We start from the raw sequence: 72,089 nt of genomic DNA, 5'->3' as shown, positions 1-72,089 counted from the left end.
CCTATTAGCTTCCCTGAAAAAGAGCTGCATTGATGATATATTTTTGTAGGCCAACTCAGAAGTTAGTATGTCCACATTGGTTGCCTCGACAAACCCCTGGTAGATTTTTATACTGGCTTTTATAAAATTACAGGAAATACCCTAATGATTCCTTCACAAATTAACAAAACTTTTATGAATTTTGAAGCCTAAATAAATAAAAATAAAAAGTAAAAAGATACATGTAATGATCTACACTGCAATCACATGACTTTAACATCACCAACGCTAAGTTTCTGACTAGTCGTTCATTCTTTATTTAAAAAAATATCTTATTTCAAGGATTAAAACTTAGTTAATGGAAGCATAAATGCTAAAATGCTAACTAATTTTTACCTACAAAAATATGTCATCCCTTTTGTGAGAGCTGCTAAGCTGTCTGGGATAAGTGGGCATGTAAAACATGGTCAGCTATATGCTGTCCAATGCGAAATGGCACCTGCGTACTGGGGCTTCATACCCAACACGTAATTCATAGTATCAATTTATTTATCTCAGCATCATTGTTATAAATAGAATGTCCCATTAACACAAGAACTTAACATAGGACATACAAAATATGTTGAATTACTGAGATAAGTGCTGCTATTGTGGTGCCCTGCAACATCACGCTTATTTCTTATTTTACACAGAATGTAAGGTCATTATATAGAGATGGTGTAACTAGTTCAAATAGTGCGATAAGGCATAAATTAGATCCTTGTGTTTTCTGGCAAAGGCGAGGTTTCTGGCATCTTGTCCCTGGCAATGGCAAATGACCAGTCACCTTAAAAGCAACTTGAATGTCACCATCACTATTTATAGAATAAGTATGACCACAGACCACGAACCACGGACAGGGCCTCTGTCCCTTTGCCACTGTAAACCTCACCCAAATAACAGATTTAACGTGACAGCTAATATGACTGCAGTGCCTGAGAGGTTTCAATTTGGCCCACTACTGTTTTATTGCTGAACAAAATAGAGAGACTGCAATAAATTGTGGGAGTTGAACACGGTTGTGTTGACAGAGCAAGTTAGCTACACGTGAAGGTGAGTAGAGTTGCTTCTCTTTCTTTATTCTTTTACTTCCTTTTTTTTTTTTAAGATGAGAACATGAAAATATACAATATTATATATAATTGTGTACTAATAAATAATATGCTAAATAATTTAAAGCAGTTTTTCAAAAATCTTTTTTCAGGCTTGACTTGCCCTAAATGGGAAGATACAACAGATCTGATTCTAAGTAGTGATGCATATTAAATAGATCAGATTCCAGATGGTACTCGTGTTGTGATGCTCAGAATGCACTAAAGTGTTTTAGATGCTACCAAACAATGTTAAAGTGCTTTCACAATTGCAAAAGTCAGACTGAATAAAATTTGAACTGTATGTTGAGTGGGTTATCAGTGAAAGATCATTACGTTTTCTTGTAAATATGACATTGGGGCGGTTCTCCCCATATACTTGGATACCTTGGGGAGTTAATGTTGTATACTTTTATTATTTTAAATAGGATTTGCACTCCTAAGCTAAAGCATAATTGCTCTGGTAGCACATCTCTGATAAGTTTATGAGGTATGTGACCTATCAAAAGCTAAGAGGTTAAGACTAGCCCTGCTTGTAAAACCACTGGAAAGATCCTGTCAACCTGTCAATGCTGTTAAAAAGATTTGATGTCAGTCTTGTGTTACTTTACATGCAAAATGTATAATATCACCTCCTAATATATCTTTATTGGTTCCTTGGTTCAGTTAATGGCATCGTTATTGGTTATTGGCTAGACAGCTTGCATCAAAACAGTAGAGTTATTTTTTTATATTTATGTATAAGATTTCCCATGCGGTTATGAAATTAGTTATATAGGTATGGTTTACAAAAAAGTTCCACAATGTTTTTTACAGAGGGCATACTGCTTGAATTGTACGCACATTCATGGCAAACCGATTAACATCCATGTAGGCCTACTTATCAGATAGTGTTTCATATTCCTTAATTTACACATATCAGGCCTTCATCAGTGGTAAGTGTCACATGCCTGTCCTGTCTTGTGTGCACTTGTGGGTTTTGTTATGTTGAGCATGTGCTCGTGTCCCTGTCAGTTCCCTCCCCCTTGTTATCTGATTATTGGTTAATTTGCCCCACCTGTTCTCCCTCATTATCTGCCTTGTTTGTTCCCTTTATAATCTCCTTGTGTTTGTCAGTCTGTGTTGGATCCTTGTGTATGTTATGTCTCCGTCTTCCGGTTCCCCGTGATTTCTCTGTTGGTATGTTTTTGAGTTATGTTACAGTTCTGATTATGTGTTTTTCCCCCTCGTGGGTTTTTGTGTTGAGTTTGTTTTATTTTATAATAAATTATAATTTTCTCACTGCACTTGAGTCCTCGCACCAATTTCCTGTTTCCTCGTGTCTGTGACGTAACAGAAGGATCCAACCACTTGAGGACTCAGCAGGACTTGTTTTTTTTTTGTTGTTTTCGTTTTTGTTTTTGTTTTTTCTCCCGGTATCCTCCTATGGAGTGGGAGAAGAACCTGCGGGTAATGCGTTACCTGAACTCCCGGTACATCCGTCAACAGGGGACGGATGTGCAACAGTTCGCAGGCAGGTTCCTCAGGGAGGTGGACCATTTTAGACTCAATGAGGCAGAGTGGAAGGAAGCTTTTAATCTCTGCCTCGACATGCCCCTCTCTCCGGAGGTAATGGATAGTATGGGGAGTCTGGGATTCTGGGAATTCATAAACCGCCTGGGCCCCAGTCCTTCCATGGTCCCAGTGCCGGCGGATCATATGCTGGTGGTCCCAGTACCGGCGGATCGTGTTCCGGTGGTCCCGATTCCGGCGGATCGTATTCCGGTGGTCCCAGTACCGGCGGATCGTGTTCCAGTGGTCCTGAAACGGAGGAGGAGAAGGAAGTCTCCCTCCGTGCCTTTTCCGGTGGTCCAAGTTTCAGTGGTCCCTGTGCCGGTGGTCCCTGTGCCGGTGGTCCCAGTGCCGGCGGATCGTGTTCCGGTGGTCCCAATGCTGGCGGATATTATTCCGGTGGTCCCAGTGCCGGCGGATCGTATTCCGGTGGTCCCAGTGCCGGCGGATCGTGTTCCGGTGGTCCCTGTGCTGGTGGATCGTGCTCCGGTGGTCCCTGTGCCGGTGGATCGTGTTCCGGTGGTCCCTGTGCCGGTGGATCATGTTCCGGTGGTCCCTGTGCCGGTGGATCGTGGTCCCTGTGCCGGTGGATCGTGTTCCGGTGGTCCCTGTGCCGGTGGACTCCGTTCCGGTGGTCCCGAGTCCGGAAACGGCCTGGAGGGCTGTGATGGGATGCTTTGTGGTGGCAGTCCTGCATGCGTGGAAGGACCACAGGGCTTTATCCGAAGCCCCGGAGGCAGTTCCGGTGGTCCCAGTTCCGGTGGATCGTGTGCCGGTGGTCTCAGTTCCGGCGGATCGTGTTCCGGTGGTCCCTGTGCCGGTGGATCGTGTTCCGGTGGTCCCAGTTCTGGCAGATCATGTTCCGGTGGTCCCAATGCCAGCAGATCGTATTCCGGTGGTCCCAGTGCCGGTGGATACTGCTGGACTGGAGAAGTTTCCCCAACGCCCTGCCTGCGCCGCTGAGGCGCCCTGCTCTCCGTGCGCCGCTGAGGCGCCCTGCTCTCCGTGCGCCGCTGAGGCGCCCTGCTCTCCGTGCGCCGCTGAGGCGCCCTGCTCTCCGTGCGCCGCTGAGGCGCCCTGCTCTCCGTGCGCCGCTGAGGCGCCCTGCTCTCCGTGCGCCGCTGAGGCGCCCTGCTCTCCGTGCGCCGCTGAGGCGCCCTGCTCTCCGTGCGCCGCTGAGGCGCCCTGCTCTCCGTGCGCCGCTGAGGCGCCCTGCTCTCCGTGCGCCGCTGAGGCGCCCTGCTCTCCGTGCGCCGCTGAGGCGCCCTGCTCTCCGTGCGCCGCTGAGGCGCCCTGCTCTCCGTGCGCCGCTGAGGCGTCCTGCTCTCCGTGCGCCTCCCTGGCGCCCTGCTCTCCGTGCGCCTCCCTGGCGCCCCCTGCACTCACCGCGCCTCTCTGGAGCCCTGCTCTCACCGCGCCTCCCTGGCGCCCTGCGCTACCCGCACTGCCCTGGCTGCCTGAACTCTATGGGCCGCCCCGGCCGCCTGAACTTGGTGGGCCTCCCGAACTCGGTGGGCCGCCCTGGCCATTCGAACTTTGTGGGCCACCATGGCCTCCTGAACTTTTTGTTTTCCTCGTTCCTCCCTTGTTTACCCCTCCCTTGTCTGTACCTTCTTTGTCTGTCCCTCCCGTCCCTCCTTGGTCTGTCCCTCCCGTCCCTCCTTGGTCTGTCCCTCCCGTCCCTCCTTGGTCTGTCCCTCCCTGGTCTGTCCCTCCCGTCCCTCCCTGGTCTGTCCCTCCCGTCCCTCCCTGGTCTGTCCCTCCCGTCCCGCCCGGGTCTGTCCCTCCCGTCCCTAGTGGAGCGTCTGGTAGCCGCTCCTTAAGGAGGGGGTAATGTCACATGCCTGTCCTGTCTTGTGTGCACTTGTGGGTTTTGTTATGTTGAGCATGTGCTCGTGTCCCTGTCAGTTCCCTCCCCCTTGTTATCTGATTATTGGTTAATTTGCCCCACCTGTTCTCCCTCATTATCTGCCTTGTTTGTTCCCTTTATAATCTCCTTGTGTTTGTCAGTCTGTGTTGGATCCTTGTGTATGTTATGTCTGCGTCTTCCGGTTCCCTGTGATTTCTCTGTTGGTATGTTTTTGAGTTATGTTACAGTTCTGATTATGTGTTTTTCCCCCTCGTGGGTTTTTGTGTTGAGTTTATGTTTTATTTTATAATAAATTATAATTTTCTCACTGCACTTGAGTCCTCGCACCAATTTCCTGTTTCCTCGTGTCCGTGACGTAACAGTAAGACCTTATGATAATATGGTTCGTAATGACAATAACAAGAGTCTCTTTGTGAAACAAGAAAATAAATGCAGTTGTTAGAATGAATCATATCCATTTGGGGGAGTGAATACAAAGTGAGACATTTAAAAAAATAATAATAATTTGTCATTGACATTTACAATTTCATTTCCCAAACTTTTCTAATATGCTGTTGGTGAACTGGAACAGGGCTTCGGTTGCTCACTTCTGTCCAAATATTGCATGACATACCCACTGTAATGATTTTAGAACAAGAAGCCCTTTTGTGTCATCGCATTTTAGTTTAGTGCTGAATGCTGATTATATTAAGGGAAGAATAAAGATATTTACACTTAGGTTAAACTGTATTCACCCTATAAATTGTTATAATGAAAATAATAATAATCATGATTACGTATGCTATTGAATGTTTTTGTCCCTCTCTTTTCTCTTTTTATAAGACACTGCAACCATTACGAACTCTTAATTTAAAGGCAAATCTTGCATTTTGAAGACGTCGAAGCCAGCAGATAGAAGGGGCAGTAGATATGAGACATGCCAAATGACAAAATTCTTTAAACCATCTGAATCATTTATTGTAGGTTTGCTTCGTTCAACCATCCATAGCCGTATTGTTAATCAAGCAGTTTAGTAGATGTCAGGATCAGGAAGTAGTCTATTCATGATGATGGCTGTGATAAAACAGCGCCATCATGTGGTCAACAACAAGTCCAGAGCTTCTAAGCTCCCGCAACACTTTCCTGAAGCATACATGAGGATTTATAGGATGTCATTCACATAGATATGCCATTTCATGTTTGTTGGCCTTGACTGTATAGATCAGGGGAAACACTGTTTTACCAAATTAAACACCATGCAATTGTTTTGAAAATATTTCCCTGATATTTCATCGGCAATTAGGAAGAGATCCAAAGTGCCAGGTGTTATGATCACAGTATCGCTGCCATCTGGATTTACTACTCCTGATTTCATTAGAAAACCCATAGCCTTAACAATACAAGAAGGTAATATCTATCTATCTATCTATCTATCTATCTATCTATCTATCTATCTATCTATCTATCTATCTATCTATCTATCTATCTATCTATCTATCTATCTATCTATCTATCTATCTATCTATCTATCTATCTATCTATCTATCTATCTATCTATCTATCTATCTATCAGCCTGTCTGTCTGTCTATCTATCCTTGAACATAATATATAACATCACAGCTACCTGTTCCATTTAATTTGCAGGCAAATTGGCCTTTTCAAAGCTGATGTTAATGGAAATCCACTACCAAAGTTTCATGGGGACACAACAAGGGAGATATCTCTAATCCAACTAAATATGTTTCACGATATGAAGAGACGAATGGAGAATATATTCTGGAGGTGAAATGACATTTTTAGCTGTGTAAAATATACCATGTTATCAGCTGTTCCATTATTATTCTTTATGTTTAAATTGAACCATTATTACATTGAGATATTAGTGGGTAGGAAGATAATGTATTTTAAATGTAGATTTGGATCAAGCAGACACGTACAAATGTCTTGGCTTCCTCAGTTGGGGGGACACTAAAATTATGATCCAAGTTATTGAACTAAATACAAATACAAATAATGAATTAGGTCTTATTTAATTCTATAAACTATAATACTGATCTGCCAACATTGTCGCTATATGATAAATTAAAATAAGCTGATAACATCGCCGTTTTCTTCACAACGACTGTACAGGCAAATAAAAATGTGTTGCAATATTGTCCAGTTTAAAATTGTGAAGCTGCTTTGAAACAATCGTCAGTGTAAAAGCGCTATATAAATAAAGTTGATTGATTGATTGATTGATTGATTGATTGATTGATTGATTGATTCAAGACAAGAGAGCCAGGTATGTAACTCAGAGCTAATGATGATTTAAATGAAATAACCACTATTGGAAGATCTGTTGATTGGTAAAAAAAAAGAAGAAAAAAAAAAGTGACCCTGAGGATTTCCAAAAAATGCTGATGAAAACGTAATGTATATATATAACTAAATCATATATTCAGATATTGTGCACACTATATTGCCAAAAGGTTTGGGATGCCTGCTTTACATGCACATGAACTTTACTGACATCCCATTCTTAATCGTACAGTTTAAAATGGAGTTACTCAACTTTTCTCGGAAGGCTCCAGTTAAGTTACTCCACACCAAACTCGCTCATTCATGTCTTTATGGACCTTTGCTTTGTGGACTGGTGCACCGTTATGTTGGAACAGGAAGGAGCCATCCCCAAACTGCTCCTACAAAGTTGGGAGAATGAAATTGTCCAAAATATCTTGGTTTGCTGAAGCATTAAGAGTTGCTTTTACTGCAGCTCCAACACCTTAAAAACAATACAACACCATAATCCCCCATCCACCAAACTTTACACTTGGCACAATGGAATAAGGCAAGTACCGTTTTCCTGGCAACCGCCAAACCCAGACTCCTTCATCAGATTGCCAGGCAGAGAAGCGTGATTGGTCACTGGAGAGAAAACGTCTCCACTGCTCTAGAGTCCATTGATGTGCTTTACATCACTGCATCTTACATTTTGCATTGAACTTGGTGATGTAAATCTTGGATGCAGCTGCTTGGCCATTGAAACCCAATTCCATGCAGCTCTCTACACACTGTTTTTGAGCTAATCTGAAGGTCACACAAATTTTGGAAGTCTGTAGCTATATTGACTGCAGAAAGTTGCCGACTTCTGCGCACTGTGCTCCTCAGCATACGCTGACTTGGAGGGATGTCCCAATACATTTGGCAATATAGTGTATATAGCCCTGCCCCTTTTAAGCGCTGTGCTTGTATTGTTGTCTTCCAGTTTATATGTCCACAGTATGAAGTTAAGATCTTACAGATTTATGAATGAACCGCTTGTTTTAAAATCTTCCTGGTCTACTGACATAGGCCTATATGTTATGACAGCCGCTTTAAACATAACAATGACAGGGATGCCATAGAAATATACAGAGCTCCTGCTAACATGGAAGCACTTGTTTCTCTGGTGCATAAGGTCTTTGAAGTGCAACAAATATGATGTAATAGGGGAGAAATAATAAAGTAAGGGAGCCCGGGGTTAGTCAGTAAATATTAATATCATAGTAAATATTTTTCAGGGTGGGTCTTTATTTTTGTAGCCTAGAACACTGTGCATTTCCACTGTTTTTTTTAAAAAGGTGATTGCATACACATTGATCACTGAGGCATGTTATCACTACTTTGCATGTGAGTTGTAATAATAAGAAAATGTCTTTGACTGTTTTTTATTTTTATTTTGGCTACATTTAACTAGTAAAACAGTCAAAATTAGCATATTATATTATCATATAGTTGATCATTGATTTAATGGATGCTTTATTTGTTAATTTGTTTACCCAAATGTTTTCTTTTTCAGTTACATTCGGAGGCCGTATTCGCAAAACACCTCGAGGATAAAAGTAGCTTCTAACTTGCCGATTTAGGAGAAACTAAGGAGGCAATAGTGATAATTAATGTATCTCTAAAAAAAAAGTCAGATTATCTGTGGTAGTTGTTTTTACGAGTTCACACTTACAAATAATTGAATAAAGTAAAACAATATGAGTATATTTAACTTGCTGTCCAAAGCGATCAAGGGCTCTGAGCTCGGAATTTAACCCAAACCCAGTTGTCTGGCCAGATTGAACATTGCACAAGAGGTGTGATCAACGATCATAATTCAAATGACTCTGTATGCAATTGGATAACCACAAGAGGCATGATCAACGGGCAACGACCTATCGCTTCTCTATCTGTCATCGTGTTAAACCCGCCAATAGCGCGCCAGGTGGATAAGCCAGTCTGCGATTTGTTCCTGCAAAGGTGTGGAGGGATGTAGAAAACCATGGAGGTAACTAACGTTAGGTGAGTCGGCTCTCAGCTGTGTGTACCTCCTCTCGTGTTGACTAGATAGACAGTTTGACCGTGCTCCTCACAAACTTTGACATGAAAGAGACTGAAATCTTTCTTTGAATATGGCAACATTGTTATTTTAAACATTTTATTTGAATATAGCAACATGAAACCTCATTCAACAAAATATTTAAAACACTGTAATTTTACATTTTCATTTTATAATTAAAACTAATAGTTATTGTTGCTTCTGCTGTTATTTTTTGTTTAGGGGTGGGTATGGATGTTAAAAAAGCCTCCAACCACATGAATATGATGCTGGTATACAGCACAACCTAATAGGTAGGATTTTTCGCTGTTGAATTCTGCTACCTACTGTCTTAATGGGAGGTAGCAAAATCTGACACAGTAGGACAAATCAACAGAACGCCGTAATGCTTCTTACATGCATCTCAACGACATAAAACGAAATGTGCATATGCGGGCAAAACTGCTGTGGGGTAAAACTGTGGCTCTCTCTCATAATTAGCAAGCGTGATGATGAGTTACCAACCCATTCCTTACTCTTAGCTTAACACTTCCATCTATTCTGCAGTAAAAGTTGCTCTCAGCAACTTTCGCAATCGTTTTTTAACTAAGAACTTTTACAGCCATTTAGGAGAACTCTAAGTGGTAAGATAAAATGTTTTGTGAATACAGCCCCTGATCTGTTGTTGTACTCTATTCATTTAGGGTTGTGAAGAGAAAGCAAAAACAAACAAAAGAGGGAGAAATCGATAAAAATGTTCTGGGAGGTGTTATTAATTGAAGCCCAGAAAGAATATGAGCACATTTGCCTGGAATATGGAGTCACCGACTTCAGTTGGATGCTGAAAAAATGAGAAGAAGAAGGAAAGAGAGTCAGAACAGTCCAAGGTCTATTTTGCTTTGAGTATTAGTCAATTGTACACCACTGCCTTTTTTACATTATACAGTATGAAAAAATCTCTACCATTGATTTTTCTCTCAAGTATGTTGAAAAAGTCCACAGCACCAAACAGACTGAAGTAAAAACAGATGGGACCGCTGAATTTGAACTGGACATGCAGTCGAAGGATCCTAACAGCAAAATCCTCCTCTACAAAGTAAGTGCCCTCATTAAAATAGCCTCAATTTCATCAAAAATAATTTAAGAGTAATGCGCTTCAATTTCCCTTACAAGGATGGAGAAATGCTTGACTATGGAGATGGAACTGATGTTTCCACAAAACATAATTTGCAGAAATTTGGTGAAACATACTTGTTTAGCATTAGAGATGTTGGCCCAGAAGATGCCGGGTTATATCAAGTCGATGTAGAGGAGGCGAATTGTTCTCAACTTCACTAGCATGTAAGAAAGTATAATACCAATAATAGTTTTTTTTATTTTGTTTTGTTTAATATTAATACTAAATATGTATTATATTAAATTGCACAGTGTTGCTATTTGTCAACATACATTATTTGAAGGTACTATCACGCTAATTATTTATACTGCTTTAATACTTGATTCACATAAATATTTTACTTGTTAACCATCGGTGATTAATAATTGTTTTGTGCCTCCAGTGCCTGATGTGGAGTTTAATGGCAAGTACAGGTGTGTTGTTGAATTAAAAGACTTTTTTAGCATCAGTACTCTAGTCTTCAGTGTCACATGATCCTTTAGAAATCATTCTAATATACTGTGTTCCAAACATTTGACCGGAAGTGTATTTTTGCTTGATCAATGTATATCAATGACAATGGATTGTATAGTATTGTGTGGTGTATATTGTAACTGATATGTTTTCAGTGATTCCAATGCCCGTGGGGAAAGTGCAGATGAACTGGCCAGACGTTTAGCTGAGGAGAAGGACAGACTGCAAAGGGAAAAAGACGAGGTGGCCAGGAGGGCACAGGCTGAAGAAGATGAAGCAGCCAGGAGGGCAAAGGCTGAGCAAGACGAGGCTGCCAGAAAGGCTCAAGCCAGCGAGATAAAGCTACCAGAAAGGCTCAGGAAGACTAAGATGAGGCAGCCAGAAGGGCCAAAGCAGAGCAAGAAGCTGCTGAAAGGATGGCAGCCATGGCGGCAGGAAAAGGAGGTCGACAAAATGGCAGTGGAGGATCTAGCCTGGGAGATGGGAAGAAAGGTGATGGAACAGGGAATAACATAAAAGGAGTAGATAGTACCTTGAGAGATGGGTTGGATTTAGATGGATCAGGTGGAGAAGGCTCAGGTGATACGCGCAAGAAGCGTGCAAGAGATTGTCAGGTTGTCGGATACTACAGCCAACGTTGAAGAATCAGCAGAGTTGTCCTGAACTTACTGAAGATAAAACTGGATTATGGTACAAAGATGAAAAAAGGTACAGTAATTTATTATATTTATCCTAATTTGTCAAACAAATATTTAATGTAAATTATTGTTGGTGCTTAAGTATTAATAATGGCTCATTATTATATATGTTAAAAAAGTTTTTGCTGCTTAATATTTTTGTGGAAACTGTGATACATTTTGTTCAGGATTCTTTTAAAGGAACAGAATCTATTTTAAATAGCAACATTGTTTGCAACATTATAAATGTATTTACTGCCTCTTTTGATCAATTTAATGCATCCTTGCTGAATAAATGTTATATATATATATATATATATATATATATATATATATATATATATATATATATATATATATATATATATATATATATATATATATATATATAGCCCCATCTTTGACAATGTAATTGCATCCTTGGAATAAAAAGTCCAAAGTTTGCTCACCAAGGCTGCATTTATTTGTTTAAATACAATAAAAACAGTAAAAGTGTGAAATATTATTACAATTTAAAAGAACTGTTTTCCATTTGAATATATTTTAAAATGTTATTTATTCCTGTGATGGCAAAGCTGAATTTTCAGCTTTGCTCCAGTCTAACTCCAGTCTTCAGCATCACATGATCATTATAATATGCTGATTTGATGCTAAAGAAACATTTCTTGTTATTATCAATGTTAAATATTTATATATATATATATATATATATATATATATATATATATATATATATATATATATATATATACATACATACATACATACATATATATATATATATATATCTTCAGCATCACATGATCATTATAATATGCTGATTTGATGCTAAAGAAACATTTCTTGTTATTATCAATGTTAAATATTTATATATATATATATATATATATATATATATATATATATATATATATATATATATATATATATATATATATATATGTATGTATGTATATATAAATATATAAATGTTAAATATATAAATATTTAACATTGATAATAACAAGAAATGTTTCTTTAGCATCAAATCAGCATATTATAATGATCATGTGATGCTGAAGACTGGAGTTAGACTGGAGCAAAGCTGAAAATTCAGCTTTGCCATCACAGGAATAAATAACATTTTAAAATATATTCAAATGGAAAACAGTTCTTTTAAATTGTAATAATATTTCACACTTTTACTGTTTTTATTGTATTTAAACAAATAAATGCAGCCTTGGTGAGCAAACTTTGGACTTTTTATTCCAAGGATGCAATTACATTGTCAAAGATGGGGCTCACCACAAACTAATCATCCATGACTGACAAGAAAGAAATATACGTTTGAGGTAGAAGGACACTAAATGTTCAAAGTAAGTGTGTTTTCTACTTTGCTAAACATAAAACTTTCACTAAAATGGCAGTGGTTAGAAAAAGGTGTCGGGTGATAACCTCTCACGTGTAGAATTAGACCGGGACCTTAGATGATGTTCTGTTTTGATGTAGTGCTTTGTATGAAGTGTAATGCCTTCATTAAATGATAATCCAGACTCAAGAGGCATTGCTGTGTGGACATTTATTTTTGTCTATGAATAAACAACACCTCTACCAAAAAAAAGTATCTTTTCTCTCTCTTCAGATCCACCCAAAATTGATGCAGATACCGTGAGTAAATTCTCAGAGCCTGTTATTGTGAAAGTTGGAGAAAATGCTTCCTTCAAGCTACCATTTTCAGGAAAAGAACCAATTAAGATTCAGTGGTTTAAAGAGGATAAAGAGTTGCTGCAAGCTTAAATCACGAGACATTGGCGACCCGAAGCTAAGCATTGATCGATTTACACCGTTTGAATCTTTTTGGAGGAACGCGGAACAGTTATATGACAATGCTGAATGAATCATCAATCGTATAAGACAATGCTGAATAAAATCATCTTTTTTTATATTTTGGACCTAAATGTATTTTCGATGCTTCAAGAGATTCTAATCAACCAATTGATGTCACATATGGACTACTTTGATGATGTTTTTATTCCCTTTCTGGACATGGACAGTATAGTGTGCATTGACTGCATATGCTCTGGGACTAAAATATAAAATATCTTTAACTGTGTTCTGATGATGAACAGAGGTCTTACGGGTGTGAAATGACATTAGGGTGAGTCATTAATGACATCAATTTCATTTTTGGGTGAACTTACCCTTTAAAGATTGCACTAACCTGGCCTGGCTTCCTCCCTGGCTTCCTCCCTCCAGCACTAGAGGGGCAGTATCATTGGCTACAATTTGGAAAAGCGCAAAAAAGGCAGCAATTTTTGGAGTCAAGCAAACCCAAAAGATGATCCAATCAGAGGTCTTAAAATTAATTACATTCTAATTAAAGCAGCCTGGTCCTCTCTCCTTTTAAATACAAGCAATGTTATTTTTTTCTATTTAATATCTATACAAAAAATATGCAGTAAAAGATGTCATCGAAGGAGCAGAGTATGAGTTCGGAGTGTGTACTATTAACACATGTGGCCCTGGAGAACCAACTGGGCCCTCTGAATGTGCAATTGCAAGGGACCCCAGAAGTAAGACACAAATTCATACTCAATGCCACCATATACAGAAATGATGACTCGTCAGAAAAAGTACAAAAAACATTTCTTCATTTGTAAGTAAATATTTGTGATGTTATTGCCCCCAGAGCCTCCTAGAAAAGGTCAAAGACCTCAAGATAACTGGATCGAGCTACACCAGTCTGTCTCTTTCCTGGACTAAACCTACAGAAGTCAAAGGTGAGGAAGATGAAGCAAAAGGCTATTATGTGTAAATCAGGCACGCAGACCAACTGGAGTGGAGCCGTTCCAATTCAAACGGAGTGATTCAGACTTCCTTCACTGTTGTGGGATTGAAGTCAATGGCCATGGATTCGCCACCAATGAAGGAGGAGAGGGGCTTCCACAGAGCTTTGACAATTACATCATCACCATGCCTGGTAAAGATTCATATTTTCATATAATGTATATCTCTTTGACTTTTAGATTTTAGTTTCACACAAAAATAAGCTAATTGGAAATATCTTTTTTTCCCAGTAAAGCCAAAATTCACTGAAAAAATTAAAAGCTTTTTGGTTGTTAAAGCAACACAGTTTGGTGTCAGCGTCTGTTTTGAAGTCAAAATATTTAAAGAGGACCTAATATGCCATTGTACAAAGTCTTTTGAGGGGGGGGGGGGGGGGGGGGGGGGTGTTTGGTCGGATTGGTCGGTCGGTCTGATTGGTCGGTCAGTGTTAACTGATATAGAGAATAACTTTGTGGTTTGTGGATCTTGCTCGTGCTCAAATAGCAACATACACACTAAAGAAATTGAACATGTTAAAAAGCATAACATGCCCTCTTTAAAAAAAATGCATAACCTGTTTAGGACTATTTTATCTTATTTTACCAAAAGCATATTCAAACATTATAAAATGACTCATTAATGTTTTTGTAATATTACGACTTTCATTTTATACACAGACCTCTCCTTTACCAGACATCACTTGGCTAAAGGATGTTCCTGTAGCCAAACATGCAACGATTATTAATTTTGATAAAGTTTCTCTCTTTAGCGTTTTTGTGAAATGCTTTTAAAATCTATTTTAAACATGATTTTACTAATAATTGTATTCTTATGCATTCAGATATTAGGACCTTGCTACCACAGGGACATTTAAAATGCATAAGCATTAAGCAATAATATACATTTTAATCTAAAATCTTGAAGGTGACACAAAAAAAATCCATAGTCACATTATGTGTCAACTACCCAAATAAATAATTCCGAAAACAAATTATGTTTGGGCAATGTGTGGTCTAAGCTGAAAAACCAACGGTGCAGTAGGCCAGGCTACTTTCCATTTAACAGGCACCTTTTCCCAAAGCAATTTACAGAACACTAATTGCAGTGAGTCCCTTGGAGAAGCCAGGGATGAGTGTCTTGCTCAAGGGCAGTGATGATAGAAGATCTATGAAACTCTCTTTATGGGTCACCCTTATCCAGGTTCATACCTCTGGGATTTGAGCTGCTGTCTCTGACACATAGCCACTAAACTATCTCCGCCTTGTCTTGCTCTGAAAATGTTGTACCAAGGATGACAGCTGCAGTATAAGGCTGTCAATTACACTATTGCTCTGGATAATTCTTTTGCCAGTGATGGTCTGCAATTCTTGTGCTTCATTTGCTCACATCCCTCCAGCTTTCACTGTATCTTCACTAGGACAGTATTACCCAGAAGCTCAAAACAGATAATGGAGCGATGTTACTTTTCTTGTGAGGTGACCAAAATGTACATTATTAAACTGAATTCAGTAGAATTATTCTCTTTCATTTTCAGAAAAATTCACATATAGCATGCCTGCATCAAGGACCCTCGACATCCAGGCAGCCCCCAAATGCATTGTTTCTTTGAAACTTCACGCTGATCCACGTGTTATGAGTGCTACATGAGCTGTGCTGTGACAGGCAACCCAGCTCCACATATTACCTGGTACTATATGAATGTCAGCCTCAACACAACCCCCACTACATAACACACGTGTGCGGTGTTTGTTCTCTGCTCATCCTGAGGGTTGGACCCAAAGACATGGGAGAGTACAAAGTTATAGCCGAAAGCCCTCTTAGTCATGAGTGTGCCACAAAACTTGTAGTCAAAGGTATGCCGTCTATTTGAATATAAATTCTGCAATTTAAAGTTATTTGTATTTTATATTTTTGGAATATGTTAAAGGTACTTACATTTTAACTTTTAGGTGCCTAACAACCTTTAACTTTTTTTTTTTTTTTTTTTTTTTTTTTTTTGCTCTCTTGGCTTACAGAGTAAAGAATTAATGACTCCAAAGGACAGTTTATAATTAATGTGCTCTTAATAAATAAATAAAAAGATATCTCATAACATTGTATTCAACATCTATGTATCTATGTATCTATCTATGTATCTATCTATGTATCTATCCGTCCATCCGTCCGTCCGTTCAAGTAAAGACAATCCAGCCATTAGCTTATTTTGTATATATATATATATATATATATATATATATATATATATATATATACACATTTTTTTGTTCGCTTAAAATGATGCAATATTCAAAATAAATGAAGCTTTTATGAAGCCTTTTCTCCCACCCCCCCAAAAAATACATTAGGTAAGTACAGTACGTGCTGCTCAGCGCCATGAAACAGAGACCGCCTCCAGTGCACAACGCCCCCTACTCACGGTCCTCGTGCTTGAAAGTTCACTTTTGATTGTTCCTCGACCCCGTCATAGTCAGCCAATACAGCGTTAAGGTCTGGTAGAGCGGTAACCAAAATCACTGAATAAATCAGAGTAAGTGAGAGTGTTACATTCTGCAGTGCAGATCCTTCGCGAAACCAAGATGACCAAGCGCAAAGGAAAAAGTAGCAATAAACAGGACGACAGTTTGCTGCTCTTGGAGACGCCAACTGTAACAACACCACAGAGGGGATTTAAAGAATATGCGGTCCCTGCCATTGTTATCTTTATTTTCGCTGTCGGGGGATCAGCGGCACTTTGGTTCTCCATCCAGCAACAGCAAACCATCGACAGTCTAACAGAGACAGTCAATGCCATGCAACAGAGGATAACCAAGTTCCAACAGCAGTTGGGGATGGGCAATGCTCAGGTATTTGATTTTAAGGTACTCTACAGTTACTTAACGCGTGATATATAGGAAATTCGTTTTTGTTTTCTATAAATTACCTTTAAAATAAAATAATTCAGTTTCCTTATACTTTTACGCACAGGAAAACAATTTGTGCGCATTGGAACATTTTGTACTCAGCGCACAGTACTTGATGATGTATATACATTAAGGTGTACATATTATAATGTTATTATTTGAAATTTGACAGTACAACTACTTAATACTGACAAGTATCAATGCATGCCTCATGTGCCCTTTGAATATTCCATTTGCTGAATTGTGTCATGTGACCCCCAGGCCATTAATAGTCTGTTCTGAGCAGGATCATGTTTCCTTTTGCCAGGCTGGCTTGTTTAAAGGACATTATACAAATGGAATTCAAAGCAACAAGTAAAAGTGAAAATATATAAATAAACTAATAAGTAAATTACTCCATCTGAAAGGTGATCAACTCTGCTATAACTGATCAGAAATGCAGTGTATTAAAGTTACACCAATTGTCAAGTTTTTTTTTTACTTTTTTCCCCCTCACTGATGGTCATCATTTTTTTGAAAATTAGATCTTTAATCCAAAGTTGTATATATATATATATATATATATATATATATATATATATATATATATATATATATATAGCCTAAGTAATGTTATTGTAAAATATGAAGTCCTTAGCATAATTAGCACTTTAAATTCATAACATTTAATTTGAATTTAATTTAATTTAAATGAAAGAAAATGTCACTATTTAAAATGTCAGTGGTTTTTACAGCAACTACACTCAATAGGCCCTTTGTGGAAACACTAGGGAATCTTTTCAGGTCAGTTGGAGGAGTGAGAGGTTAATCGTAGCCACATGGCGTTTTTGAGAACACGCGTTGAAATTTCATTTAAAACCTTATAATGCTTTAAAATGTCAGTGGTGTTGGGCTGGTCAAATGTATAATATTAAGATTATAATACAGTTGAAATTATGCATATAATTACAGATTTCTTTAAAAACAATGGTAACTATCTAATAATCTAAAGAGCAACATCTGCATTGTTTTTATAATTCCTTTCTCTTGAAAATCAGCTGAATCATAAAAGTATTAGTAGCTGATCTACTAATCAGCTGAATCATAAAAGCTGGCTGTCAATACCACTGTCAACACAGCGAGTGAGCCACTTATAAATTCTACTTATTTTTTATATCCTAAATTATTCACAGTGGCCTATGAAAATCTGAATTACTATAACACTGTAGATTGAATGTATGATTTATGAATTTTCAGTTGCATATTGCACCATTCCACAACTTACTGAATTGAACCAACACTAACAGAGGCAGCTGGGTTATTCAAGAAATAGCTAAACTGGTTGAAATGTTGCATAAAGCATATTGATCAGATGAATAATTGTACTTCATTGCCATTCAAATATGTTGTCTGTATATCTAGATCGCCAATGTAGGTGTTTTTGAGGAGCGTCTACAAATACTGGAAGAGGCCTACACACAGGCCCAAAAAAAGGCAGATGTCGCACTGGCCACCTCGGAAAAAATAAAATCTACTGATCTTCAAAGTCAAGTCTGGTCTCTGCAGTCTGAGATGAATGGAAAACTTTCTGAACTCCAGCAGGAGTTTGTTTCTACTGCAACATTGAATGCTGTGGTCAAGAATAAGACTGAAGACATTGAAACTCTGAAGCAAAGGCTTAATTCTATTCTCACTGCTAACTCTGAGGTAGCGGTTACCATTTCTGGGCTCACAGACACTGTTTTGGTCACCAAATCACGTCTCGACGAGCAGTTGTCTGCTGTACAGGGTCTTACATCTGAGCTGGAGGAACAAAGGATGGAAATTACAAGCCTAAAGGAATATTTTGATAAAAACAAGAAGGCTCTTGAAAGAAACAGACAAGAGGTGATAGACATCAAGTGAGTAGGGGTTTTGTGGGATCAAATAATATGGCATTCTCTTTAGCATTTTGGGTCTTGGTTTTGTTACTGATACTGATTATTTCTAATTCATCTGTATTTGGTCTTTCTCCCAGGGATCTGCTGGAGATGGAACAGACAAGAAGATCTCAAGCTCTTGAGGAGCAGCTTATGGCTGTCCGTAGAAGTCTGGAGGACCATCAGAAAAGTTCTCACAGCCTTCACTCTCACCTTGCTTCCCAACTTGAGATTGTCCGCAATCAGGTATAATAGTTTCGTGTTTGTTTTTTTGTTTTTTACATATGTGATAATTTTGGCATTTGGCACAATGTTATTTATGTATTTCAGATGGTAACTGAAAGCCAGCAGTCCAGTTCAGAGGAAAATTTTCCTGTAGAAAACCAGCAAGTAAACGAAGCAGCAACTCAGGAGGAAGTTCCAATCAAGGATCAACAGGATCAAACTGTTGCTGAGGAGGAAATCGTAGCCGAGGAGGTTCATGTTGATGAAGGGGAGCAAGTAGTACCTGATGAGGAAGAGTCAGCTGAGGAGGTTATTGTTGAAGAAGGGGAGCAAGCAGTACCTGATGAGGAAGAGTCAGCTAAGGAGGTTTATGTTGAAGAAGGGGAGCAAGCAGTACCTGATGAGGAAGAGTCAGCTGTGGAGGTTTATGTTGAAGAAGGGGAGCAAGCAGTTCCTGATGAGGAAGAATCAGCTGAGGAGGTTTATGTTGAAGAAGGGGAGCAAGCAGTTCCTGATGAGGAAGAGTCAGCTGAGGAGGTTCAGTTCCACAGAAAAGAACCTGCTGAAGAGCAAGCTGGTGTGAAGGAATTTCCAGAGGAAGCTGAAGTCAAAAAAGATGTATCTGAGGAGCAAGTAGCAACTGAAGAGGATGAACAAGTTGATGAGGTTTCATTCCATGAGGAAGAAGTTGAGGAGGATGAACAGGATGAAATACCCGATGAGCTGCAGGTATCTGATGAGGAAGAACCAGCTGAGGAGGTTCAAGTCCTGGGGGAAGAAGAAGCTATTGAGAAGCAAGTAGTAACTGAGGAGAATGCGATACCTGAGGAAGTTCAGGTCAAGGATGGAGATGGTTTTGAGGAACAAGATGTCACTGAGGTGTATGAAATAACTGAAGAGATTCCAATCCAAGAAGAAGAAACTGTCATGGAGGAAACCGAAAGCATTCTTCCCGAGGAAGATCCAACTTCTACCGAGGAGACTGAATTTGACACAAGTGTGGTCGATGCTCTCGAGAACTTCTCACAGAATCATGGTGTTGAAGATATTGGTCAGGAGGAAACGCCACAGGAGCCACTAGAGGAAACTGTGCAGCTGAAAGACTTGGAAGAAGATGTGCCAGAATCTGAGGAAGAAGAAGAACCGGCTGAAGACATTGTGGAAGAACTAGATGAAAAAGACATTTCAGCAAATGAAAGTTAAGTTACTGAGATAATGATTCAAAATGAAAGACTTTTTCTGAGGACTTGAAAGAATCCCGATTCCCCACTGAATGATGTGAAACATGATTCTTCACATTTGTTAAAATGTTCCTCAGTCTTACTTTGTACTCAAAAGTGAACGTTGAGCCTAGCAGCGATTTTTCGAATTCAATGATGAATTTGTTTTTTCTAGTGATATCTTTCAAAATCTTGAATTGCTGTTTACACTGAAATGTAGAGAGGGTTGATATTGTTTTTCTAGGTTACACATTTAAGGAATTGCAGCGTTTTTTCATACAGTTGTTTGCCAGCTTACTATAACCTCAGGAGTGTCACATGAATAAAACTGCTTTTTATGTTTTTTACTATTTCCCTTTCCCTGCCTCTCTTCTGGTGTTTAGTTGTCTGTTGAAATGGGACACGTGCTATGTGTGTTTATTTGCAGCTCTTAGGTCAGGGGTTCAGGAATGTGCCGCTGATCCTGGGCACTAGGGACATGCGTGTCCCATTTGTAACTATAGTGCTGATTTAAGCTCATCAAATGCCTGAAAGACGAGATGTGTTGTGCCCTTAAGCAAAGCACAATTCATGTTGAAACTTAGTTATACATTCTAAGGCGAGAGATGTTGTTAATTGCATTTTGATTATCTAGAACAGGAATAGAATTAATAATGAAAATAAACTAAGATTTAAGAATAATGCCAAAAAGGTATGCATATTATGCCTTAGGTAGGATATAGGAGATGTTTAGCAACAACAGCTGTGACAACATTACAGTGATGTAAACCTCCAGGTGATGCAATTTGAATATTGGAGTTTGGGCAATGGCAATAGCAATATACAAAGTCTGCCTCTAATATATGCATTCAATACAGCAAATACACTATTTTTGCAATCCACAAGTACAAGTATGCCAAAAACATTAGAGTATTAGGGGAAAGGCAAAACTGTATTACATTTTAATGTGTTTTATGGAGAAAGTTATAACCAGTAAACAAAGTAGGCAGTATTTTGATTATCTTCAATGATGATTCTCATTACATACATTTTTAATCAACTAATGACACTGAAAAAAAGCTTGTAAATAATTGATTTTCTTTATCCATGTGAAATATGATCTAGTGTAGTGACAAATTGGGTCCCCATTAAAGGGATAGTTCACCCAAAAATGCAAATTCTGTGATCATTTACACACTCTGGTGTTGTTCCAAACCTGTATGAGTTTCTTTGTTCTGCTGAACACAAAAGAAGATATTTTGAAGATTGTTTGTAACCAAGCATATAGGGCAACCATTGACTAGCCTACCACATTAGGGGGAAAATATACTATGGGAGTCAATGGTTGCTCTTTATGCTTTGTTACAAACATTCTTCAAAATATCTTCTTTTGTGTTCAGCAGAACAATACAGGTTTAGAACAACTTGAGGTTGAGTAAATGATCACAGAATTTAACATTTGTGAAAAACACAGACTTTTTCAATCGTGTCTCCTTTAGGACCTCAAAGATCCCAGGTTCAAATTGTTGCATCTGATTACAATTCCTACAAAATCATGTTATCATAAATGCTGTTTCAGCTATGATGACCATTTGTGTCTGTATTAGTTAGCTTCTACTATAGTGATCAGACCTGATAGCTAGTTTCTACATGCATTTGCACTTACCCTATTATATTCTCAATAATTTTGAATGTAACATATTAAAGTGCGTGTTAAATGTCCAAATATTTCATTTATAAATAAAACAAAGTAATGATGTTCATTATTCACTTAATAGGCTAGTATTATTAATATTCATTTACAGAACAGTCGTGTAAGAAATTGTATTTTGCGCTAATGTGTTTTTGTGCGCATTATATAGTAAGAGTATTTATTTAACCAGGCAAGTTACTTAAGAACAAATTCTTATTTTCAACAACAGCCTGGCAGTTGAAAGAGTATTTGAAATTGATATAATTCGTAAAGGATAATTATTAACTGACAGTTTGGGGAGACCCCATTTTGACGGAGGACCCGATTTGACACGACACCCGACATGTCTCGGGGGCTGAAAGGATTCGTGGCATCCGGATGTCGAGACTTTTATTATGAAACACAACAGCCTCTTATAGTCCGCTTCATAATTCAATCCGCTTGTGTTCTGTAATGCGGGACGGTGTGAGAGAGAGGGGTTCACTGTCTCCTCGTGCCTCAGTCCTCCCCGCATTGAAACCTTTTAATGATATCAGGGGGGATACAGTCACCTCGGGGGGTTTCTGCAGTCCGAAACAAGTCAGCTCTCTATCTGTTATTGGGGAATGAACGACGAGAAAAGCCCGGATAACGGCAAGAGAAACTCTGGGTATACCAGGTAAAAACGAACCACTAACCGGCTTTTAAATATACCTATAATTTTAAATATACCTCTGTGCCAGCTTTGGGCTTTTTATATTAATTTGCTTTGCCATAGTATCCTAATTTGCGTTCACAATCATTAAACTAATCATATTTAAATAAATACGTTTTAGAAATGCATTGACCAAAAAAAAAAAAAAAAAAAAAAAAGGCTCTTTGGTCAAAAAAGGTTCCTGACCCCTGGTCTAAACTGATCTCATCAGTATGACTGTATAATTCGAAATGTTGGATCATGGTCTTCATTAAGCATCAAATTAAAGATGCCCAAAAAGCAGCTCATTAGTTTTTAAGACAAAAATCATTGGGATTTTTTCTTCTATAGATATAACCCTGAATATGGCCCACACACTTAAGACTTAAGCTTGTACTGTTATTACTCAACAGAAGGTGGCAATGCTACCTAGTTCTGTGTAATTTGTTGACACAAGATGTCTTCTTACCTGGAGAACTGTCTTGATTAGACTGTAACATCTTTCTCCCTGTGTTTTTCTGTTCATACATAGTATTGAGCAAATGCTGGCTGTGAACCCCGGGAAGACGCCCATCAGTCTGCTGCAGGAATATGGAACGCGGATAGGCAAGACTCCAGTGTACGACCTGCTGAAGGCTGAGGGTCAGGCCCACCAGCCCAACTTCACCTTCCGCGTGTCTGTGGGAGACATCAGCTGCACCGGCCAGGGCCCCAGCAAGAAAGCTGCCAAGCACAAAGCTGCCGAAGCTGCCCTGAAAATGCTGAAAGGAGGAATGCTGGCAGGGATCGCAGGAAATGGAATGGAGGGAGAAGGGTTTGTCGGCATTGATATGGAGGCAGAATGGTAAAGATCGGATTGTGTGCTTGGAGCCCATTTGAACAGAACATGGTTTACATGATGTACAGAAATAAGTTGGCATAGTGAAAAAAATATTAATACAGGTTTCTGTCTTTAAATCACTGTGTTTTAGCACTCAGTCAGAGATGAAATCATCCAATTCAACACAACAAGCTGAGTGTAATCCAGTTGGAGCTTTGCAGGTGAGCGATCATGATCATGATAAAGATCGTTATCCTGTATTGAACTGCAGATTTTGTATGCGCTTTGTACTTCACAGATTGATAGATAGATAGATAGATAGATAGATAGATAGATAGATAGATAGATAGATAGATAGATAGATTTTATAAAGATAGATTTTATTTTGTATAGATAGACACACACACACACACACATAATATTCTAATCAGCCATAAAATAGAATGCAATTTCCGCAGGAACTAGTAGTGCAGAAAGGCTGGCGTTTACCTGAGTACACAGTCACTCAAGAATCTGGACCTGCACACCGCAAAGAATTTACAATGACCTGCAGGGTGGAGAGGTTTGTTGAGATAGGTACGTACATCTTTTTATGTCTATATAGTCGTTATTTCTAAATATTCAACCCATTCAAAGGATTGAATATATTTTGTTTCTATGTTTCTTTGTCAAAATGTGTTGTCTTAATTGTGTTACATTGTTTTGAAGGTAGTGGCACATCAAAAAAGCTTGCTAAAAGAAATGCAGCAGCAAAGATGCTCTCTCGTATCCATGATGTACCAGTGGACATGCGTAGTAGCCATGAGGCCGAAGCAGAAGAGGACACCTTCAGTACGGTAAGACGTGCATTATTTAGTAATGGAGATTATGCTTTATCCTCAATTTTAATGCGTTTTTAAGAATTTAACTGTTTCTCAACAGCAAATGGGCGGCAGACTAGAGGGAGGGAAGTCTAAAGGTCTCGGCTGCACGTGGGACTCTCTGCGGAACTCAGCTGGGGAGAAAATCCTACAGTTGCGCTGTCATCCTCTCGGCCAGCCCGACTCCAATGACTTCAATTTTTGTTCTGTCCTTCATGAACTTTCCGAGGAGCAACGCTTTGACGTCAGCTACCTGGACATAGGTGAGATTCAAGGCTAGTCTAACCGTGCGTTTACACCGCTGCCAGCGTGTCAAAATTCGCTCTGGCCGCCCTGCCAACGACGCTGTAGAAAGCTTTGTGGACGCGGTGCGGCTCTGACGTAGATCGAATGCTTGGTCTTTTTTTAAACTCTATTTAAAGAGGCTGCAAAGCAAACAAGCATGTTGATGGGCTGATTGTCGTTTCTAGTGCCTATAAAATAGTGTTGAGCGCCTTCTTAACAAATTACACATCACTATGAATATTCACGTCATAAATTATAGGGAAACCCGCACAGCAATGATTAACTTCTCTTACATTTTGTTTGGGAACGTATGTGGTCAGAACCAAAGTTTACAGGCAAGCGGAGCATTTCTACATTCCAATTGGTTTGCTGCCGAACCGCGTCATAGCTCATTACCATAAAGTTGAGCTGATTTCAACTCTCCTTGACGGCCAAATTGTTCATGACGCACCGCGCCGCTCTCGTCGGTGCTCGCCGCCGGGTCCCATTGAAAATGAATGACTTCCGGTCACCTTGACGCTCTCGCCACCAGCGGTGTGAACGCACAGTAACCAGCCTGTCAAATCATTTAGGTGCTTTAATGAGATGTTGAAACCTCTAACCACTCTGCTCATGTGAATAAGCAAAACGAGAAGAAGACTTAGCAGTAGCTTAGATTCTGAAGTTGGATGTCTTTGAGAAATTGACCATTATTTTGACTTTATTTGTTCATTCAGAGGAGCGCAGTTTGAGCGGCCTTTACCAGTGTCTGGTGGAGTTGTCCACGCAACCGATTACCGTCTGTCACGGATTTGCCTCCAGCCTGGATGCGGCACGTGCCAGCGCTGCCCACAATGCCCTTCAGTACCTCAAGATCATGGCAGGGGGAAAATAAGCCTCAATAATGGCTCACCTGTAACTTTTTCCCCCTTGTTTTTGTTCCCCAGAGGAAAATAGGAAAATCGGGTTAATTTCTAGGACCAGTTCTGCCAAGGGGCTTGATAGTTTGACACAGTAGATGCACTATAATTGTCTGCAAGGCACCTGTGTTGAGTCCCAGTTGGAGGACGTACTGATAACCGATTGCATAATTTTCTCCTTGAATATGACACAAAAAACGTGTACCCTCGCTCCACAGTGCCTCCAAACAAAGACTGGGTACACTATTCATTTGAAACCTGAGAACAAAGGTTCACGTGTTCCATGCGAGTAAAACAGTGAATTTATTTCTGAAATTAATTTGGTAAGTCATTTATTTTACCACAAATAATTTGCCCTGAAGAACTTTACCTCTGATTGTTTTCTTCTTATTTTATTTAAATTATGGCATAGATGCTGTGTGAACTTGATGAATTGATGATACACGGTATGACTTTTTTTATATACTTTGTAAATATTTCACTTTTGTATACTGCTTTTAATTTAATCATTTTTTTAGTAATAGAAATGATTCATTAACGTTTATTTTGTCTTGTAGAATATATTTGTAAAATAAAGTCTTTTTCTCTCACCCATTGAAGCTACATCAATTGTAATATGAGCCTGACAGTTTGTGGTAAATATCTACCTCTGCGTAATATTTTCTGGCTGCATGATTACTTATGTTCATATTCATTGAACATTAATCATAATTATGATTAATGTTCATATTCAGTATAAAAGCATTTATGACCAACAGTAGTACTGTGACAATAGATGTGATTTGTACCAAATTGCTTAATCTGTAATCTATTGGGTATTTTATCTTGAACAATAAACTGTTGAAATTGACATTCTTATGTATTGATTTTGGCAATTAGGCATTTAGCAATTTCTATTCATCCTAGACAACAGTAGATTACTAGAATGTGTAATGAAAGCGTTGACCTGTTGTAATCATTTAAAATTCCTTATTGCACCACAAGGGAAATAGAGTTGACTTTAAATGTGTCAGTAGTAGTCAACCTGAAGAAGAATGTTCATGCTAATACCACATGTAGTTGAGTTGTGTTAGTAATTGTTTGACAAGACATGCTGGTAAAAAAAAAAAAAAACTGTCAGTCAACCAAAACTCCATAATTCAAATAAATAATTTATTACCACTGAGGAATTAAATAAGGGCAATATGTACTGCAGCTCATTCATCTCAAGAATAAGACAAAAAAAGTGAAAAGGCCTACACAAATAAAACTAGATAAAAACCAGAAGTTAATATTTATCACTGTATGTTTTTCATTTACACATTAAAATCAACATGAAAGCAACATTAATACATGCTTGAGGGGCCAAAACTAGCAGTTAGTAATCTTAATTTTCTAGATTCAAATGAGATCAATCAAATTTCTTTATGAATCAGACAAAAAAGTTATGACTTCAAGGGTTAGTTTACCCAAAAATGAAAATTGTCATTATTTACTCACCCCATCTCGTTCCAAAACCTTAAAGGGATAGTTCACCCAAAAATTAAAATTGTCATCATTTACTCAACCTCAAATTGTTCAAACCTGTATGAGTTTCTTTGTTCTGCTGAACACAAAAGATATTTGGAAGAATGTTTGTAACACAGCACAGATAACAACCCAACTATTTCCCCCTACTATGTTAGTGAATGGTAATTCTCTGTGCTTTAAGACTTCTCATCTTCATCTGTTCACAGCTATGCTACAACCACTTCAAAATGGTTATAAAACTAATCCATATGAATTGAGCGGTTTGTTAAAAATTTTCTGAAGACTTGATCCCTTTATATGATGAACTGATTTAATTTAGCCTTTTATTCACAGATAAATATTGATCAGTGAACATAAACATAAGCTCAAATGTGCTGCATAACACGAGAATAAACCTCATTGGCTCTCGATGAAGCTCAAATGTGCTGCATAACATCAGAATGAACCTGATTGGCTCTTGAGGAAGCTCAAACGTGCTGCGTAACACCAGAATAAACCTCATTGGTTCTCGATGAAGCTCAAATGTGCTGCATAACATCAGAATGAACCTGATTGGCTCTTGAGGAAGCTCAAACGTGCTACGTAACACCAGAATGAACCTCATTGGCTCTTGATGAAGCTCAAACGTGCTACGTAACACCAGAATGAACCTCATTGGCTCTTGAGGAAGCTCAAACGTGCTGCGTAACACCAGAACCACATGAGGTTTATAATGACATGAGGGTGAGTAATTAATATTCAGAATTTTCCTTTTTTGGTAAACTATCCCTTTAAAGAAAAAAAAATTAGATGACTAACTTTAGTTTTAGATTAGTCTAAGCAGTTTATGCAACAGGTCACTGATCTCATTTGCATGGTTCATCTGTACACAATTCTGAAAGAAAAAGTCAGTCCAATCAATTTACTGATGGATAAAACCACTGCAAACACCATTTCATGTTGACTTTAAGGTTATTAGTTGACACACTGTGTGCTTTTTCATTAGGCTAAGTTTTAATGTTATGTTTTCTCCGGGGTAAAGAGGGAATGGTGCACATCCTCTTCAGCATATCCACTGCTGTCCGACTGAAAACTGTCCCCTCGCAGAGGCCATGCTGAAAAAGAGAAATGGTAAAAGCTGACGAATTTAGGCAGTAAAGACACCCAGTTGTTTTTTAATGGTTTCTGTGAACCAAAATGATAGTATGCAGATTTTCTTCTGTGGCTTCCTGTTAGGTTGTTTCCCCTGAAATGTTTTAACGATAAGCCAGATAAGTTCAGCTGGACCAAATTCTTTTTACTACATGCAATGCTTTTTTAACAAGTCAGCACAACACCTCCCTTTCACACCACATGCTGCTTACTGTGAACTTTTAAGGGTGATTTTGCTTATTTGGGTGATAACACTGCATGGCTGATTAACACATGTTCAGTTGATTTGGTTTTACTAATCTGATCAAAAATTAGTCAAATTAGTGGCTAAAATTTGCCTCATGAATTCTGATGACGATAAAGACTACTCGTGTTACTTACATTTGGAAGGCTGTGTCGAAACAGATAATGTGACCGTGGAGCAGAATTCTGATGAAGTGGCTTCCTCTTCCTCTGCACTGTGAACCTGAATTGAAACTATACTTAATCATGATCCCACAACAGGATTAAAAACTAGATTTTTACATCGTCGGAGGATAATGTGAGTGCTGTTTTCCAATATAAAACTACTACGCTCTTGCTAAGGTGTTTAAATCCCTGACCTGAAGCATGAGCAAAGGTAATAGTGTAAAAAGTAATAGTACAAAAGCTTGCAGCATTAAAAATAGCAATGAGACGCATAATCTCTATGCAGAGGTGGAACACGAAGAGAAAGTTTGGAGGTGGATTCAGGAATGAAGAGTTGAGTAATATTCTTAATGACGTCTTATGGGAGAATTTGTGTGGGCAAGCTTTTGCTCTTGACATAAAAATGCATTAAAATGTTGAGATAACGTACCTCTTCCAGTTCAAAGGAGTTGCCTTGTTTGCTCAGGTTGAGTGGTTTCAGAGGGCTTAGGTAACACTTGATGTTGGATGAACACTGCTCCTGTGTGTCTCTGTTTGGGAGGGTGTTGTCATCCTCCCATCCAGTGACTGTGATCTGACATAATGACTTGGGTAAATTCATTGCGTTAGATTGTCTTACGGAATGTGTTTTTGTCATCTGGTGGGCAAAGTCTTTGCCATCCATACTATTCATGTGTATGCAGCGATAAGGTGCCTGGTTGACATATTCAACAGCCTGAGGGAATATGACATCATGTGTAACGATAGGGACACGTTTCACGTTAACGTTGAATGTATTCGAGTGAACCGAATGCAGGGTACAACCTTTGGACTCCACGTCTGTGTTTGGCTCCTGACAAGGTGTACACTCTGCTAATGTATGCCTGAGGTTGTGTGCGTCTTCATTTTTCGTCTCAGGTAGTGGATGGCAAGATGTATGCTCAAAACAATCAGTCTTTTCAGTGTTTTCCTTGTATGTCTTCTCCTCAAGTTCTTTACTGCTCTCTGTAAACCAGTCCAAGTCATCTACTTCCATTTGAAGACATAAATCCTGGTCGTTAGCGTCGTCATTTTCTGCACTCTTCTCAATTACACCAGACAGACTACATTTACGCTTACGAGGTGAATTGCTTGGAGACGTGGAGTCTGAGCCACGGGATCCCGTGTACAAGCACATCTTGGAGATAGTGTCTTTTAGTCTTTCAACAGGAGAGCGCGGTTCACTGCGGACGCTGGTTCGAGACATGGTCCTCTCCACGATCGGGGAGTTGAAGGTTAACTGGGGTGGTGCAAGCTTCTGGAGTGGCGTTCGGGACACGTGGGAGTACAGCGAATAGAAAGCGTTGGCCATTGCCGTCAATGCCTCTACTTGTCGGAAACGACCTGTGTCAAAACAAGATGAGTGAATGTAACAATGTTTCTAAGGCCCTGTTTACACCTGGTATTAAGATGCATTTTGCTCCACCGGATCACAAGCGGACGATGCTAAATACAGGTGTAAAAGCTTGTCCACTTTCAACCACTTCCAGAGGTCCATTTGACCGTATTGCTTTCTTAGTGTAAATGTGGTTGAAAGTGTTTGAACAGCCACAAAAGACCCCCTATACTCTCCGACTACTGACCTACTGCGCAAACACAATGGGAAGTGCGCCAGCCAGATGGGATATAAACTTTGTCGGCTGGAGACCCAAGTATTGGTTTGAAGACGAAAAATGTACCAAGCACAATGTTCTTTTACAATTCAATGTTCGGTGTGGTCTTGCGGCTGTCAGAGCAGAAACAAAAACTGCTGTAGTGATAGTTCATTCAAAAATAAAGATCACCCCATGATTCCTCCCCCCTAAAGAAGAATGTCATATACACCTAGGATGGCTTGAGTGTGAGTAAATCATTGGATAATTAAAAGTTTTGGGTGAACTATCCCTTTAAATAGATGCAATTAAAGGCTTATTAATATGATTTATGACGCATTAATATAAAGGTGCGATTAGTCCATAAATCGCTTGAACAACTACTAGTCCACTGGAAAAGTACTTTAGTCGAGGACAGCCCTACTTATTTTGTCCAATAGATCGAAAGATCTGAAAAAACATTTACCCACCAATAGACCCTCCCCTGAAAGAAATCAGGAGCTGCAAACGGAACCGTCTCCCTCACCTGCTTGTGATCCGATCGACCAAAACGCACCTTAATATCAGGTGTGAACAGGCCCTATGGTTGTAGTAAGAGCAACATTGTGTAATTCTGTTATTCCTTACTTGCTAATGAAAGACAAGGGTCTTCCTGGCGTATCCTGGTGAGTTGGGATTCAAGGAACAGGCGGAAATTGATGCCTCTGAGCTGGGATGGAAAGTTGAAGAACCGGACTGGGATGCGGGCAGTCACCTGTGGTTCCTCGCAACCGAAACCCAGCTGGAAAAGGGTCTCTTCTGCATCTTCGGCACGCATCTGAAGGACCTCAGACACACTGGTGGATTTTTGAGATATCATGAATAATGAAAGATGTTTCAAAAAATAAAAAAGTATTTTAAGCCCCGTTTCCACCAAAATGACCCGGAACAATTTGTACCAGGAACTTTTTTACAGGAACTTTTCTCCCCCCCAGACCTGCAACTGTCTGCGTTTCCACCGCGATCTAAAGTTCAGAGAAGATTAGGCAAATTAGTTCGGTGATGCAGGACTGCGTGCGACTGCTCCTCAAGTCAGTGACAGACAGTAATAATTTCTGTACCGATTAAAAGATTTAGTGGACTGTTTACATGAGATGTTATCTAAACCGATCTGGTGTTTACATGTGAGGACTTTCAATCGCAATAATTTTGTCACATGCAGTTTATCTGCTTCATCAAAAATGTCAACGCTGTTTTCTCCAGCAGCTGGAATGTGTTAACTGTAGCAAAAGCAACTCTTAACGGCCACCAGAACTAAAACAGTATTATATAAGCTATTTATTTGTTGTAAAGTGTAATCATCATCTCAGAAAAAAAAAATTCTTCTGTCAGGCGCAGTTAAAGTAAAAACTGCCTCGGGCAATATACGCGGTGTCATTATTCCAACATTATCTTTATAACTTACGAAAAAGTTTACCCCTCAGAAAAATTAGCTTTCCTCTCGTCAACATGAGCTGTCACGTCATGTAAGGACGCAAACTTAAAAGTAATCGGTCAGGTCTTTTACATGGTGAAAAATAGACTGTAAAAAAATTAATAACGAGTATGGAAGAGAGTCAAGCTGTGCTGCTTTTGCTGGTTATGTATAGGTTTACTAAAGAGGTAATTAACAACGACAGAAAAGAGCAGTAATATGCAGATTCAGCAGCATGCAGCATATTCAGAAAGCTTGTAAAGCTAGATTTAAAATGACAGTGTCTATTATTATCAGCTATTACGGACATTGCACGTGAGATGGCTGAGACGAACGCGAGCCATCAGACAGAGAGCAAGACTGATATTTACTGAACTCAGAACGGACCTCGCAAAAGACTTTTAAAAATGCCAGTTGAAATAAAATGCTAATAACCAGTCCGCATGTTCAGCGCCCAAGTCCCGCCCTCGAAAGTTCCTGAACTTTGAAAAAGTACTACCTCGCGAGCAGGGTTGTTTGGAGGGGGAAATATTTACCCGGAACTTCATTTAGACCCTGGTTCCTGCGGTCTTAACACACCGAGTACCACCCAAAGTTCCTGATTCCTGGGTAAAGTTCTTGCGGTGGAAACGCGGCTTTAGAGAACTCTAGCTCAGGTAGATATGCATGGCATTTATGCCCATGGCATTTTCATCCCTTGCATGATTATTTTTTGAATAATTTGCATAGTTTCATAATGCCGATGCCAACAGGAGTGTAGTATGTCAGTCCAAGGAATTTTGTATATGTTAGAAGGAAATGAACAATTCAGAAAAAGTGAAAAAAGTAAGCAGATTCAGTGTTGCTTTCTTATCAGTGAGAGCCACCGAAGGTTATTAATACTACGTGTCTAATTGTCATAAATTTACTACTTTATCATGCATCACTCAGCATTTGAAACCACCTAGTTTTCTGTGTTATACCAAAACCGTTTACAGTCGGCCTTCATGAGAAGAACAAATCCATATTAAGCATGAAAGCAAAGTGCACAGTGGGGGAAATTGTTTTGCTTATTTCCTCTAAGCTGGAAACCTTCATCCAAGAGGCCAGTTAAATGAGGTTTTATTTGGTTCATTCTGTTTTGATGCCCTTACCTGGAAGCGGTCCTGCTGGTAGTGGTTGAGAAAGCACTGGATGCGACACTCTGGCCCATGTTGAATAATGGCAGGTTTAGCTTCTGTCGAGGAGTGCTGTTGATATGCAAACAATCCATGTAAATACAATAAAAGAAGGGATTAAGAAGCATAAATGAGTAACCCTGAGCCAGAGAATGAAGGCAAGTCAATGGTACGGCAAGGTCAAGCTATTTCTTACCTAAAATGTGGCGCACCGGAAGCAGCATATAATGCTGTGGCTGTGAAATAAATAATAGCAGGTATAAGTGAAGGAAATAAAAATATGATGTACAACACTGTTCACATTTTTTTTATGAAATTAATACTGAATATGTATTAAATTGATCAAAAGTGACAGTAAAAATCTAATGCTAATTTCAAATAAATGAAAGAATGAAAAAAATCATGGTTTCCAAAAAACATTAGGCAGCACAACTGCTTTCAACATTGATGACAATAATAATATTTCTTGAACACCAAATCAGCCTGTAAGAATGATTTCCAAATGTGACGCTGAAGACTGGAGCAAAAATGCCAAGACATTTTTCATGAAAGCTTTATCATCACAGGCATACATTTCATTTTAAAATATGTTAAAATAGATAACAGTTTTAAATTAAATATTAATATTACATCATTTATCAAATAAATACAGCCTTGGTAAGTCTTCTTTCAAACACATTTCAAACCTGGTACTGTAGCCTTAAAAATACACACCATTGTCTTAAAAAAACAGTTATTCATTCTCATTACTTGCTGTACAGTACTACATGTACAGATTTTGTTAGAGTGGAGGTTCAATCTCAAACAACAACGTACAGTACATATTCACTGCCATCAGACTGATTATGAGAATGAGACCCTTGCTGACAACTACAAGGATGTCGCTCAAGTAAGAGGTTTGACATTTCAAAGAACCAATTATTCAAAATTCATTGTGGCAGCCGCGGCACAAGGGTCTAACGCAAAACTGGCTTTGCCTTTAATTGGCAGTTAGCCAATATGTTGTGCAGACATGAAATATAATGCATTAAGGGCTGAAATCAAAAGTTTATGTTGAACTATTAGTCATTCTGCAGACATTTGTAGAAGAGAACTGCTCATTAAAGGTGACGTGTGTGTTCTTTTACATTGTTAAAACACTTCAAGCTGTCATTATACCAGAGTTACTGTTGCTATTGCATTGCTTCTACTCACCTTCTGCACCCAGACTCAGATCATCCTCAAAACTGGGGCCTGTCTTCAGAGGGCCTGTAGTGTTACATTTTTAATTTGATAAGGATTTAGACGCAAAAGGTGTGATCAATTAGTCATTAAACACTGGCATGTCAGGGCCTGCAGAAGTCTCAAAAAAGCACACATTTCTGCATAATTCAAATGGACATCATTCACTATTTAAAGCTGTTCACACCCATCTCTATTTAAATACAGTCAAAGAATTCCATGAATTTTACTGCACAATCATCATGTAAAATGTGAAATAGTGTAATGGTATAGTGTACTTATAATGTAGTGTGTATTCAGGTTTTTAGGCCATGCCCCCTACATTATGAGGACATGCAGGTTCAAATCGCTAAATGATCATATTAAACATTTTTATTAAAAATGTAGAAAATACTCTGTGAGGGTTATGTTTAGGGGTAGTGGATAAAGAATATCATTAGCTCAGTAACAAAGTCTATTGTATGTCCTCATATGATAGGTGGGTTACATTTTATGTTATGTCATTGTTACAGTGTACTGAGTAATATTAACAACATGCACTTACTATAGGGTTAGGGTAGCATTAGGTTTCGGTTGAAATTTAGTTGCATAGAATTATGCATAATTTACTGTTATTACTATGGTAAATACATGTAACATAATGTAACGAGGACACTGTGAAATAAAGTGTTACCGATAGGTGTACCAACATGTTTGTACAAGTTCTGTGTATAGGTATACTTATCAATGTAAATATGACAGATTTTGGTTGTGCAGGTTCTGAGCATTCATATTCTGAGTCAAAAACTTGTTTTGCCCTAAACATACCTGTTGTTAAGTGACTGCTTTTGGCAGAATTGGCTTCATGCCTACAGATAAGATAGAGCAAAGGAGAGAGAGAGAGAGAGAGAGAGAGAGAGAGAGAGAGAGAGAGAGAGAGAGAGAGAGAGAGAGAGAGAGAGAGAGAGAGAGAGAGAGAGAGAGAGAGAGAGAGAGAGAGAGAGAGAGAGAGAGAGAGAGAGAGAGAGAGAGAGAGAGAGAGAGAGAGAGAGAGAGAGATGAAATGAGAGGAAATACAAATGAAAAATTCACTTTTATCAAGTCTGAATCAGCAAAGGTCTGTGGGCGGGTTGCGGGTATGCAGTAAAATACTGCGATAAAAATAGAAACACACACGCAGATAGGACGTATTTCAATCCTTGTGGCAGTATCTACTGTTCGCCATTATTAAACAAATGTAAGAATGATAGATTGTTTGATTTTTTGCTGCTTGTCACAGGAACAAAGGTCTTAAAGTGCCCTTTTTTAAAATGTCATAATTTAGTCTTGGAGGTGCATCAAAGGTCAAATGAAGGTTTCATTTTCTAATAATACACATTGTAGCATCCCCACAATGTTCAACGATTCTCAAACGACTCGATGGATGAACCAGTCCCTCTTAATCCGTCCTTTCTGCGAGCCTGCTCTGCTCTGATTGGTCAGATGACCCAGTCGGTTGTGATTGGTCTACTGCGTACAGCGTGTATTTCGGAAACAAATGCCATTACCATAACTGAACTCAAGCAGGCTTCCTAAAGCTTATTGATAGTACACACTATAAAGACAGTAACGATGATGTCAATTGTACACCAATCCCAACGCGAGTCCGAAACGATGATGAAAGCCGAACCTTTCTCAGTACAGTGCGTTTCTCAGTGATGAGGTACATTATGAGATGTTTCAACTGTAATTCCTCACCATCAGCATTAATAAGTGTGCATCCATCAAAAAACCTGTGTGTGTGTGTGTGTGTGTGTGTGTGTGTGTGTGTGTGTGTGTGTGTGTGTGTGTGTGTTTCTAATTTATTGCGGTGCACATACGGGACTTGTACCAATAGCAGTTATACATTAACCGAGCACTAACGTGAATGGCAGATGGAACATAAATGTTGGTAGGCTAAAACAAATCTTGCTCCATCCTTTATCTTTACTCAAATTAGTAAGAACGACAGACAATCTACATTAATAGACACAGTTTTAGGTAATAGTGGCCCACAGCTGATTTACAGTAGTATTTCAGTAAGACGGGAATAACGTGAGTAGTTAGCCAGAGACTTACACAATATGGAACCTAATAAACCCATTGTAGAGTACAGCTTCTTCTCGACATGATGCTACCCAGTATCCGTTGCCGTGTTTGAGGGGGTTCACGTTTTCTGGTGTCTGTGCGCTCAATAAGTGGACTGGCAATATGCTAATGTTTCATCTTGACGTCAAAACGAAACAGTTTGCGGCTCATTTGAAAAACGATTTGTTTAAATGACTCAGTCGATTTACTTTTGAGTGACAATAACTTTATATATGGTGCGCTTTCAGATTTAAAACTTTGCAGGATGTTTTTATTCACTTTGAAATATGTTACACACTACATGAGAATCCTTAATGGGGCACTTTAAGAAGCCAGAATAACACTTGCTCTCCAAGCCCTGTGGATTCTGTTCTGTCTCGCATCTGACTGCTGCTGCTGTGAATGTGATTAGATAGACTATTTAATTTAGCTTTGCAGGATATAATTCCAAGTCAATAACCTAGATGTGTTAAATGTTATTACATTGCTAATAGATTGGAAGAAATGGCTTGAAGCGTTTTCTTGGAAACACTTTTGAAAAAATGTTCTTTGTGGCTTCTCTAGGAATTTGCAAAGCCTAAACAGTGAGAAACAATAACAATACTGTCAAGTTTTTCTGCAGTTTCCTGATCCAGAATGAAACATTTTGAAAACAGATTCTTCCTCAGCGCAATCTATAAATAGAGTACCACAATGTAGCTCAAATACTTTTCACCAAAAGCTTTCAGGTGAAGGTACAGTACCTTGTGAAAACATGGTATTTGACCCTCAGAGGTTGTTAATGTTTTTTTGTTTTTTTTTGCTTTTTACCTGCCTGACCTTCAACAAACAAGCTCAAAAACATTTGTGGTTTTCCACTCACTTGCTGTTATTGTATTACAGCTGACATACAATGACTGTCTTTTATAGAAAGACACACAAACACTCACCCACAACCTTGGAGCCAGGTTTCAATCTTTCCTGCAGAGCATCCTGTGGAAACAAAATAAAGACGCACATAGTGATCATAGCCTGTCTGTTTGAGAATGGGTGTGTGTGTGTGTGTGTGTGAGAGAGAGAGAGAGAGAGCGAGAGAGAGAACGGTGTAAATGAGCTTTCTGTTTTGGAAATAGAGTTTATCTGGTGGTAACCATGTACTGTTTGTGGTCTGTCCTTTATCTCTCACAGCAGCAGCTATAATGTGAGTTTAATTTAGAAGTGGCCTAAATCAAAATGAAAATGTATTAATATTGGTTAAATGTGGTATTTTAATGTCAAACAACCTTGTTGTGCATTTTCATTGCTGATCATGTTTTGCTTATTTACTACATAAAGCATACGGCAGTCCCAAAAGACTGGACTGTATGACTGTCACTCTATCAGATAACAAAATATCAAGCAAAGTGGTGTTTTATTGAAAAAAATATAAGTGCAGTTTTCAAGCAAATCATTTCACAAATGAAATAATTTTCTCAAAAACACACAAAAGTGAAGCCTTTGCGTGTAGCTTTGAATTGCTTGGTTAAGAGGAAATGAGATATGCCACTTCTTTCCATATTATAGAGCTATTGATATAGCTAAATGTGTTAAACATTAACTTGATGCACACCATCTACAAAGACGTCATCTTGGAGAGAGAAATGAGGCTGCTGTTCTGCAGTTGGGCTGCGGTGTTCTGCATCTCTGACGGTAAACTTGCGGCCGCTGCTGAGCGCCCACGCCTGTCGCCTCTCAATCTTGGAAGGACTCTCCATCCCTGTGACCACCTACCATGAGAAAGCATTTCTTACAGGATTATTGAACTCAAACCATATTTTGACTCAAATATAAGCAGCAAAATAGAAAAAATAACACCAGAAACAAATAAAGACATCACTCTCAAGTGAAGCTTTACAGAAAAGCATGATGTTGATGTTTTTAACACCTTCCATTAATGCTAGATTAATTGAGATAGAACACTTATCCCAGGACTCATTTAAAATGCATAATCACAATTCAAATTAAGTAGCATTTTACTCAAAAATAAAGAGTCTAACAACTTTACCTTGGAGTGAGAATTATGGGGGAAAAAAAGAAAAAAACTTGCATCATAATAAGTAATTTGGTAACTAAACAATTCCAATAAGTTTAGTGACAACAACGTGTTACAATATTTACATGACTGTTAGACTATTATTTTATTAGTGCTACCTTTATTCGTTACTTACTCTTGATATTGTTGATTCAACATTGATTTATTTGGATAAATATCAGATACAGTAGATACATTTTCTAAAGAAAAAAATCTCTCAATGCTGTAAACATATGGGGGCCCTGTCAGCTAGTATTATTAAAGGTTAAAATTAACAACTCAAATTAATTTAATGCGTTTTTTATAATAATAATAATATTATAGTATTTTAATAATATAAGTAAAAATATATAATATAGTTTGCATATTTAGCGAAATACTTTTTAGCTAACTAACATGCTATGGTAATTAAATGGCTTTCCCGAGGTAAATGTAATGGTACATGACATTATTCTCAGCTGTTTTATTGACCTCTTTCCACATTTAAAGCACGGATTTGATCAATTACAGGAGACATGATACATTTCGATATGTTGTACTGTATCTTTAAACATACCTTCATTCACGTTTATTTATTAGTTAGAAGTAAAGAGGAAGAGATGATCAGTTCACGAGCTGCAACTGAGGTGCTACAGCGATCTATCACGTCTAAGAGCGCCAAAATGGTATTTATTGCTTGAATTCATCAAATTAACATTATTGGAAAGATGAGAGTTTGTTTCATATCAAAGTAACCTGCTCTGTCTTGCCTGTCGGTGTCGGTTTCCTCTTTGCAAACATTTGTGAAAGAATGGGTCTCTCTCTGGAGCTCAGTGAATTCAAGTGTGGTACCGTGATAGGTTGCCACCTGACTCCGAGCAAAAAGCCCATTCGTGAAATTTCCTCAGTACTAAATATTTTATGGTATTATAATGAAGTAGACAGTAGGCCACATAAAATCACAGAGCGAGGTCAGCGCATGCTGAGGTACACAGTGCGCAGATGTTGTCAACTTTCTGTAGAGTCAAAAGCTATAGACCTCCAAACTCCATGTGACCTTCAGATTAGCTCAAGAATAGTGAGTAGAGACTGATCTTCATGAAATATGTTTCCATGGCTGAGTAGCTGCATCCAAGATTTACATCACCAAGTTCACAAAGCATGGGATGCAGTGGTGTAAAGCACTCCAATACTGGATTCTAGAACAGTGGAGGCGTGTTCTCTGGAGTGATGAATCAGACTTCTCTGTCTGGCAATCTGACGAATGAGTCTTGGTTTGGCAGATGCTAGGAAGACTGTACATGCCTGACTGCATTGTGTCAAGTGTAAAGTTTGGTGGATGGGGGATTATGGTGTGGGTTGTTTTTCAGGGTTTGAGCTTGGCCCCTTAGTTTCAGTTGAAAGGAACTCTTAATGCTTTAGCAGCATACCAAGACATTTTGGATAATTTTATGCTCACAAATTTGTGGGAACAGTTGGGGCTGGCCCCTTCCTGTTCCAACATGACTGTGCACCAGTCCACAAAGCAAGGTCGTGGATGAGCGAGTTTGGTGTGAAGGAACTTGACTGGCCTCTGCTGACCTCAACCCGCTAAAACACCTTTGGGATAAATTAAAGCAGAGATTATGAGCCAGGCCTTCTCGTCTGACATCAGTGCCTGACCACAAATCTGCTTCTAGAAGAATGGTCGAAAATTCCCATAAACACACTCCCAAACCTTGTGGAAAGCCTTCCTAGAAGAGTTGAAGCTGTTATAGCTGCAAAGGGTGGACCAACTCCATATTAAACCCCATGGATTAAGAATGTGATGTCATTATAGTGCATGTGCATGTAAAGGCAGACTTCCTAAAACTTTTTTCATTATAGTGTATCCATCTGCAGGCCCACAGCATCAGCTGTTTTAGAACCACAAAACCGGAAGTGAGCGGTGGGGCTTAAACAGTCTTAGTTGCACTATGAACATGATATTCTTTTGTTAAATATAAGCTGTTTTCACATGGATTTTGATTGGATCTATGTCTACAATGTTTAGCAACAAAGTCACAGTGCAACTCTGACTGTTTAAGCCCCGCTCCTCAGTTCTGCGGTTCTACAGTTCTTCACAGCAACGCCATCTTTGATTTTTAATAGGAATGAAAGTGAGGCTGTGTGGAGATGACGATGTCATCCTGCTGAACAAGTCCGCTTTTACAGCCTTATTATGCTTATTATTGTGCTCTTATAAACTATTCTGACTGAAACGTTTTGAGGAAAATGTTTTGAGATAAAAACTGAAAGAGTTGTCGGAAGCTTAGGCTTTTAATTTAATTTCTGGCGAATGCATTTAGGCTTCAAAATGAATAAAATATGTGTCATCTGTGATAATTATCTTGATGGACAAAACATATAAGTATCTTAAACTTGTGTTGATCTCAGAGCTTGTTTTTTTTTGCGATAATCCAAAAGCCTATGGGAAAATTCTAATGGTTTTTAGATGAGGGAACCAGTGTGATGCTACTGCTGGTTGGCCTAAAAAGTGACGCCATACCTGCACCACTCTAAAAGAAGTTTACCCAACTATGACGACTTCCTTTTCTAAAAAACACAATATGTCAAAAGGATCTATTGTGAGAAGGATCTATTGTGAGAATGAATTGCAATTGTAAGTTATAACTTCCAATTCTGAGGGGGGAAATACAGATTTTTCTACTTTATATCACGCAATTTTGAATATAAATCAATCAAAAAAAAACAAAAAACAAAAATGTCACAATTAGCCTATATTTTGTATTTTTTTATTTGATGGACAAATCTTCCGTAAATCTGAGAGCCATTAAACGAAAACTAAAGTGTTGTCATATAAATAAGTATACTAAAGCAACAATGACATGACAGTGTCAATATGTTATTGAATAGCCTATTATACTAACTGAAATTGCTCCAGCGATGTAGGCTACTTTTGCTTAGTAAGGTACACGATTTCTGACACAGAATGTATGCTTCAAAACTGACACACATTCTACATGTTGGTTAAGTAAAAAACGTAACTTTTAAAACCCCGCCAACCTTTTGACTTCCTGTCGGTTCGAGCCTTAATTAAACGTCATAAGCAACCCCTGCATAATTATCTTTCTCCCTCTATATTCGCACTCTAACTTGCATAAAGACAGCTTGCGTTATAAAGGAAATCACGCGCAAGCAGGTTCGATGGAGTAACAGAAGTAGCCTAAGTTAACCATATCCCTTTCACTTATAAAGATTACGTGCATATTGTTTATTAGCGAATAATGAGTAACCGCACAGACAGTACGGAAGTTTATAGTTATAGGCTATTAAACAATCTTTTCTAGATGAAGGTTTACGTTGCGCATCATGTAGCCTACCTTAAAAAGTGCCTCGATCAGTCCATTCTCATGGCAACGGCATAATTCACCGCTCTGGTGTCCTGCATCCCGCTGACAGTTTGCATCTTAAAGGATGTCCATCGCATAAAAACAACAGAAGGGAACTTGAGAGCCACACTTGTTGAGCCGCCAACGCAAACTTTCGTGCTGCTTACAGTCATGACGCGCTATAACTGACGGAAGCGGTAGGAGGAAGATGTGTTGCTGAGAAGAATAGAAAGAGAGCTCTGTTGTGGCAACACACAGTAGGAAATACTGTTACACACGATTTCTAGAGCAAGTTTTATCGACTGAAGCATGCGCAAGGTAAAATTGATGCATCAATGTCTAAAATTAGAGCTATAGCCTCGACTGTTTTTCATTTAAAAAGCCACTTGTTTTAAAAAGATCTATATCTTTTATCCGTTTAGTCATTGGCCTATGTGTGACTGTGACATTGGCTTTACAGTAAGTGTTAGATTTGAAGATGTCAGTTACGCTGCCAGTTAACACTCACACACAGCTCACTTTAACCACTAACCCAGTTAGTCACCACCCAAACTGCATTATATTTATTGATGGAATATTGCAGTATTTATTATGAACGGGTTTCAAAGATCATCAAATCAAGAACAAATGGGTAAAATTAAAGGGATAGAATGTCGTTCCACACCCATAAGACCTCCGTTCATCTTCAGAACACAGTTTAAGATATTTTATATTTAGTCCGAGAGCGTACCCAAGTGTATGCACACTATACTGTTCATGTCCAGAAAAGGAATAAAAACATCATCAAAGTAGTTCATATGAGACATCAGTTAGTTCATTAGAATCTCTTGAAGCATCGAAAATACATTTTGGTCAAAAAAATAACAAAAACTACGACTTTATTCAGCATTGTCTTCTCTTGTTTTCAAACCTCAAATAAAGATTCAAACGATCATGAATCAGCGGATTGATTCATGATGATTCGGATCGCATGCCAAACTACTGAAATCACATGACATTGGTGATCTGAATCATTGATCGATTCACTGATTCATATCCGTTTGAATCTTTATTTAAGGATTGAACACAAACAAGGATACAGATCTGGACATGGACAGTATAGTGTGCATACACTTTCATACGCTCTTGGACTAAATATAAAATATCTTAAACTGTGTTCCGGAGATGAACAGAGGTCTCACGGGTGTGGAATGACATTAGGGTGAGTCATTAATGACATCAATTTCATTCTTGGATGAACTAAACCTTTAAGTACAGCCCAACATTTTTTTCTTGTTCAGAAGCCGTTTTACTATGATTTTATGCAAGATTCCATATACATCCCATTAACTTTTTATCTCAGACTTTTTTTCTCGCAAAACTGATATAAAGTTTATATCTCACAATTCTGACTTTATATCTCAAAATTCTGGTTTATAATCAAAAACATAAATCAAATAAATGGACATAGTGTCCATGACACCCATCGTATTCAGAAGAGTAGTTTTGAAGTATAAAGTGGTCGAGCTGGCCGTTGCCATCTTGGCAGCACACCACCGATCGTCACTCATGGATAACAGAAAATGGGCAAAGAGGCGGGACGGGGGAGGAGCTGAGGTGACATGACATGATAGCCAACAAACAGCAGACAAACGACAATCCACCTGTCACTCAACGTGGCCACGCCCTTAATTATGCAGAACTTTTAAGAATTAATATAATGTAAACAAATAAGTTTTGTCCACTGATATATATAGAGAATCATATATACAGACCAGAGAGACAGACCATTTATACAGACCATTTAGATCAGTGGTTCTGTCCCTAGCGGCCAGTCGATTGATTGCCGTTTAAGTCACTTTCCGTATTGGTTTCAAGAGAAACTGAGGGAGGTTGCTAGCCTGACAAGCCAGACTCACATCAAGATGTTTGGTCTGGAAACTCACCATAGACAGGGGTCAATCCGAGGGGCGGGATAAACAGTTGTCTTTCAAACTCCCTCTGCACGCGATAGGATAGCGCTACACCAACCAGAGCAACGAAGGTGAAACAGAGCTCGTTGACAGATTAAACATTCGCTGTATCCGGTCAGCAAAACTCCGAACACATCTTCCCTTTTTAAGAATGACTTAAGTGCCATTCTCTGTTCTTTTCTCAGAGAAAAGCTTAACTCCAAGTCTTCCAGAGTCGCGGTCAAAGCTGAAAGACCGCCGCCGTTCGCCAGTTTCTGTGTTTACTAGATGCACGCAAACTCGGCCATCGTCATTATGGCCCCGCCCACCGACTCTATACACGATATACATGTGATTGGCCCGGCAACAGATTGGCGTTTACAGTTTAGAAAGGTATTGAGAGTTGCTAGACGACACTCGTGGGCAGATTAGATTTGCTGCCACTAGGGTGCGTCTAGATTTCTAGGCTAGGAGGTTGCCACTTGCTTATAACTCATAATTCTGACTTAGGCTATATCACGCAATTCTGACTTTATAAAACACAATTGTGACTTTATAACTCGCAATTCTACTTTATATCACGCAATTCCGAGATTAAAAAAGTCTGAATTGCGAGATGTAAACACAATTTTGAGCTTAAAAAAAGAGAAAAAAAGTATCTTTTTAAAATGTTTTATTATGTGGTAGAAAAAGCAACCATAGTTTACGTAACAATAGGAAAGAAAATACTGCAACTTCCTCTTCATGTCAACTTTAAATTTTAGAGTAACTTCTTAAAACAAAATTTGTAATTTAGAGTCAGCGACATAACTGTGAACCAAGAAGCATCAGTGCTGTGGTAATAATAGGCAAGATGTCCTGGCTTCCTCTTTCACACTTTTTTGCAATATTAAAATATACAATCTTGTGTTTTTTTTTCCGACTTTGATATTTCAAAAAGTGGTGTGGGTAGAGAAAAAGGACAGTGAAGAGGTGAAGAGCGGAGGAGGGAAAAGAGATGAAGGGAGAGAAATAGATGTAGGAAGAGGCGCGAGCGAGAGTAGACATTAAAAGAGCAAGAGGAGAGGTGAGCAGAAAGGAAGGGAGAGGGAGCGATACTGATGAGGCTCAAACGAGACGAGAGCTTCTCTAATTAACCTAATGTCAGCAGCACAGTGGCCAGTCTGCTGTCTGGACACAATTTAAACAAAAAACAAGAAGAATGCCATTGGTAAATGTGCCACATGCAGTCAAGAAAAGAACTCAGTTTCATAACATATTCACTCTAAAAACAACCCAAGTTGGGTTAGAAATGGACAAACCTAGAAACTGGGTTGTTTGAACCCTAGTAAATGGACCCATTCAAACAACCCAATTTAATAATAATAATAATTCATTACATTTATATAGCGCTTTTCTAGACACCCAAAGCGCTTTACATAGAAGGGGGGGGATCTCCTCAACCACCACCAATGTGCAGCATCCACCTGGATGATGCGACGGCAGCCATATTGCGCCAGAACACTCACCACACACCAGCTGATTGGTGGAGAGGAGACAGAGTGATTATGCCAATCAGGATATGGGGATTATTAGGAGGCCATGATGGACAGGGGCCAATGGGCAAATTTGGCCAGGAGTGCCGGGGTTACACCCCTACTCTTTATCGAAGGACATCCTGGGATTTTTAACAATCACAGAGAGTCGGGACCTCGGTTTCACGTCTCATCCGAAAGACGGTGCTCTTTGTCAGTATAGTGTCCCCATCACTATACTGGGGTATTAGGACCCACACAGACCACAGGGTGAGCACCCCCTGCTGGCCTCACTAACACCTCTACCAGCAGCTACCTGGTTTTCCCAGTTGGTCTCCCATCCAGGTACTGACCAGGCTCAGCCCTGCTTAGCTTCAGTGGGAAACCAGTCTTGGGCTACAGGGTGATATGGCTGCTGAAATTTCTTTGTTTGTCTATTTTCAACCCAATTTGGGTTGTTTTTAACCCAGCATTTTTTAGAGTGTTGAAGGTGAAATAAATTAGTAAGAGCCTAGACAGTTGTTGTCATTTGTGTTTTAAGCAAACTGCAGTTCTGTGAAATTGTAAATAGCAGGCCTATTGTAAATATATACTACCATTCAAAAGTTTGGGGTCAGTAAGATAAAAAAACATTGTTTTGGAAGAATTTATTACTTTTATTTAGCAAGGATGCATTAAGTTAGTCAGATACACCAATAAAAGACTTCACATAAATGATTTCTATTCATCAAAGAATCTTGAAAAAAAATCTATCATTCACGATTTCCACAAAAAAAGTCATTAGCAGCACAACTGTTTCAGCATTGAAACAGAAGAAATGTTTCTCATATTCTTGATCCAATAAATGCAGTCTCGGTAAGCTAACTTCATTAAAAACATCTTACCAAAACCAAACTGCTGAGAAGTGTACACAGTACATTTTTTGAAAATATAAATTAAGGAACACCACTCCACACTGTAAAAAATTATTTAGAAAAAAAGTTACCTGGTTGCCTTAAAATTTTGAGTTCATTGAAATTGAAATTTTGAGTTAATACAATGAACATTTTTTGACATTCGACAACCTTTATTAAAAGATTATTAAAAGATTTTGTAAGCATATTGGGTAATTGTGTGTGTTATTTCTGATGACGCAGTGAAACATGCCAAATAGTGCTATTTTCATTATTTATCATATTTTTTTATGTGGTTCAGATACAAAAATATTTTGAGTTTATAATTTCAATAAACTCAAAGTTTTAAGGCCACCAGGTTACTTACTTTTTTAAGTTAAACCAACAAAAAACAACCAATTTTTTTTACAGTGCAATTATAAACTGAACAACTTTTTTAGCTGGTTTGACAGAGTCTTTATTCAAACATCACAATATCCATTTTCATTTTAGTGGTTAATCTCAAGGTAAGTCATACCTTTAGGGCATTGAAGGTAAAAAGTAATTGCAAAGATAGTGTTTGCAACATTATACTGTCAAGAGAAAAACTGAAGAGAAAAACAATAGCACTTTCTTGCTGTCCATTTGTATTCAAACACTAGGTGTCAGTATGTGTTCATTTGTAATCATGGACTTACTACGGCTGGGAATTTTTTGAGAGCTTGGAAATCATGTGACAGATGATCTATCATTTGGCTGAAGAGTTTGTCTAATCTTTCAAATAATGTATAATATTGCTTAATCTGATTTCTGTCAAAGGAACTCTTTTAGTACGTTCACAGATTTATAATGAGGTCTTAATGTGCTTCTGTCCCTATGTTACACTTTACAAATATGACTAATGGAAGAAGTGGTTATATTAGATGATTTATAATTAAATTGTGCAGTTTCTGTTCATGAACCAAACATTATTCCAAGATAGATTTCCAAATACATGAACCGTTTCATCCTAATTTAATAACATATCTGGTTTTAATGCCATTTCCGTTCTTTAAAAAAGCTTGGTTTCATGCTGAAAATAATTGACTCTTATTTATGTGACTGCACATCTTCTCATCGGGAATAAAAAAAGTCTTTTGATGCTATAGCCATGCCTGCTTGTTAGGTTGTCAGACGAGAAGAAAAAACATTTTCCATCAGCAATTTATCATTCATTTCCGCATCCACAGTCAAATGCATTCGTTACAACAAAAACATAACAAATACATTTTGTTCTATTCAAATGAATCACAGCAACAGCCTTATTTACAGCATATTTCTACAAAATACTGATGTACATCACAAAAAACAATTTACTTACCCTCACATCCAACTCCATATGCCTGACTAATCTCTGAGCTGCTCTTTTCTAACTTTATGGAGAAAAAATATTGCGTTATCATGTTGCCAGGCTTCATGAAAGCACCACAAAAGTCAATATAAGTAAAACACTGTAGGCTACTCAGTCTTCTGAATCCATGCAAAAGTTTTTCTTTAAGATATTATGTACTGTAACGCCTCTTGAATATTGTGCATATTTTCATTTCATTTAATGGTTTATTTAAAAGGGGACAGTGCAATTTCATAAAACACATGAACAAACATGGTTAAAAAAAGCCAGAATTAGCCAAAAGGCTATTTTTCATCTGTAGTCCCCTGGCCAAGATGTAAAAAAAGCAATTAAATACAAACAGAAATATACATTTACAAGTCTACGGCAAATTTACTACAATATAAATGACACTGTAAAATAACTTAATACATATGCATATTCAAACTCATGACATGTCAGGTTTATACACACATGAATGCAAATGACATTTGACATGTCTGCTCCTAAAACTATTGCATGGCTTTAGAAGAATATAGCACCAAATTGATTCAAAATCATTGATTTTGTGATCCACAAGTAAAGAGAAAATCTAATAAAAAAACAAAAAAAATTATGTTTGGGTGAACTGTTTCTCTTAAATAATAAAATCTGTGATTCCTTCTCATAAAGATTTACATACAGTGAGGAAAAAGTGCTTCTTCTGAATTTATAATTATAACTGTGCAAAGGTTTAGACAGATACAGTCAACAGGTCAAATGCTGTTTTTCACTGCAGTGTATTATTAAAAGCGCTTAAGTGTTACCTTACACTGTAAAACTAAACCCAGGTCTCCAATTGAACATTTTCAAGTGACTGATCACATCGAAATTTTTCAGTTGGCCAAACTGAATTACTGTGAATTAAATTGCATCAATTCACAGAATTTCAATTTGTCCAACTAAAAAGTTTGATGGGATCAGTCACTTGAAATTTTTCAATTGGAGCCTTGTTTTTTTTTTTTTTTTACAGTGTACCTGGCATAAACTGTCAATAGTAATCTTACAAATTAGTTATCTTTTTTTAAAATAATATTTAGTCAGTTATATAAAATATAGATTGATCTAATTTGATATCGAAAAGTAAGACTGATTGCTAACCCCAAATCAAGTTGGCAAAACTCAGTCAATTTTTTAAGTTGAGAAATGTAAAGTTTAAGTTAGCAGAAATTAGTTTTTTTATATTTGTAATCATACATTTTAATTGCTCTGAACTTGAAATATTTGAGGATGCTATTTTATACATTTAATTTTAAAATATCATGTAATCTCACATTTTTAGTAGTGGAAACTTAGCTAGCTTTAACTAGCTAATTCAATACACCTTGCTAATTGGTTAAACAATGCTTTAGCATAGCATATCACTTGCTGAATGAGGATAACAATATAAAACAAAAAAACAAAATTCAGAATCCAAATTGAATTTCTGTGAATTAAATTGCATCAATTCACAGAAACTCAAGTGATCAGTCACTAGAAAATTTTCAATTGGAGACATTTTTTTTTACAGTGTTCTCACAGGGTATTCTCACAAAAATGCGTATAAATAGTACGAGTGTGCAATGTCGTGGAATGTATACGCCAAAACTCATTTTGGCGTTTCTTTGGCACGCTGTTTTTCGCGTGCATATGATACGCCATAAAGTGCGTATCATATGCAGGCGAAAAACAGCGTATCATATGCACGCCAAAATGAGTTTTGGCGTATACATTCCACGACATTGCACACTCGTACTATTTATACGCATTTATGTGTGATCGGGTTGGTTCTCAAACTAGGCTCATGCTCCAGTCATCACCATAATGGAAACCATTAAAAAAAAACATAACGAAAACTTCTAAACTTGCATAACAAAATATTAAACACTACTAAATCTCCCACTTAACTTTAATCTTGCAAAATTAACATTATATAACTATAAATATAATTAAATAACTTAATTTTGGCATTTAATGTCCCTTTTGAATGTCATGGCAAAGCATGCTGGGAAATAGAAATCAGCCAAAGTTCAAAATCAGTTCGATTTAAGTTTGTCTAAATTAAAAGAAACAAGTTCTTAAAACTTTTCAACAATTCAGATTACTTGTGTCAATTTTGTGAACTCAAAAGAAAAGAAAGTTCTCAATACTCATATATAATTAATTTGAACTAATTTGTTTAATTTAAGTTGGCTCTACTCAAACCTCATTATATTGAGCGTTAGGGTTTACAGTGTATGTTCCAGTGCTGCTTACAATTGTTGTGAGGATTATTCATCCAGAATCCCTTCATTACCTCCACAGAAGAATTACAGCATACGGGTTTGGAAGGATATGAATGTGAGTATTTAATGACAGAATTTTCCATTTTGGTGAACTGTTTCTTTAAGCATACAAAGGTAAACGGCTTCTGTGACCCTGCAGAGAATAAAGGCCTGATCACACCAAAGAGGACAATAACTACAATGATAATAACGATAAAGATACATAGTTTTAAATATAAAGGAATAGCAGAGTCCACAAACATAAATATAACGGCACAGAGAAACAATATCATAGGAATCACTTTAGAAGAATCTTTTTTTTCCAGCTGATTAACAATAAAAACAATGACAACCGATTAGACTCCATCCTGCGTTAAAGAAACGGCAGACAAAATTCTCCAGCGCGAGCTTAGAATAAACAGATCGATATTGTCCGCTGATGTTGCCGCTAATGTAGTTATCGCTAAAGTTATCGTTCTTGGTGTGAACGGGCCTTGAGCGCTTTGGTGAATGCATGGATGGATGCCAGTGGCTCCTGTCTGCTACAGGTCAAGCATTACTTTTGTAAAGATACATATTTTAAGTGGATTGCATGGCTAATGTTGCTGAGGCCTGCACCACATCTTTAAAAATCATATTAACGATTCCTTAGCCTATGTCATCTTATTGTTCTGTCTATGACGATTATGCAACCTGCAGGTAATCCAGCTTTCCTTCATGTGGTAGAGAACTGTGTGACACTCTTCTGGCTGCTGGTGTTCCTCATTGTACCTGTGCCTGATGGGCTCTTAGATCTCCATTGCCTCTTACAGCCACAGTGTAATGGTATAAGACAGCGCTGCATGAGATCCCGGAACAGATGACCAGCGAAAAACATGTAGATCCAGGGGTTACAGCAGCTGTTTAGACTGGCCAGAAGCATTGCAATGATGAATGCCATAGCTATTAGAGACAAGTAAAAAAAGGTTAGTGACACACAAGTCATGAGACTATTAAATATGAACATTATGATAGATAGATAGATAGATAGATAGATAGATAGATAGATAGATAGATAGATAGATAGATAGATAGATAGATAGATAGATAGACAGACAGACAGACAGACAGACAGACAGACAGACAGATAGACAGACAGATAGACAGATAGACAGATAGATAGATAGATAGATAGATAGATAGATAGATAGATAGATAGAATCTTGCACACATCACATTTAAAAGTATTCAGTTTTTCCTTTCACTTATGCAGTATCCATCATTTACTTATTAGAATATGCTGCTCTAAAACTGCTGGAGGCACAATGTGAAATAAATGAAGAAATTGTTATTTATTGGCAACTAGAAGCTGGTACCCATCTCCTGATAGACCATAATCCATCACTGCGTCTAGGCAAGTCCTAAAATTGGAAATTGATGCCATAACTTTTAATAATGCTTCTTAGATAAATCTTTTCCCAGGAAGCATAAAAAAATCATGATCCTAAAAGAAGTCTTCCTAAGGTTTCATAATGTTATTGGCTAATAAACTGAAATGGACAACAATGTCTATGGTCATTCAAATCTGTGTATTCATTACACGGCTGATGCTCTGAAAACCATCACTGAACAAAGACAGCAGAATGAGAGTTTCTGTTGGGTCATCTGCAGATCTGCAAAGTCATTTTCCACAAAAAAGGTAGCACTTTATTTTACATATAGTAACATGTAGTTTACTTTTTTACTCAGTATTTCCGTCGATACTGTAGAGGTTACACTGAAAGTGCACATACTTTAAAATAAAGTGCAACCAAAAAATCTTAATGACAGTATAATTTAGAGCTCTGTCTCTAAATGAAGTCTGAAATAGGTTTAAATGTTGGATTGATAAATGGGTAGAGGGTGGATGTGCACCTAAATTAAATGTATAATTCACTTAAAAATGAAAAACCATAAGCAATATAATCTGCCATTAAGAGCTGCATGCAGATTCACAGATGCTGACAGATATGATCAAAGTAATAATTAAAATAATAAGTATTGATACAATTTCTCATATAATAATGAAAGTAGCTCATTTTTGGATGAGGTACTTCATGTGAGATTTCAATATCTGATTTAATCTCCATTGTCCTTTCAATGCCTTTTAGAACCCCAATTACCTTGAATCAGATTATTTTAAATATATTATCTTATATAATTGTCTTTCAGCTAATTCATTTCAACCCCAGACTATAAGATGGCATAAGTGTCGTCTTAAAGTGATAGTTCACTCTAAAATTGTTCCAAACCTAGATTTCTTTGTTATGCTGAATGCAAAAGAAGTTAGTTCGGGCCAGATTGCTACCATAGTAGGAAAAAAATACTATTGTAGTCAGTGGGGCTTCAGTAAACGGTGACAGAATCTTTAATTTTGTGTGAACGAACCCTTTAATGCTGAACGTATCTGTTTATTTAAACATGATTTGAAACCTCTGTACTATGTACATTCATAACATTTAAATGAGGTCCAAAAGTCTGAGAACACCAGTGATGTACACTTCTATTGTGCATTCCTTTAAAAGTGCACACGTATAAATAGATTATTTTTTTAAAAACCATTGCTTATAGTTTTAATTTCAAATGAAAATTTGGCCATTTTCTGCAAACCCTTCTGAAAAAAGTAAATATGTTGTCTACATTAGGGCATTGTTGGTTTGACAACAGCATAAGACCTCCTCGCAAATGAAGTTATGGAATTACAGGGAAATGATACTCCTAATGATCTTGTCAGGATAAAGTAAGACCGCTTTGATGTCACGCTACATTTACTTTATAAAAACCACCTGAGGGTTTATAGCTTTGAACCCCTAGTCCAGGACTTTTCATCTTACTCTGTCTAAATTCTATTCTGAAGGATATTTTTGGGTTATCAGTGGGCCATTTTTATGAGGAAATTCCTTTAAAAAGCAGAATACCATTACAATGAAGAGCACAAAACATCTTGTTTTTATATTGCCATCTTCCACATAAAACATCTTCTTGTGTTTCCATATAATAGATTTCTCATGCTTTTTGAAACTCATAGACCAGAAAGTTGCATAACTTATATATTACATGAATGTAAATGTTTTTTATTACTGTTTGAGGGCAAGATCAAGGCCTGCCTTTATGGACTTCCATAACTTCCTGACTTCTTAGTGAATTGCAAGGTCTTACAGGTTGTTTGCAGAACCTGATTTCGAACCTGATTTTTGTTGATTCTGGAACAACATTCCAATCAAACGATTATTTTAAATATAATGAAAAAGACTGAACTGTCTTTCAGCTAAATTTAAAGCACAGACTATAAGAAGGCATAAGTGTCATCTTAAAGTGATAGTTCTCTCAAATTGTTCCAAACCTTACATGACTTTGTTCTGCTGAATACAAAAGGAAGATATATTTATGAATGTTTGTAAACCGAACAGATCTCAGGCCCCACAAATAGTTGTTGATTCCGGAACAACAATCTAATCAACCAATCAATTTGAGGGACAAGTTTACAGTTTATATCGGTTTAGCCTTACAACCAGGGTTTAGTTCTTTTACATCAGTGTTATTCGCCTATAGGGGTGTAGGGTTAGGTTTAGATAGGAACAAGGATTAAATCTTTAGTCTGGAATGTTGTTCCAGGATCAACAAAATATGGAACGTGTGTAACTCAGCAAAATCAGGACATGCCAGTTTTTTTTTTTTATAAATTTGAGCACAACTTAAATGAAAACTATATTCACTCCAAAAATTTCCATGTACAAAATATATTCACAACTTTGTCGGGCACAAATGTTCTGTTATTTCCAGGTTTTCCATGACTGTTGGAACATTTGGACCCCTTAAAATGTATAATTCTCATTGCATTGGATATATCAACCTGTGTAATTTGTGGGGAAATAGTTAACTCAAAAAGTGCTTGTATTATATTTGCTTAAAATACTTAATAAATAAAAAATGTTTTTACACATTTTATGACCTGCTGGTCAACAGGGTTTCAACAAACCTTCTCTTGGAGCCATTGGATCCCAGGCTGACCACATCTGAACGAAGAAAAACGGCGTCCAGCAGATAATATAAGCCAGGACGATCACAAACGTCATTTTCACCGTCCTGATCTTAGCTTTGGAGATCAACTTGACGCTGCTGACGCGGGAGAGCGCGTTGCCCTTGGCTGGTCGCGGGGTCAGCGACAGGCACTGGTCGCGTCGGGTTTTCAACTTAAAGTTTTGCCATATTTTATAACTTATGAGTCCATAACAAACGCTTAAAATAGCTACAGGAAAGATATAGATGGTGAGACTAATCCATGTGACGTAAGCCTTTGCGCCCCAGGGCTGAACAAAATCCCCCCAGCAGTCGAAAACCCCATCACCCACTTCTCTGAGGGAGAAGATGTAAACCTGTGGTAAACTGAAGAGCAGACTTATAATCCAAGAGGCCAAGACGTAAAAACGGTCATTTCGACGGCGCAAGGATCGCAGAGGCTGCCATATAGCCAAACATCTGTCGATAGACATCAGCACGAGCATGTACGTGGACGCGAACATGCCAACCACCTGTAGGTACTTCACCAGGCGGCACAGAACGTCTGGTCCATAAAAGCGAAAGGTGATGTCCCAGATAAGTTGGGGGAGAACTTGAAAAACCGCCACCACCAGGTCAGCGATGCTAAGGTGTTTCATAAAATAGTACATCCGCGACTGACCGTGTTTACTTGTCTGGATAGCCACAAGAACGCACACGTTGCCGGCGAGAGCCAGCAGCAGAATACATACAAGAACTGTTACTTCGACTTTAGCCACTTCTTCGTTGCGCTTGAGAGGGTTTACGGTTTGGTTCGATCCCCTGCTGTCGTTTCCCCTGCTTGAATTCGCCCAGGAGTCGTTGAAGGGCCAGAGAATCACGTCTTTCAGCAGGCTCTCCATTGTGCGTAAAATTCGCACCGTCCGCGCTGTTGTAGCGGCTCTCACGCGCTATATATCAGGACATGTGTCGAAGGATGCAGGTATGATATGCTTAAGCAGCACACTATATGTCGATGATAGAAATTTGGTCCACTTCACTGCAAAATAAACATTAATTAAGATGGTTAAAATAATCAAGCTATTCTTTTTTGTAAAGAAATTTCGGTTGACCTTCGTCTGAAAGGGAACTCAAATTATATTTATAGCTAACTGTCAACTATCCTGAAAACCTTTTAAAGAAAACTAGTTTTTATGTGATATATGTAATTTAAAAATTTATAACGACAGTTTTGTCAATGTTCCGTCTGACAAGGATACTGACACTGTTGCTATGGTAATCTCGAACGCGATTGCCGTTCGCGTGAGTCTATTCACCGTCAGGTAAAAAATATATGCGCTCTAACTTTTGTGGTTAATGAAATGTTCGAATTGCCAATTTAACCTTACATACATAAATATACGAAAACATAATACTATTAAAACAGCCTTTTGTTTTGACTTCTTTTGGGGGGTTGCACGCCCCTTAAGTCAGTGTTTTCTTTCCCACGGGACATATATTAAAAACAATATTTATTATTAACAGTAGGCCATTTAAATTAGAATTTTAATAGGAAATAGATGGCTATAATATACATTAATAGTATACAATTTTAATTATTCATACTATTGTGGCAATTAGGCTACAGTTAAAAATAAAAAATAAAATACCCTTACCTGAAATGTACTTCGGGAGAGATCCATTCTGTATGTCCTGGGTTTTTTCAATGGAAGGATTGCTGATGTATAGCAAAACTGCTGCGTTTACTTTCTCCTAAGGGCTCTATGGGATACAGCAGCTCTGTCTGGACAAATCTCAAAGCAGAGCACTGTTATATGCGAGTGCACTGGGTGGATTTGTCCTGCTGCACCTACACATTTCTACCACTCAGTGCTATTGTGCTGTGCTGGATTAGTCGATGTATTTTACAATGCAGAAAAAATAAGGAGCTAACATGTGACATGTCCTAGCAATGTCCCAATATTGCTTTGCTATTGGGACACATTGTCAGAAATCTTTTTTGGGTTTTGAAGCCAGAACTTAAAAGGGAAAGTTCACCCAAAAATGAAAATTCTGTCAATAATTACTCATCCTCATGATGAGTTCCAAACCTCGTTCCAAACCCGTAAGACTTTTGTTTATTATTGGAACACAAAATAATATATATTTTTTCCTGAATTGAGTTGTTTAGTCCAAATTTTCTGAACCTCATTGGTTCTTTATGAAGCTCAAATGCACTGCGCAACACAAGAATGAACCTCATTGGCTCTTGAGGAAGCTCAAACGTGCTGCGTAACACCAGAATGAACCTCACTGGCTCTTGAGGAAGCTCAAACGTGCTGCGTAACACCAGAATGAACCTCATTGGTTCTTGATGAAGCTCAAACGTGCTGCGTAACACCAGAATGAACCTCATTGGCTCTTGATGAAGCTCAAACGTGCTGCGTAACACCAGAATGAACCTCATTGGTTCTTGAGGAAGCTCAAACGTGCTGCGTAACACCAGAATGAACCTCATTGGTTCTTGAGGAAGCTCAAACGTGCTGCGTAACACCAGAGTGAACCTCATTGGCTCTTGAGGAAGCTCAAACGTGCTGCGTAACACCAGAATGAACCTCATTGGTTCTTGATGAAGCTCAAACGTGCTGCGTAACACCAGAATGAACCTCATTGGCTCTTGATGAAGCTCAAACGTGCTGCGTAACACCAGAATGAACCTCATTGGTTCTTGATGAAGCTCAAACGTGCTGCGTAACACCAGAATGAACCTCATTGGCTCTTGAGGAAGCTCAAACGTGCTGCGTAACACCAGAATGAACCTCATTGGCTCTTGATGAAGCTCAAACGTGCTGCGTAACACCAGAATGAACCTCATTGGCTCTTGAGGAAGCTCAAACGTGCTGCGTAACAACAGAATGAACCTCACTGGCTCTTGAGGAAGCTCAAACGTGCTGCGTAACACTAGAATGAACCTCATTGGCTCTTGATGAAGTTCAAACGTGCTTTAAAAAATAAAAAAATAAAATGTACTTGTTTTTTTTCAATAATACAACCCTGCAGTGCCAGAAGAGCTAGTCTGTGTTTTAAACGCCGAGAGTGTTCGTATACAAAATAAACTAAAATTAAACAAGCAGAAATGAGCGCAAACTGGACACAAGTCGAGATCACGGAGCTCCTTACTATCCGCGCTGAAGCTGAGATCTCTCGCCATTATACGTCACATCCGGATGTCACGTGTCAACTCGACCCGGGACCGTTACGGGTTGTATGTGAAAGCGCACATATTACGGTATTTCGCTGGCAGTGTGAATGGATCAAATCTAGCGACCTGGGAACAAATGCCGGGTCGCATTATCCGTGTATTTGCCGGAATTGCAGTGTGAAAGGGGCTTATGGATCAAGTCCAGACCGAACTGCCCGAGCTCAAATGTTGTGGGCGGGGCTAAGTTGGGCTGGCATCCAGGCTAAGAAAAATGTTCACATGCTAATAGTTTTTTTTCCTGACAAATGGAGGATGTAACCTTCTCCGATACACCTTCATGTGTTTTGTCAAAACATTTATGAAAACATCTTTAGAAATGATTTTAGTAATCACAAAATTGTCTTCGTTGCACTGTTTGTTAGTGAAATTACAAATAAAATTATGCATAACCAATTCAGATCATTTGAATTAATTATACAAATTGCACTGTGAATAGTAATTATGATGTCACTCTCACAATGAGCCGTGACAAGGAGAACACATGTAATTAAAGCACTGATTAGCACTACTTACGATTACACCATTCTGCTGAATGAAAAGACCAGATTAGACCAGCATGAATTTATTTCCAACATGATGATAATGGTGACCAAGGATGTAAACTGGTCAAAAGGACTGGTGGGAACAACATCATTTAAAACTTAACGCATGCTGGTCATAAGGTATGCACTGTGTTTTTAACAGGGTAAAGACGGCTCGCTGACTCAAAACAGCTCTATTTTGGTCAGGAGTGAGCTTTAACACTGTTTAACCGTTGTATTCGAACACACAGATTCTGGACAACTGCTTGCCTATTATGTCAAAAGGACAACAGTTCTGCAGTAGCATTAAGGTGGCACTGATAGCAGGCAACGGAAGAAAAAAAATTATTCTTTTCAGCATCATTACTCTCATGATCCTTCAGAAATCATTATAATATGCTGATTTGGTGCTTTAACTAAAATTAACAAAATAACTAAAAGAAAAATTCACACATGGAAACCCTTCTACCTCAACATTCACATAAATCTAGTCTAAATCTTGACATTGCTCAGCAAGTATTTAAATGCATAGAAGAACAGAGAAAATGTTGGTTCCACTTTATTTTAAGATTATGTAATTACATTGTTCTTACTTAAATAAGTACTGAGTAATACATGCACTTACGGTAAGTGTTTGGTTTATTAGTAGTTACTTGTAACCAGTATTGGGGGTAACGCATTAAAAGTAACCCGAGTTATGTAATCAGGTTAATTTACAGTAACTATTAAAGTAACACATTACTTTTAAATTTACAAGATATCTGAGGTACTTTTTCAAATAAGTCAACCTGTCCCCATGTTGAGAGAAATCCTAAGTGCAGAGTTGCTGTGTGTGAACATGATGATTATTGTTCTAGACTAAATGTGAACATGCATTTTCTCATCTCACTTGCACAAAAATAAGATTTAGATTGCCACAAAATGAATAAAATATGTGAAATGCAAAATCAGAATACTACACAAGCCTCCAAAAATGAAATGTTAAGTAAAATAACATGCATTGAACCTTACTTTTTTGACTAGTGCACTTGCTGCTGACCTTCGATGATTCAGTTAAACCGTAAGCAAAAATGACTTTATATTTTTTTTGTTTTATTGGTGAATAAGTGTTGAACTTTCTTCTCCTGCACCCATATTCACCTGCAATCCAGAATGGATTTAGTTTTGTTTGAGCTGCACCCATGTTGACATGTGAATTTGTGTTTTCTTCAGCCTTATTATTTTAATTTAGGTGTGACAGGCCTTTACATTTGCCCCAAACCAGAACTTTTTTGTTATTTAAATAAATAAAAAAAATGAGAAAAAGTAACACAGCACATTATGTTTATTAAAAAGTCACTTAATTAGTTACTTTTTAGGGAAGTAACATAATATTGTAATGCATACTTTTCAAAGTAACTTTCCCTAACACTGCTTGTAACTATGCATAATTTAGTGTTATAACTATAGTAAGTACATGTATTAACGTGTAATCACTTTAAAATCTGTTACCAGAATTTCATAGGGTTTTCTTATCAAAACAATGAGAACAATTTGTTTCTTGTTTACTTTATTTATAAGCATTGTCCGTCTAAATCTTCATGCACACAAAAAGCGCATGCATGTACTGCAATCACAGCAATTCAGGAAAACCAAACATCTCAGGGGAAAAAAGATGTTTCCTTTAAATAAATAGGCTGATTCTGAAATAGTTCTACAGTTGTGTGAACCATTCTGAACATTTGTCCCTCACTTATCCTCACAGCACATTTCAAATGTCAAAACCTGTTTTCATATAAATGGAATAGGCCTATTTATCAAATTGAGCAGTTTGGACTTTAAATGTTCCATCTCTTCGAACATAAAATGCAAATTCAAAGGCAGGGAATGAAGGAAATTGTTGTATACTCTTGTGTTGGAGAGATGTTTATTGCTTTAGAGACTGAATACTAATCAATGTAATGCTAAGTACACATAAGTACACGCTCTATCCACTGCACAGCTGACCAGAAAATAGACAGGACAAGACTACACACAGGATAATTACACCTGTGTGTGACCGTAAACTACTGAGTCCTTTAGGTTACAGACAAGCATGATTACCTATAGGACCTCAAATAGCAAAAAGAAAGGCAGTTTTCTGAAGCAGTGATTTTCATAGCTCAAACTGCTGCAAGCCTTGATGATTCAGATCATTACATTTCCAGCAATGATTTTGTCCAAATTGGTTACTTCAAAGTATTGGATACATACGCCTTCAGTTCTGGACCTTTAAAGGTTGGCAAGATCATCAGTGACCCATCACATTGTAAGCACGGTGATCTTTCAGTCTCCAAGATGTGTTTCAAAACCACCACAGAAAAAAAGTCACAACCAGTTTTTCCCCAAATCCCTTATACCTGCATAAAATCATCTGCACTTTGATTATTAGAAATCTATTGAGTATATTCAGCATAATCGACATCATTCAGACATCCAACAGCATAAGTGCATTCAAACTGCATATTAATTGCACCATTCAGCTACATATACATGCTGGCATGTAAATCCAAAAGTACATTGCTCACTTTAAAATAAATGAATGGTCCTTTTTTTTAATTGGAGTAAAAAAAAAAAATCAAACAGATTTCTGGTTATTCTGGTTGAAACTTTTCACATCCTGATAGAAATTAATAACAGAATATTAAAAATGCTGCATATATCTTCTGTGGAAGTCAGAACCCCCCAAAAATGGTTGGAACGCAATAATATGTTTTCCTACCTGCCTATTTCCATACAGACATTTCTGTGCATTTATGCGTTTCTATGGCAATAAATGCCTAAATAAATCTGCAGCAGTCAGGTGGTACAGCTAGAGTAAGTTCAAGTTCATTATTATTGTAATGTTATGTCCTTTAATATAATTTAAAAGATAATTTAACTCTGCCTCTCGTGACTTGAACATACACTATTGTATATTGTGTGTGAATCCCTCATTGTATGGCATCTAGACCAAAGGAGGTGCTGTCAGGGTTTGGTTGAAGAGGAGGAGGAGTAGGAAGAGTGCAACACAGGAGATGAGGGTTCAACACAGACTTTACTTCAAACATTAACCATATGTACAAACAATAACCTTAACAGCAACAATAACAATAACGGACCAAGGACAGAACAGAATGGGGACTATAAATACACAAGGGAGATGAGGGAACTAGTTAGATAACCTAATCAGACAAATGAGCACAGGGAACGACAGGACAGAACATGTGACAGGTGCTCTCAGTCAAATATATTATGAGTGTAAATTTGATTGGCCAATGAGCTTCATTCTGCGTTTTGATTCTAACTGCCTTGCTTTCTATAATGCCTGAAATATTTGGTGCAATAAACAACCATTTTGCAAGAGGTCTACATCACTGGCCATAAAAGCACACAAAAATCAAATTAAATGAGTGCATGCACAATGGGAAAAAAAAAGAACCTGGCACTCAGCGAAACGTGAAAAGTACATACACGGATCAGGCATGCAATTATGACCACTGACATGACAGGTGAAGTGAATAACACTGACTATCTCTTAATCACAGCATCTGTTAGTTGGTGGAATATATTGCGCAAGTGAACATTTTGTCCTCAAAGCAGGAAAAATGGGCAAATGTACGGATTTGAGCGAGTTGTGATGGCTAGACCATCTCCAAAACTGCAGCTCTTGTGGAGTGGTCCCGGTCTGCAGTGGTCAGTATCTATCAAAAGTGATCCAAGGAAAGAACAGTGGTGAACCGGCGACATTGGCAGCCAAGGCGGCATTTTAATGCACGTGGGTACTAGATGTGTGATCCGATTAAACAAACGAGCTACTGTAGCTCAAATTGTTCAAGAAGTGAGTGATGGTTCTGATAGAAAGGTGTCAGAATACACAGCGAATTGTAGTTTGTTGCGTATTAGTCTGGATAGACCAGTCAGGGCGCCCATGCTGACCCCTGTCCACCACTAAAAGCACGAACAGTGGGCACGTGAGCATCAGAACTGGACCACGGAGCAATGGAAGAAGGTGGCCAAATGATGTGGATGGCCAGGTGCATGTTATTGCACATGCACCTGGCAGTGTGATGCTTTGGGCAATGTTCTGCTGGGAAATCTTGTGTCCTGCCATTCATGTGAATGTTACTTTGACACGTACCACCTACCAAAGCATTGCTGAGACCATGTTCAGACTTTCATGGAAACGGTATTCTGATGGCTGTGGCTCTTCCAGCAGGATAATGCACCCTGCTACAAATTAAAAATGGTTCAGGAATGGTTTGAGGAGCACAATGAGTTTGAGGTGTTGAATTGACCTTCAAATTCCCCAGATCTCAATCCAACCGAGCATCTGTGGGATGTCCAGAACAAACAAGTCCGATCCATGGAAGCCCCACCTCGCAACTTACAGGACTTAAAGGATCTGCTGCTATTAACATCTTGGTGCCAGATACCACAGCACACCTACAGAGGTCTAATGGAGTCCATGCCTCAATGGGTCAGGGTTGTTTTGGCAGCAAAAGGGGGACCAACACAATATTAGGAACTACAACACAAAATATGGTCATATTGTTATGCCTGATCTGTGTATACATGATTTAATTAGATTTTTACATTTTCTGAAGAATACAGAGTTATGCTAGGGCATTGCTATTTAGTTGCTAAGGTGCTGAGTGGTTGCTAGGGTATTTTGGGTGGTTGCTAGGCCTTAACTACTGGACTTCGTAAAGTCCCCTTTATTTATATAACACATACAGATAGAAAATACAGATTTTTGTTTTGATTCAAAGCAGCTTTACAGTGATAAACAGAAAAAAAGATTTGATGATGCAAGCAGAACTCAATTCTGCTGTAAAGCAGCTCTAGGAAGACAATTCAGTTGGAAATTTGTATAATGTGATTTGTATGGAAACAATTTTTTTTTGTTGAAAAAAACAAAACAAGCATGAAGCTCTATCCCTCAGCCCAAGCGTCATACGAAAACATATTAATACGATCATAATGATTATGAACTAACCACCAGTTTGCCAAAATGTAAACTAGTTATGAATTGCCATGATATTTTGTAAAACTTCAGGCAATAACGGCACATCTCTTATTAAGCTGCATGATTTGAGGTATAATTCATGTCAGCAGCATAAACGGGGGAGCAGTTACACACCAAAGTTTAATACTTCAAATTAAAGGTTTTTAGAAATTGCTCAAGCAAGCACCACTAATGATAGCAATAAAGCCCTCTGAACTTTCAGTATCAAAGAGATCAGATCCTGTGGTCTGTATCCTGCTAGGCCAAATCTGTTCTTCGTTGTCCTGTTTAGCTCTGGTTTTTGTCTATGCTTGAAAGCTTATTCACAGAAAAATCAAGAACAATGACATTTAACCAAACTAGAGTGATTAAACACAATATGTCATGGGAAACGTCTCTTCATCATATTTGAGTAACTCTGTTACAGCCGGACAGGACAGATCCATCTGGGTCTCATTGTATGCGTGTGGATTTCAGTTTGGAGTTTGAGGAGGTATCTGCTGTGCTGTTTTGGGTTATACAGTATGTCCCTTACTGTCAGAAAGCTACTGGATCAAGTAATGCATAGCCAAGAGCAACCAAGCACACTACAGATTTGAACATTTTAGGTTCCCAAAGAACCAGTGATCAGTTCTTAAAAGAGCTAGTTTTATCTTGGCATGACAAACATTTTGATGATCTAGAGTGTTTTTCTACAATAAAGAACTTTTATGTTTTTGAACCTTTTGTGCAATGAAAAGGTTCTACGGACGTTAAAGGTTCTTCATGGAACCACTGATGCCAATAAAGAGTCTTTATTGTTAAGGGTGTTCCTGCATTTTAGTGGGAAAAATTGGTTTTGCTTAGATTTTGAGATTTGTAACAGTTTGTAAAAATGCATTGTTGTCCAAAACAAACAATGTATAGATTTGTTTAAATTATGAAATAATAAATAAATTATATAAATGAGAAATACACTGTTAAAATCTGTTTTTAAAGAATATTTTTATTTAGCAAGGATACATTCAATTAATCAAAAGTGACAATAAAGACTATTACATTGTTACAAAAGATTTATATTATGCTCTTTCGAACTTCGTATTCATTCCTATTCAAAGAAAACTTTTCACAAGTTTCTGCAGTCTTTTCAACATTTATAATAATAAGCAATGTTTCTTGAAAATCAGCATAGAATGATTTATAAAGGATTGTATGACACTGGAGTAATAATGCTGAAAATTAGGCTGTCATCACAAAAATAAATTACATTTTAAAATATATTAAAATAGAAAAGTTATTTTAAATTGTAATAATTTCAATATATTACTGTTCTTAATGTATTTTATGATCAATTCAATGTCACCTTGACCAACTTTTGAATGTTAGTGTATCCCATTTTATAGACTCACTTGTGTTTAACTGAATGAGCAAAGAGGAATGAGGAGAATTTGACCTTTCCAAATATATTTAACACCATCCATATTTTACATCTTCATAATCCTCATGGCATGGGTACAAGTTGTTTTGACTGTTGATCTGTGAAATATAAATCAGTCAGTTAGATAAGTGTAGAGTAAAACCAGTCAGTAAAAACCAGCACAAGCATAAACTACCTGAAAAGGGAAAAATGTATGCTTGGAAAATCTTGTGGAACGCCCATGAGAAATGGGATTTTGAGAAATGAAGTCTCTGATTGATTGTAATGTACAGATCTGAAGCTGAAACACAGACTGTTCTTATTGGATTAAGCTTAAAGTCTGGCGGTGTGTGTGTGTGTGATAGAGCTCAACTATAGCACACCGGAGCTGTGTTGATGTGCGAGTGAGCAGTAAAAGCAGTAGATGGTGTACACGTGCAGACTTTCACACCTGTGTACTTTCATCCACAATTACCCTCTTTCTTCCAGCGACAGGATAATCAGCGTCCATTTTCCTATAATGGATAGTCAATTTGAACTCTCTCTTTTTCTTTCTCTCCACACAATATTAAAAAAGACCAATGCCCCCATGTAAATGCTAGTACAAGTCAGAATACAAATCACTGAATGACTTTTTATAGTTAGAGAAAATATATATTTTTTTAAATCACAATCACGCTACTGTTAAAGATTGCTCTTAGGTGACTCATACATTCTCAAGAGTTTCTATACTTCAATACTTAATTTTGTGGTAAAAATCACAGCTCTGTTGAAAGTCCAAATATTCAGATTTATGCGATTTGAGGCTCTAAGTTTGTCAGAAAACAAGTATAGAGCCATTTCATTAATTAACTCCTTTCCATTCAGTGTCTTAAAGTAAATTTAACATAGGAGTGCATTTGCAAGTTTCTATAGCAAAGCATTAATGTAACACAACTGCTATTCATTTTCTACCTGGTCAACAGCCTTTTGAATTTGTTGAGAGAATCAGTGTTTATGAGCAGCCATTTGCTCAGAGTGGACATCTCATCTGGCCATCTTAAATGCTGTAATCTGTTTAAGATCCATAAACCTGTTTCAGGAAGAGGAAACAGTGTGACCTTTTACAAATGCTATCTGTAGCTGCAGGTAATGCAGGCATTAGTTTTCTGAAGAAGTGAGATTTAATATATATAAATAACACGATACTCTCATGTTACGATTCGATACATATCACGATACTGAACTCACAATAAGATATTATTGCGATACTACAAGACATATGTTAAAAGGTTAACAAAAAATGTACTGTTAATTAAAATGCCAAATTAGGTATTACATTATGGGTGGAAATGAATAGGTTTGGACTTGGACTTAGGTTTGTGCTGGTAACCAAATGCACAGGACACTGGTGACACAAATATTATGGAACAAATATTCATGATTCTGAAGCTGAAAATACAGAATTATTTTTGAAAAATATGCTTGCACTCTGTCACTGACTAGATTATTTAAAATCCCCCAATTGTATTATAGAAAAATATCCATATTTAAAGCTTTCGCCAGATCAGAAAAAAAAAAAAAAAAAAACGTAACTGGTGTGCAATGCCGTCAGATGTTGCGTTATCATTTTGGACTGTGAGAGGCACTACACTTTTTCTGTAAGTTGAATATGGGAAGGCGATCTGGTGGAAGCTAGATCATTTACCTTATTAAGTTAAATATGGATATTTGTCTTACACAAATGCATCGCTTGGCTTCAGAAGTAACCCCCAGAGCCGAGTGGAGCAGTTACATGATGGATAGATGCACTTTTATGGACTTTACGCACCTCCTCTCCATCCTTCACTCATAGCAGACTGATGGTTGGAGGAGAGGAGAGGAGAGGAGAGGAGAGGAGAGGAGAGGAGAGGAGAGGAGAGGAGAGGAGAGGAGAGGAGAGGAGAGGAGAGGAGAGGAGAGGAGAGGAGAGGAGAGGAGAGGAGAGGAGAGGAGAGGAGAGGAGAGGAGAGGAGAGGAGAGGAGAGTGGTTAAGGATATTAACCAGAAATAAATTTAATGTTTACTGCAAGACTAGTAATGTGCACTAACAAAGTAAACAGGGTCAATTTTGATTTCATGACAACTTTAAATCTAAACAGTAACTTTTTATTGATATATATATATATATATATATATATATATATATATATATATATATATATATATATATATATATATATATATATATATATATATATATATATATACATTTGATGTATTATTTTTGTATTATTTATTAAAAAAATACTATAATAAATAATAAATGTGTTCAATAGACATGTTTAGAAAAATATTGGTTTGTGTGGTTTAGGAAACCTGTTTGAAGAAATCATTATATTTGCAGTTCTGATTGTTGCCACTAGAGGGGCAGAAAACACCACACAACTTTAATAGAGTTTGCTTCATGGAACTGTCACTGTTTTCTTTCTGGCCGTTTGTTTATGGAGAGATCATATGTCCATGAAAGCTATCTGACTTTAATATTCCCTCAGTATAATAGTTGAGAACTCAAAGGGTCAGCAAAAAATGAATATTGGTAAGGAGCATGAAATGTGACTCTGCTGTGGTCAATGCTCCTTCTTAAATTCCTGAAAGAACTCATGTGAAGATCACCACAGTATAAACTTTGAGTTCTTGCAAATATCCCAAACTCCCACAGTCAAATGTCTTGCAAATGATCAGTATCACTGAATTGGCAAAAACCTACTTCACTTTGATTATAAAAAGCTTTTATGTCCACTTAGGCCTCGCAAGCAATCGGACATTGCACTTCATACCACAGGCCTCTAATTTTATTTCAGGACACTTTTTCAATTTGTATTACAGAAACTGAAATTTAAAATCATCCTCTTTATTTCCTGCCAACTATCCTGCCAACTTTCCTGATAACTATATCAATAATGATCCTCTCACTTGTCTAAAGAGACATTAAATCAGTCTTCTAGGATATTCATCAATTTATATTTGCATCAGACATTTAGACAGGCATACTTCAAGCAGTGGCAACAGTTTCTCTCATCAGTTAAATGTATTGGGAGACAAAAATCAGGGGTCTAAATAATGACAGAAGGGATAGAGTGAGATGTGAATGAATGATAGCAAACAGCAAAAGAACATTGAGAGTCACACTGCACCAGAAAACAATGGAATGAGGATATATGGAGGAAAATGTAGTTGTTGTATAATAATGTAAAAAAAAGCCCATCTTGCTGTCTTATTCTGGTCTCTATACATGTGACTCCCTCCTTAAATTCTAATGGCTAATAAAATAAGTACAAGTGTTCAGAAAACTTATCACAAGGCGCCTCGTCTCTTCAAACAACATAATTTGAGGCATCATTCATGCATTAGCACAAACAGTGCCAGATAATGTACTTCACAAATTATTTTAATAATGTTTCATTCAATGTCAAAGCTGCAAATTTCTACATTTGACATTGCACATTCCCTTCACAGAGCTGCCACCCACAAAGAAATGCACTGATGGTGCTTTAATCATAATCAACAAAGACGTTTTTTGACTTTAGACATTCAAAGGAAGTAAAGTCTTATATATGTTTAGCACCTGTGCAGTTCAAGATAGAAAATACAATTAGGTACGCTGATCTGACTTCTCCCTCCTTTGAACAGACTGTTCCTTGGAGTGTTCCCAAGCCTTTTTAATGCACAAACAATTAACATCAGAAATACTTTTGAAGGCGTTCTGGAAATGTGCTTGCCATTTGCATAAACCTGATATAGTATAATGTGCACGAGTTGACAAGAGAAGAAATTCAAGGCCAAGCCCAGGTTGCAAAGTTTGCAACAAGTTAATAGTGAGAATTGGACATCAATGTGTTACCAATGCAATTATGATCTGATTTATTAAATGACAATTTTAAACAATTTTAAAGATGACATGATCAGGTCATAACACATTTACTCCTGTATTTAACGTATCCTAATGCGATGTGGCCTGTGTTGAAGCACAGAAATAAAACGTGAAACTGTAAAATGTCCTACCTTTACAAGAACCTCCTCATTCAAGAATATTTACACAAGCATTAAAGGGCTGAGGATGAATTGCCCCATTTAAACATGATGCATACATATTTTGAACCTCTACAAATGATAAAGTTAGAGATATCTTGCAGGTTTTTGAGACCTGCTGGAGCCTGGGAAATACATCTGGCAGATGAGGCTTCACCAACAAAGGAAATTTCCAGTGGTAGAGCAATACTTATAAATTATTTTAAAAGAACCAGAATGTGCTGAGACGGCATAAAATAAACAGCCAAGATGATACTTTTGTGAACAGGGCTAAATCTAATATCTAATACTTACAGTACTTACAAAACGTAATACTCACATTCACCCAAGTTCATTACTCTGCACACATAAAACGAAATGTGAATCAGCCACTATGATATTTTCACTACCAAACATGGTTCATCTGTGTATGCTGAACCTTTTATGTACAGCATAAATTCAATCCAGTGTCAAATCCTTCTTGATAAGTATAACAAATCAGTCTTGTAACAGCCATATGCCAGTGGGATTTTGGTCTGATTATTTACAATGTTGAAGAGATATGAAAAGATCTCATCATGTTCATGTTTGGATTCAGGGCAAACTTCTAAACTGTTTAAAAGTTGAGTAAAATATCTTTGTCATCATCACATTTGAGTCTTGCAGTTTATCATCTGGATTGCCAAAGGCAATGATGACTCACTCTGCCCGATGAGACATGCCTCACAAAGTCAACTAAAAGTTAGATGAAGCCAAACTTAGATAAACAGAGGACATTTCTGCCAGCTCTTGGTTCACTTACAGGAGAAAAAAGTTACCTGTAAACTTATGACCAAAATGCACTGAAATGTATTGCAATACTACGGAGCCCCTAAAGGGACGTGGTGGAGGAATTTATTTAGGTGGGGAGGTATTTTTTTTCTCTAAACATTTTGCGTTCCCTCGCAAAGACATTTGCGTTCTCTCGCAAAACTTTGCGTTCCCTTGCAAAACTTTGCGTTCCCTCGCAAAGACATTTGCGTTCCCTCGCAAAACTTTGCGTGCCCTCGCAAAGACATTTGCGTTCCCTCGCAAAACTTTGCGTTCCCTCGCAAAACTTTGCGTTCCCTTGCAAAACTTTGCGTGCCCTCGCAAAGATATTTGCGTGGGAATGCAAAGTTTTGCGAGGGAACGCAAATGTCTTTGCGAGGGCACGCAAAGTTTTGCGAGGGAACGCAAATGTCTTTGCGAGGGCACGCAAAGTTTTGCGAGGGAACGCAAAGTTTTGCGAGGGAACGCAAATGTCTTTGCGAGGGAACGCAAAGTTTTGCGAGGGAACGCAAATGTCTTTGCGAGGGAACGCAAAGTTTTGCGAGAGAACGCAAATGTCTTTGCGAGGGAACGCAAAAGGTTTAGAGAAAAAAAATACCTCCCCACCTAAAAAAATTCCTCCACCACGTCCCTTTAGGGGCTCCGTACAATACAGTTTGCCATGAAACCGTGATAATTTTTTCTCCCATATTATGACGTAAATTTGAGTGAAACAGCTTCTTGAACAAGAAAAAAAATAAAGAGCAGGATTTTGTCCATTGATTTTGTCCATCGGGAGTTGATCGTTGGATTGTTGTGGTTTGCTACTGCTGAGATGTAATGTGAGTGACAGGTTGCCCCGCCCTCTCAAGCAAGTATATAAAAAAATTGATCAAAACTTGTTTGTACAGCACATCCCACAGATGCTCGATTAGACTGAGATCTGGAGAATTTGGAGGCCAAGTTAACACCTCAAACTCGTTGTGCTCCTCAAACCATTCCTGAACCATTTTTTCTTTGTGGCAGGACGCATTATCCTGCTGTATGAGGACACTGCCACCAGGCAATACCGTTTCCTTGAAAGGGTGTATATGGTCTGCAACAATTCTTAGGTATTCAAAGTCAAAGTAACATCCACATGGATGGCAGTTTCCCAGCAGAACATTGGCCAAAGCATCACACAGCCTCCATCGGCTTTCCTTCTTCCCATAGTGCATCCTGGTGCCATGTATTCCCCTAGTAAGTGATATACACACACGGCCATCCACGTGATGGAAAAGAAAACGTGATTAATCAGACCCGGCCACCTTCTTCCATTGCTCTGATGCAGTTTTAGAGATGCTCTGACCCAGTCCTATAGCTATCACAATTTGGCTTTTGTCAAACTCGTTCAAATCCTTACACTTGCCCAATTTTCCTGCTTCTAGCACATCAACTTTGAGGACAAAATGTTCACTTGCTGCCTAATTTATATCCCACCCAATAACAGATGCCATGATGAAAAGATAATCAGTGTTAGATGACCAGTGTTATTTTCCCAAAAGAAAAAGGGGAAACCCTGATTTTTTTCTTTCCATAATCTATTGTACTCCTCCCATGCTCTTTTTATTCTTTTTTGGCTTAGCGTCAAACCATTTCTTTGCTGAAAGACAGTCTCAACTGTATAAAGTAATATGATGTACTGCATTACGATTTGATGTACAGTCTAACAATTGTACATTTTGCATACATGTTTTCAAAGAAATTTAAAGAATTTTGAAATAGCACAGTTTATATATATATATATATATATATATATATATATATATATATATATATATATATATATATATATATATATATATTCGCTTCATAAGAGGAAAGGCCATCAATAAGAACAGTGCAGAATACGGTTTAAGTCTAAAACACAGCTATGATAAATCATGTGTTGTAACTATCAGTTTGGCCATTTTAAAACTGACATTAAAAGCTTGTTTTGCTCTGAATGATTGCTCCAAAATAGGTGCTGAATTGCTTGCATCTGTAATTCAGTACAAACCCAAGGTGAGTTTGGGCGGCCAAACAGTGTACACTGTCAATTTAGTGCTGCAAACAATCAATTTAAATTACTTTGTTGTATAATTAGCACACACACACACACACACACACACACACACACACACACACACACACACACACACACACACACACACACACACACACTAGGGGCATGAACCGGCAGGCATGCACCAATTTTGAGAGGGGTATAGCATAATATAAAAAAATAAATAAAATAAAATAAATAAAATAAAAATTATTATTGTCGTTGTTTCTATAAACCATGTGTTTGCTAGTATCAACAAATTGTGCTTGGTGACCCAGGTCAATTCCAGAATACAATAATTGTTAACACATAAAACACAAGCACACATACTGTACATTCATTAGTGTACTAGCCCAGGATCAGTGAGGTGCAGAGCACGTAATCATGTGTACCTTGGAGGCTGTTCGTCCTTTGTGCAGTGATGATAACCTTGCATGCAACCCTCATGCTCTGCAAAAATACACTGTGCTCATGTTTCTCTTCTCGCTAATTGGTCTCAGCTGCAGATTCTATCTTCCAAGATGTTCTGTTGTCAACAACTGGGGCTGAATATTAATGACACTAAAATAATGTCCAGGGCTAACTTAATAAACATAGTTTATTTATAAATTAGCATAATTGCTTACAGTAATTGACTTATCCTTGCAGAAAAATAGGTTGCTTACAACATGATCGAAAAACGAAAAAATGCGTACAGGCTGTTAATTAGTCAATTTGCAAATGTAGCTGTTTCAAAACTTGTGAATATACTGATTTCTAGTTTAGAAATGTGCAAACATTTTATGATGCTCAGTTTAGTGAAAGTTATGGAAACTTGTTTCTGCCACAGAATCAAATATTTTAAAAGACAATTACGACTTTCTGTTTAACAATTGTTAGTATACATTTTTGTGCATTTTTTCCAGAGACATTTTTTTGCAATCACTAGCTTATATCATGCAATTCTGACTTTAGGCTATAACTCTTTTATAACAATTTTTAAAGGTGCACTATGCAACTTTCCGTCCACTAGAGGGCGCCTATTCAAAACAAAGGTGTAGTTTGATGATGGCAAGTTTGAGCCAAGGTTATTTTCGTAAACGAAAACTGAAACTAAGACTAAAACTATTGGTCAAAAAACATTTTCGTAAACTGAAATAAAATTAAAAAATCTGAATAAATAAAAAACTAAAACTAAACGAAACTAACTACTCTTACTAAAAAACTAACTGAAATAAAATAATAATTAGCAAAAATAAATATTCGTTTTCGTTATTAATAAGCTCTCTTTAATGTGGTGGAAAATCTGACTGTGGCGGTTGAGGGAGTGTCTGTATTGCGCTACTGCGCGTGAAGTGATCTGAGTGAGGGACACGTGCAGACAGGCTACACATCGTTAAACGGCAGTTCACAAAGAATCAATGTGTCCGTGGCAGTGAAATGGGAAATAACACAAGGTAATGAGATGCACGTTGAACTTCTTTTAACTTAAGCTCACTGTTTTAGAATGCCGTTTCTTACGCGACGAGAGACACAGGCGCAAAAGTCAGCAACTAGCAAGTACTAGCCTACTGTGCGTTTGAGATTTCATGTTTGCATAATATGGACAGGCTCAAAGGTGTTATCATAATCATTTACATTATATTATATTATTATCTGTGTGGAGACATTTCCCCACAAAGTAGGGAA

At 37.9% G+C, this 72,089-nt stretch overlaps 4 protein-coding genes and 2 long non-coding RNA genes across 8 annotated transcripts in view; 3 read left to right on the top strand and 3 right to left on the bottom strand.

The window, feature by feature from the left end:
* Nucleotides 1–13,593: 13,593 nt before the first annotated feature.
* On the top strand, nt 13,594–15,628 carry LOC137094529 (uncharacterized). The gene is made up of 3 exons (XR_010908672.1): nt 13,594–13,693; nt 13,810–14,100; nt 15,481–15,628. It is a non-coding gene; the product is annotated as an uncharacterized lncRNA (long non-coding RNA).
* A 700-nt stretch (nt 15,629–16,328) lies between these two features.
* zgc:66479 (uncharacterized protein LOC327541 homolog) lies at nt 16,329–20,536 on the top strand. Its single transcript, XM_067458520.1, has 4 exons — nt 16,329–16,789; nt 18,248–18,726; nt 18,843–18,990; nt 19,075–20,536. The coding sequence occupies exons 1-4, from the start codon at nt 16,523–16,525 to the stop codon at nt 20,170–20,172; spliced, it is 1,992 nt and encodes a 663-aa protein (XP_067314621.1). The 5' UTR covers nt 16,329–16,522; the 3' UTR covers nt 20,173–20,536.
* A 1,753-nt stretch (nt 20,537–22,289) lies between these two features.
* Nucleotides 22,290–26,248, top strand: tarbp2 (TAR (HIV) RNA binding protein 2). Its single transcript, XM_067458521.1, has 7 exons — nt 22,290–22,519; nt 23,067–23,378; nt 23,506–23,575; nt 23,813–23,930; nt 24,063–24,190; nt 24,276–24,477; nt 25,216–26,248. The coding sequence occupies exons 1-7, from the start codon at nt 22,467–22,469 to the stop codon at nt 25,371–25,373; spliced, it is 1,041 nt and encodes a 346-aa protein (XP_067314622.1). The 5' UTR covers nt 22,290–22,466; the 3' UTR covers nt 25,374–26,248.
* A 290-nt stretch (nt 26,249–26,538) lies between these two features.
* Nucleotides 26,539–41,561, bottom strand: tespa1 (thymocyte expressed, positive selection associated 1). 3 transcript variants are annotated; one of them, XR_010908670.1, is made up of 12 exons: nt 41,364–41,561; nt 37,561–37,717; nt 36,902–36,944; nt 34,695–34,735; nt 33,861–33,914; nt 32,863–32,902; nt 32,643–32,738; nt 30,684–30,892; nt 28,877–29,808; nt 28,420–28,504; nt 27,558–28,001; nt 26,539–27,506 (listed from the first exon to the last, which is right to left on the bottom strand). XR_010908670.1 is itself a non-coding variant. In XM_067460279.1 (11 exons), exons 2-11 carry the CDS (start codon nt 37,703–37,705, stop codon nt 27,907–27,909), a joined length of 1,740 nt encoding a protein of 579 aa, XP_067316380.1. In that variant the 5' UTR covers nt 37,706–37,717; nt 41,364–41,561; the 3' UTR covers nt 26,539–27,906. The 3 variants fall into 3 exon arrangements, 1 of the variants encoding a protein (XP_067316380.1); XR_010908671.1 differs by having other exon boundaries at nt 26,539–27,404; XM_067460279.1 differs by having other exon boundaries at nt 26,539–28,001.
* A 7,639-nt stretch (nt 41,562–49,200) lies between these two features.
* On the bottom strand, nt 49,201–55,127 carry oxtrb (oxytocin receptor b). Its single transcript, XM_067460276.1, has 3 exons — nt 55,013–55,127; nt 53,338–54,396; nt 49,201–50,282 (listed from the first exon to the last, which is right to left on the bottom strand). Exons 2-3 carry the CDS (start codon nt 54,257–54,259, stop codon nt 50,056–50,058), a joined length of 1,149 nt encoding a protein of 382 aa, XP_067316377.1. The 5' UTR covers nt 54,260–54,396; nt 55,013–55,127; the 3' UTR covers nt 49,201–50,055.
* Nucleotides 55,128–63,591: 8,464 nt separating this feature from the next.
* The window catches only part of LOC137094527 (uncharacterized), a 56,039-nt gene continuing 47,541 nt past the window's right edge, over nt 63,592–72,089 (bottom strand). Inside the window, exon 3 of the long non-coding RNA XR_010908669.1 lies at nt 63,592–63,639. This is a non-coding gene — a long non-coding RNA (uncharacterized lncRNA). The remainder of the gene's footprint in view (nt 63,640–72,089) is intronic.

Source organism: Pseudorasbora parva, chromosome 12 (assembly GCF_024679245.1).
Source record: "Pseudorasbora parva isolate DD20220531a chromosome 12, ASM2467924v1, whole genome shotgun sequence".
In the NCBI taxonomy this organism is placed as follows: Eukaryota; Metazoa; Chordata; class Actinopteri; order Cypriniformes; family Gobionidae; genus Pseudorasbora; species Pseudorasbora parva.
Note: the sequence above shows the minus strand (reverse complement) of the source record. Positions and strands in the feature narration are given on the sequence as shown.

Excerpts from the sequence above, each read along its gene's own strand:
- zgc:66479 (XM_067458520.1), top strand. The coding sequence starts at position 16,523 with ATGACCAAGCGCAAAGGAAAAAGTAGCAATAAACAGGACGACAGTTTG. Across the intron at positions 16,790-18,247 it reads TGGGGATGGGCAATGCTCAG|ATCGCCAATGTAGGTGTTTT; the intron begins GTATTTGATTTT and ends CTGTATATCTAG. Across the intron at positions 18,991-19,074 it reads TTGAGATTGTCCGCAATCAG|ATGGTAACTGAAAGCCAGCA; the intron begins GTATAATAGTTT and ends TATGTATTTCAG.
- tespa1 (XM_067460279.1), bottom strand. The coding sequence starts at position 37,705 with ATGGAGAGTCCTTCCAAGATTGAGAGGCGACAGGCGTGGGCGCTCAGC. Across the intron at positions 33,915-34,694 it reads AAGCAGTCACTTAACAACAG|GCCCTCTGAAGACAGGCCCC; the intron begins GTATGTTTAGGG and ends GTAACACTACAG. Across the intron at positions 32,903-33,860 it reads TCTGAGTCTGGGTGCAGAAG|CCACAGCATTATATGCTGCT; the intron begins GTGAGTAGAAGC and ends TTTATTTCACAG.
- oxtrb (XM_067460276.1), bottom strand. The coding sequence starts at position 54,259 with ATGGAGAGCCTGCTGAAAGACGTGATTCTCTGGCCCTTCAACGACTCC. Across the intron at positions 50,283-53,337 it reads TCCAATGGCTCCAAGAGAAG|CTATGGCATTCATCATTGCA; the intron begins GTTTGTTGAAAC and ends TGTCTCTAATAG.
- tarbp2 (XM_067458521.1), top strand. The coding sequence starts at position 22,467 with ATGAACGACGAGAAAAGCCCGGATAACGGCAAGAGAAACTCTGGGTAT. Across the intron at positions 23,379-23,505 it reads ATTGATATGGAGGCAGAATG|CACTCAGTCAGAGATGAAAT; the intron begins GTAAAGATCGGA and ends ACTGTGTTTTAG. Across the intron at positions 23,576-23,812 it reads ATCCAGTTGGAGCTTTGCAG|GAACTAGTAGTGCAGAAAGG; the intron begins GTGAGCGATCAT and ends CAATTTCCGCAG.